The sequence below is a fragment of the Stegostoma tigrinum genome, chromosome 40, assembly GCF_030684315.1.
Source record: "Stegostoma tigrinum isolate sSteTig4 chromosome 40, sSteTig4.hap1, whole genome shotgun sequence".
Lineage (NCBI taxonomy): Eukaryota > Metazoa > Chordata > Chondrichthyes > Orectolobiformes > Stegostomatidae > Stegostoma > Stegostoma tigrinum.
Window position 1 is genome coordinate 4,989,390 of NC_081393.1, and position 56,053 is coordinate 5,045,442.

The 56,053-nt window shown below is 48.0% G+C and overlaps 1 protein-coding gene across 1 annotated transcript; it reads left to right on the forward strand.

Moving 5' to 3' along the window:
• The first annotated feature begins 886 nt into the window (after positions 1–886).
• Positions 887–17,657, forward strand: LOC125447954 (matrix metalloproteinase-21-like). The gene is made up of 7 exons (XM_048522779.2): positions 887–1,033; positions 3,563–4,181; positions 6,722–6,861; positions 10,431–10,572; positions 12,312–12,569; positions 13,469–13,641; positions 17,361–17,657. The coding sequence occupies exons 1-7, from the start codon at positions 887–889 to the stop codon at positions 17,655–17,657; spliced, it is 1,776 nt and encodes a 591-aa protein (XP_048378736.2).
• Positions 17,658–56,053: the final 38,396 nt, after the last annotated feature.

Consider the following 56,053-nt stretch of genomic DNA (forward strand, 5'->3'; position numbering starts at 1 on the left):
GGTCCTGCTGGGCTGAATAGCCTGATCCTACACTGTAGGGGAGTCTTTGAGTCTTCTCTCAGAGGGTGGTCTGACTTTCGCAACTCTCTGCCTTGGAGGAGGCAACTTCATTGAATAAACTTAAAATAGCAATGGATGGAATCTCCTGAGGGAGGAGAGTTAAAGGTTATTGGTGGGGGCGGAGTGGGGGGGGGGGGCGATGCAAATGGTGGTACTGAGATGGGAAGGTGCAGTTCAGAGCACAAGCAGATCAGCTGCGATCTTATTGAATGGTAGTGCAGGATCAAGGGGCTGAATAGCCTCCATCAGCTCCAAATTCATAAGTTTGTACATTCAAATTTCTCTGCTCTCTCAACCTTCCACGAATCAAAGTGATCTGTCGCAGATTGGCAGCCCCCTTGCCACAGTTTACTGAGTTGTGTATCACCAGGCCTGAGCTCCCCCACCTCTGCCCGCCTGCCTCTCATCCCTGCTTCAGATCGTCTCTGGGTCGGCTGCAGAGGAAGCACTGGCAGGTATTTGCATTTGAGGTGTCTCGGCGTTGAGAGGTCCTCGGTCAAGCTTCCTGCTCCCGGCCAGCTCCTTGTGGGATTGTGGGGGCACTACTTGCCTGCGTGCGCAAGAAAAGGGGTTTTGTCTTCAGTATTGCCGGCTGGAGAGGAAAAGACGGGGGCTGGACGGTTGCAATTTGAGAAGCTCGGCCACGCTTGCTGGAGCTGCTGGAACTGGAGCGTGGCATGCAGCGCCAACATTTGGCACTGACCACGCACAGGAACTGGGTCGATCTATAAAAGGGGGCATAGAAAGAGAGAGAAGAGAAAGGCAACCTACAGGTCCCAGCTGCACCTTGTTTACAGTCTCAGAGAGAGAGAGAGAGAGGCCAGCAATGCAGCTCCTCACTTTCTCTTCTCTGCTGGCCTGCTTCTTCTGCCACTTGAGCACGCAGGAGAGAGTCTTTCACGAGAGGGATCATTCTGACATGAAAGTGGCTCCTCATCAAGCTCCCATGATCGACAGCCAGCAATCTGCCCAGGTAACAGCCTGCCTTTGAATTCTCCACTTTGGAGAGGCGAGGGATCAGACAGTCAAAGAGTTGTAGAGCACAGAAACAGAAGTGAGCACGTTACCTTCTCATCCTATTGATCAGTTCTAGGCAAGATCAACTGGTGAACTGCAGAGGCCATAATAGCGAGGGATTCAGATGCTGAAGATACTGAAATAGCGAGGGATTCAGATGCTGAAGATGCTGTAATAGCGAGGGATTCAGATGCTGAAGAATCTGTAATAGCGAGGGATTCAGATGGTGAAGATACTGTAATAGCGAGGGATTCAGATGCTGAAGATGCTGTAATAGCGAGGGATTCAGATGCTGAAGATACTGTAATAGCGAGGGATTCAGATGCTGGAGATGCTGTAATAGCGAGGGATTCAGATGGTGAAGATACTGTAATAGCGAGGGATTCAGATGCTGAAGAATCTGTAATAGCGAGGGATTCAGATGGTGAAGATACTGTAATAGCGAGGGATTCAGATGCTGAAGATGCTGTAATAGCGAGGGATTCAGATGGTGAAGAAGCTGTAATAACGAGGGATTCAGATGGTGAAGATACTGTAATAGCGAGGGATTCAGATGCTGAAGATGCTGTAATAGCGAGGGATTCAGATGCTGAAAATGCTGTAATAGCGAGGGATTCAGATGCTGAAGATACTGTAATAGTGAGGGATTCAGATGCTGAAAATGCTGTAATAGTGAGGGATTCAGATGCTGAAGATGCTGTAATAGCGAGGGATTCAGATGCTGAAGATACTGTAATAGTGAGGGATTTGGATGCTGAAAATGCTGTAATAGCGAGGGATTCAGATGCTGAAGATGCTGTAATAGCGAGGGATTCAGATGCTGAAGATACTGTAATAGCGAGGGATTCAGATGCTGAAGATACTGTAATAGTGAGGGATTCGGATGCTGAAAATGCTGTAATAGTGAGGGATTCAGATGCTGAAGATGCTGTAATAGTGAGGGATTCAGATGCTGAAGATGCTGTAATAGCGAGGGATTCAGATGCTAACGAGGCTGTAATAGCGAGGGATTCAGATGGCGAAGATACTGTAATAGCGAGGGATTCAGATGGTGAAGATACTGTAATGGCGAGGGATTCAGGCGCTGAAGATGCTGTAATAGCGAGGGATTCAGATGCTGAAGATACTGTAATAGCGAAGGATTCAGATGGTGAAGATACTGTAATAGCGAGGGATTCAGATGCTGAAGATGCTGTAATAGCAAGGGATTCAGATGCTGAACATACTGTAATAGCGAGGGATTCAGATGCTGAAGATACTGTAATAGCGAGGGATTCAGATGGTGAAGATACTGTAATAGCGAGGGATTCAGATGGTGAAGATGCTGTAATAGTGAGGGATTCCGATGGTGAAGATACTGTAATAGCGAGGGATTCAGATGCTGAAGATACTGTAATAGTGAGGGATTCCGATGGTGAAGATACTGTAATAGCGAGGGATTCAGATGCTGAAGATACTGTAATAGTGAGGGATTCAGATGGTGAAGATACTGTAATAGCGAGGGATTCAGATGGTGAAGATACTGTAATAGCGAGGGATTCAGATGCTGAAGATGCTTTAATAGCAAGGGATTCAGATGCTCCTGAATCCTGCAACGGCCTGGAAAGCACTTTTAGATGCACAGTGACCATATGTTATCTACAGGCAATGGTTATCCTTTTTATGAATGAACAGATTCTGCCAAATGACAGAAAAATCTTACTTGTTCAGAATTTCAGTGAAACGACTCAGAAAATGTGAACCCAAATAAAGCAAAGAACTGGCAGGGCGCTGTAAATCTGAAACGCCAAAAGAAAGTGCTGATGAAATTCATCATTTGTGGAGAGGGAGAGACAGAGAGAAAGAGAGAGAGAAAAACAGTGTGAAATATTTCGAGTCCGGTGGCCCTTCTTCAGAAATGAAACAAAAAGGCTGCCTCAAATTCACAGAATAATCTAATTATAGAATCCTTACAGTGCAGAAGAAAGTGGCCACTCGGCCCATTCAGTCTGCACTGACCCTCTGAAGAGCCCGCGACCCAGACTCCCCACAATGCTGTCACCCTGTGTAGGGTTTTGACCGTGAATAGCCAACCCAACATGGGCATTGCAGGGCAAGTTTTCTTTTAGCGTGGCCAATCTGCCCCAGTCAGGTGACAGCCTGCTTGCCTCCTAATCCCAGTCAGTGTCCCCCATTGCTCAGTTTGTGTGTTGGGCACATACTTGCGAGGTTGTTACTGCACTGTAACGGGAGGAATAAATTCCAAGCCGTTGCAGGTTATCAGAGGCTCCGAGTGCCAGTGATACCACGCAGGCAATGGTTTGTCTCAAGCCAAGACGTCCACCCCCCCACCACCAGCTCCCACTCTTGAAGGCCAAGACCCCTACATCCAATCTCTGGGTCCAGACCCTTTGCAAAAAGCAGCCAGATATTTTAACACAAAGAGGGGGTAGGTCACTGCTGTGTTCCACAATGCTTACCAACTCGTGCTTTGTGTTCTGTTCAGAAATTCCTTGCCAGGTACGGATGGATGAAGCCAATTGATTGGGAGGGTCGCTGGCTGTCAGACCCAGCCTATGAAGATCCAGCACCCCCAGACCTGAGCAGGCTCATCCAGGAGGACATCGAGGTTCCAAACCAAGCGAAACAGCAGGTGGAGAGTCCGGCCTTTACCCGGGCTCTGAAAGCGTTCCAAGGAATGACAGGGCTGCCCGTCACCGGAATCCTGGACCCAGCCACAAGAGAGGCCATGAACAGCCCCCGGTGTGGGGTGCCAGACCACGAGTCGGCCAGGGACACTGAGGGCGAGGGCAACCAGACAGCGCAGGGTCGAATGGTGAGCCACACCAAGAGGTTCTTACGCCATCTCTTCTTCCGCGGCCCGAAGGCCCGAGGGAGGAGGAGGGAGGTGGCAGATGGCAATGTCTCTGGCCTGGCGTTCCGGAAACGGAGACTGAAGTGGCGCCTGCTGAGCGAGGGTTACAGCACGCAGCTGTCGGTGCTTGAGCAGAGAGCAGCGATTCGACTGGCTTTCAGGCTGTGGAGCGAGGTCACACCCATCGACTTTGAGGAGGATCAGATGTCCCCTGCCTCACTGCTGGACATCACGCTCGCGTTTGGAACCGGTAACCCACCCCCCGCTCTTGGCACTGTCGGCCGAACGAGCCGAGGTTGGGTTTTACAAATTAGTAGCAGAAGGAGGCCATTCGGCCCTGCGCTGCCATTCACTATGCTCACAGCTGATCAGAGCTCAATTCCCTAATCTCCCCCTCCTCCCTCAATATCCAAGAGATTTCTCCTCATCTCAGCCATAACGGTGTATCCCTTATCCTTAAACTACGAGCCCGGGTTCTCGTCTCCCCGCTCCATTGGGAACTTCCTAGCCTGTCTAGTTCTGTTAGAATTTTGTAGGTTTCAATGCGCTCCTTCCTCATTCTTCTAATCTCCAGTGAATTCAATCCTAACAGAATCAATGTCTCCTCCTCCATCAGTCTTGCACCCCATCCCCCACCTCTTTCTTAGGAATCCATTTGGTCAACCTTCGTTGAACTCCCTCTTCAACAACAGCATCCTTCCTCAGATATTCCTCACCAATTGCAGCAAGACACCCCTGCTCCTCTACTCAAATGGTCTCACTGTGAAGGCTGGCGCTCAGTTTGCCTTTCTTCCTACCTACTGGACTTGCATGCTCACCTTCAGGGCTTCCAGATCCTGTTGAACATTCCCCTCCCTCAATTGACGGCTTTTAAGTGATAAGATGGCAAGTATGAAGAGTTTGCCTGACCAGTGTCTGCTGGAGCCAGTGTGAGAACAAGCTGTTCTAGATCTGGCACTATTAATTTAATGGCCTTAATGGTGAGGTGCCCACAGCTAGGAGCAAACATAACATGATGGAATTCTACAATGTGGTTGAGGAGAGAGAGGAATGCATCCAAAAGTTGTATCTTAAACAGAGAAAAAAAGAGAAATTTTAAGGACACAAATGCACAGCTGGATGATGTGAACAGGCAAATTAATTCAAGGGAATTCAAGGTCAATTGAGGTTTTAAAAACACTCCTTCTTGGGATGTAGATGTCGCTGGCTGGGACAGCATTAATTGTCTGTCCATGATTAGAGACATACAGCATGGAAACAGACCCTTCACTCCAACCAGCCCATGCTGACAATTACCCAAACTAAACTCGTCCCACCTGCCTGCGCTTGGCCCATCTCCCTCCAAACCTTGATAATAAAATATGAGGCTGGATGAACACAGCAGGCCCAGCAGCATCTCAGGAGCACAAAAGCTGACGTTTCGGGCCTAGACCCTTCATCAGAGAGGGGATGGGGTGAGGGTTCTGGAATAAATAAGGACTCTGATGAAGGGTCTAGGCCCGAAACGTCAGCTTTTGTGCTCCTGAGATGCTGCTTGGCCTGCTGTGTTCATCCAGCCCCACATTTTATTATCTTGGATTCTCCAGCATCTGCAGTTCACATTATCACTGATACAATTCTCCCTTCAAACCTTGCTTATTCACGTCCTTATCTAAGTGCCTTTTAGACATTGTGACTGTACCCACATCCATCACTCCCACTGGAAGTTTGTTCAACCCAGAAACACGCTCTTGTGTAAAAATCATTGGCCCCTCAAATCCTTTTGAAACTTTCTCCTCTTACCTTAAAAATATGAAATCCACAACCCCAAGGAAAAGACCCCTGTTGTTCACCTTATTTATACCCCTCACGATTTTATAAACCTCTATAAGGTCACCTGTCAACATCCTATACTTCAGTGAAAACTGTCCCAGCCGGTCCAGGATAACAAGCTGTGGTGCTGGATGAACACAGCAGGCCAAGCAGCATCTGAGGAACACAAAAGCTTTTCTGATGAATGGTCTAAGCCTGAAACATCAGCTTTTGTGCTCCTCAGATGCTGCTTGACCTGCTGTGCTCGCCCAGCTCTACACCTTGTTATCTCAGATTCTCCAGCATCTGCAGTTCCCATTATCTCTCACCGCAGCCTCTCCTTACAGTCAAACCCTCCAGTCTTGGCAGCATTCTGGGAAATCTGTTCAGTACCCTCCCCGTTGAATAATATCCTTCTTATAACAGGGTGGCTGGAACTACACTCCAGAAGAGGCCTCACTAACATCCCGTACAACCTCAAAATGACGCCCCAACTCTGATATGCACAGGTCTGAGCAATGAATAAAGTCACTAAGCACCTCCTTAAACACCCTAACTACAGCCAAGATGAAGTGTGGTCACGGTGGAATTTTACTCAGCTGCATACAAAATGCCACCTGATAACCTCGATGTTATGTCCGCTTGCAAAAGTAACAAGAATGAGAGAACACAGATGTGAAGCGATGTGCAAATGGTGCTGCAAGGAGAAAAGCCTTCCGTCACCCTGAGAATAGTTAGGGTCCAGAATGCACTGCCAGGAAATGTGGTGGAGGTAGGTTGGATTGAGGATGGGTATTGGAGGTTTTGTTTAAAATACAGGGAGAAACAGGTAGCAGACTGGCTCTGGATGATAGAGTTGTACAAGGTAACAGAGCTGGTGTCCCCAGGGTGGGCTGAATGGCTTCCTTCTGCATTAAGACTGGGTTGTCACCGCTGAATCCCAAGGTGCGGTGGCGTTTTCTTTCAGTGAACGGAATCACATCTTGACTTCTTCCTCAGGACGGCACTTGGGCTGCTCGCAAGCGTTTGACGGAGCTGGGCAAGAGGTGGCACACTCCTGGCAGCGTGGAGCCATTCACTTTGACGACGACGAACATTTCACAGCAGCGAGTAACAACCAGGGCATCAGCCTGCTCAGGGTAAGCCGCAGGGTTGGCCGCCCCACATCGACGGTGAGACAGGGCAGAAAGCAAGTTATCCTCGACTGCCGCTTATCCTTCCTCCCACCCGCAGCCCTCTCCTGAACCTCATTGCAGGGGCTGGGGCAGAAGATTACACTCTGAGTCTCGTAGTCCATGTAATAAGTGAGCCATAATCACCCCGCCCCCCTCCCTACAGTGAGTGACTCCATCTATTTCTCTGGCAACAGGGTGGCATTAATTGAGTGTCCTCCCAAGCTTGGTATCACACTGGTCCCTGAGATGAACTTTTGATCTCCAATCCTCAAAATAACCTACTTCCACCTCTGTAACAGTGCCCAACATCACCCCATTTCAGCTCCTTCACTGCCGAAACTCACCATAACACCTCACTTTCTCCAGAACTCAAACATTCTTCCTGGTGGGTTTCCATGTTCCACCAATGTTGAGCGGCCCCAGAACTCTGTTGGCCGTCACTGAACTGGCAGTTTTGCTACCACTCGCTGTGCTCGCCCTCCAACACAACCACATCTCATTTTAAAGTTCACATCCACACATGGCCTCACCCACCCTCCCTATCTCAGTCATCTCGTGCAGCCCTACAACCCTCTGAAATCACTTCATTCCCCTCAGTCTGGCCTCTTCAACTTGGAAGGCAGGCAAGATCCCCCCGCTACTCACTTTCCGATGCATGGGGCTGGCCAGGGATCAAGTGTGGCAATCTGGTGAGCTCGTGGTTACTGTGTGTCCTGTTGGCTGACAGTTGTCTTATGTTACAAAAATACTTCAGTGCATAGAAAGTGTTTATGTAAACCCTCCCAAAGTCTGCAAGGTACAGTGACAAAGCAAGTCATTTTTGACCAGTTATCCCCCAGAGTTATGTTTACAGTTCCAGTCACCACATTACAGGAATGACATTGTTGTTCTCAGGAGAGAGTACAGCAGATGCTGACAAGAATGTTCGATAACAAGGAGTGGAGCTGGATGAACACAGCGGGCCAAGCAGCATCAGAGGAGTGGGAAAGCTGGTGTTCTGGGTCTGGACCTTCTTCGGAAATGGAGGAATGGAAAGGGACTCCGAAATAAATTTTGGGGGGGGGGTTGCAGTGACAGAAGGTGGATAGTGGGGCAGATAGGTAGAGAGAAGATGGATGGGTCATGGAGGTGAGAATGGAGCCAGTAATGGTGAGTGCAGGTAGGGAGTCGGGATGGGGGTAGGTCAGTGGGAAGGGAGGGGTGGGTAGGTGAGAGGGAGAATGGACAGGTCACGGAGGCGAGGATGAGGCTAGTGGGTGGGAAGTTGGGGTGGGGTTTGGTCAGTGAGGTGGGGGGAGTGAATAGGTGGGAGAAAAGACAGACAGGTCAGGGAGGCGGGGACGAGCTGGGCTGGTTTCGGGATGCAGTGGGGGAAGGGGAGATTTTGAAGCTTGTGAAGGCCACATTGATACCATTGGGCTGCAGGGTTCCCAAGTGGAATATGAGGTTGTGTTCCTCCAGCCTTCGGGTGGCATCATTGTGGCACTGCAGGAGGCCCAGCATGGACAGTGATAATGGGAACTGCAGATGCTGGAGAATCCAAGATAATAAAATGTGAGGCTGGATGAACACAGCAGACCCAGCAGCATCTCAGGAGCACAAAAGCTAGACCCTTCATCAGAGAGGGGGATGGGGTGAGGGTTCTGGAATAAATAGGGAGAGAGGGGGAGGCGGACCGAAGATGGAGAGAAAAGAAGATAGGTGGAGAGGAGAGTATAGGTGGGGAGCTAGGGAGGGGATAGGTCAGTCCAGGGAAGACGGACAGGTCAAGGAGGTGGGATGAGGTTAGTAGGTAGGAAATGGAGGTGCGGCCTGGGGTGGGAGGAAGGGATGGGTGAGAGGAAGAACCGGTTAGGGAGGCAGAGACAGGCTGGACTGGTTTTGGGATGCAGTAGGTGGAGGGGACGAACTGGGCTGGTTTTGGGATGCGGTGGGGGAAGGGGAGATTTTGAAGCTGGTGAAGCCTGCTGTGTTCATCCAGCCTCACATTTTATTGACCAGGATGGACATGTCGTCCAAGGAGTGGGAGGGGGAGGTGAAGTGGTTCGCTACTGGGAGGTGTTGTCGTTTGTCGTGAACCGAGCGTGGGTGCTCCACAAAGTGGTCTCCAAGCCTCTGCTTGGTTTCCCAGATGGAGGTCACATCGGGAACAACGGATACAATATACCACATTAGCAGATGTGCAGGTGAACAACGCATTAGGCTGGGGTTGTTTTACTTAGAGTAGATCAGGCTATTTATGGTGTAGGAATTATGAAGGGGCTAGATAGGGAAGACCCGTTTCACCTGGCAGAGGGTTCGATGATCAGGGCACATTTAGCTCAGTTGAAGGATTAGAGGGGAAGATGAGGGGTTTCTAGAATTTACTGCCCAGTTTGGTGATAGAGGTGAAAGCCTGAAATCCATTGAAAATGAGCCTGGATCTGCCCCGAACCCCTAGAACCTGGCATTAGAATGGGCAACCGTCTCGTTTTCACCCCAGCCAACATGGGCACGATTGGCCAAATGGCCCCTTGCTGTGCTATAGGTTTTCTATGGTATGAACTGATATTTTTCCAGGGCCAAATACAAATCTGATCTTGCTGTCTTAGCTGAACAGATATCACGCGCCCCCACCCACCCCCTCCCAGCCCCTCACTGCTGGGGTCCAAGGCATTCGCTTGCAGGTGCAGCCCAAATCATAGTAAGATGAAATGACACAGGAGACAGGACTTGGGGTGGAACAGGGACTGTGGTAGGGGGAGTAGATTCACTCGAAGAGGAGCAGGGAGGAAGAATGTCCCTCACATGGTCAGGCAAGCTGAGGTGAGGCTTATCTCCTTAAAGCAGAGAAACAGAGGAAGAGATCCAGTCATGGAGTTTGAAGTGATAAGGGATTGGGAGGAGATAATGGGAACTGCAGATGCTGGAGAATTCCAAGATAATAAAATGTGAGGCTGGAAGAACACAGCAGGCCCAGCAGCATCTCAGGAGCACAAAAGCTGACGTTTCGGGCCTAGACCCTACACTCTCTCCACCTATCTTCTTTACTCTCCATCTTCGGTCCGCCTCCCCCTCTCTCCCTATTTATTCCAGAACCCTCTCCCCCTCCCCCTTTTCTGATGAAGGGTCTAGGCCTGAAACGTCAGCTTTTGTGCTCCTGAGATGCTGCTTGGCCTGCTGTGTTCATCCAGCCTCACATTTTATTATCTTGTGATTGGGAGGAAGTTGTTCTGGGAGCAGCTTGGTCATTAGAGGGAACTGGTACTTGGTAAAGAGAAGGATAAGGAACGGTGAGAAAGAATATTTCTCCCCCAGCCTCCCACCCCACCAAACATCAATCCATAATCTGGAAAGCAGCGCCCCATGTGAACAATTGCAGCGGTAGCTTCCAACAGGCTATGTACACATGCTTCACAAACACATTTGTAGAGACCAGGGCTGTGAAACTCATGAGAAGTTATCAGAGAGCTCTCACAGCTCTCTACCTGCGCCAAGTTCCCGGGATAATGTAGACTAACCACCGTCTGTGCGGTTTTTTTTCCCACTTGTAGGTGGCCGTGCATGAGGTGGGCCACGTCCTGGGGCTGCCGCACACATACAGCAGGGGGTCAATTATGCAGCCCAACTACAGTGCCGTGGGCAAAGGCACTGAGCTCGACTGGACAGACAGGAAGGCCATTCAGCAACTGTATGGTAAGCGTCTTGGTTGTGTTGGGGGCATGTTTGCTCCATGCATTGGATTTGGTGTCCACAATGATAAATCAGACCAAAAAAAACATTCATTTTTGGCACTCCGGCATTGCCGGTGAGGCCAATGTTTATCGCCAATTAGACAGTGAGCCACATCCCTGGACCTCTGCTGGCCCTGGTGGTGAAAGTTCGCCCTGCGTGGTGGGAGACCTCAAGGGCCCACATCGTTGGGAGAGACGGCTGTGACAGGAGGAGTTGGTCTGACACTGGTCATAAGAAGCACAATCCACTGGCTCAATTCTCTGACCATTCAGATAGAATCCCGATAGCATGGAAGCAGGCCATTGATTCCACAGTGATCCTCACAAAAGCATCCCACCCAATCCCTAAAACCCTGCATTTCCCACCGCCAACCCAGCCAGTCTGCACATCCCTGGACAACTTAGCATGGCCAATCCATCCTCACCTGTACATCTTTGGATTGTGGGAGGAAACCCATTCAGAAACAGGGAGTACATGCAAACTCCACGTAGACAGCTGCCCGAGAGGGGCAATTGAACCCAGATCCCTGGCGTCTGTGAGGCAGCAAAGCTCGCCGCTGAGCCACTGTGCTCCATAAAGGCCTGGAGGGTGGAGCTGTGATCTGGTTGCTGGCATCTCAAAATCTTATACGCGAGAAGATAAATGTTTTTGAACAGAGCCCAAGGCCGCAATTTTCATGAGATTGTTATTTCGGTTCACGACAGTTCCTAAAATTCACCCGCACTGATTCTGAGCTTCCTAAATTTATATGATCGATTCTGACTCAGTTTACCACTAATGGTTGAATCCATCACTATTCCTTCATTCCGTGAGATCTCTGGCATCCCTCCAGACAAAGGCCAGGAGTTTTTCAGGTCAGGGGACGGAAGTGGCAAAAATAGATGAGGTGCATGGGAAGGTCAATAAATTCCCAAGTCCCACTGATCTCCTTCTCTCAACCATTTTCTGAATCTGAAATTTAAAAAGATTCCCCCATACAAGTCCCAAAGACCACAAGTCGTTAAAAACCATGAGACGTCGGCCATTCAGCCCATCAAGTCTGGTCTGCCATTCAATGGCTGATCTGATATAACTCGCCACTTTCCTGCCTTGACCCTGTAACTCATGATTCTCTTATAAAAGAAAATCAACACAGGTGGATAAAGCCACTATTCATGGGACGTGGGTGTGGTGACCGGACAAGCATCAATTGGCCAGAAGGCAGTTTAGAGTCAAAGGCTTGGCTGTGGATCTGGAGTCACATGTAAGCCAGACTGGGTAGAGACTTCCCTCTCTACAAAAGGACTTGAGTGAATCAGATGAGTTTTTACAACAATTGAAAACGGTACATGATCATCAGTAGGCCGGCTCTCCATTCCAGGATTTTACTCAACTCGAGTTTCCTCAACTGCCACGGGGGAATTCCAGCCCAGATCCCTGGAATATTGGCCCAGGGGTTCTGGAGTGTTAATCTGCAGACATTAATACTGCCTGACTTTGATATATTGAATGACCAGCCTCCACAACCCGCTGTGCTAAAAGAATTGCACACATTGACTGCCCCCGACTAGAAATTCATCATCTCTGTCTAAAAATGTGCGACCCCCCTCCCCAGCTTCTACTGGGATTATGTCATCTGGCCCTACACTCCAGTCCTCTTCAGTTTTCCTTCTCTGAGGACATTTTACATCATCCGGCTTTGTTCTCCTCTCCCCGGGCAGGGGTCTGCGAGGGTCCGTTTGACACCGTGTTTGACTGGGTTCGACGTGAGAGGGGTCAGGATGGCAAGGTGACGCTGGCTTTCAACACTTACTTCTTCCGAGACAGCTGGTTCTGGATGTACGAGAACAGGAACAATCGCACGCGGTATGGTGACCCGCTGCCCATCTGCAGTGGTTGGCATGGCATTCCCACAGCGAGAATCGACGCCTTCGTTCACGTCTGTACCTGGCCTAAGGACGCCTCTTACTTCTTCAAAGGTAGCAAAGCAAACGTTTCGGTAAATTTCTGAGCCTGCACCTTGGGCCTAGTCGAGGCTTTCTTGCAAGCTTGCTGCATGCCACCCTCTAGCAACACGACCAGGCAGCATTTTGTTTATTGCAAAAGAGTGCTTTTTAAAAGAAAAAAAGGTGCTTTGACAGGAAAAAAACTTGGCAACGTGTTGCAGATTGGATGAACTTTTGGTCAAAGTAAACATGTTCAGAGGGAAATGTCAGCAGTGAACCAGTGCATAATTGGATTTTAAGTGTTTCCAACATCACGGAATCACACAATTGATTGGGTGCACTAGGCCCGTCGTGCCCGCTATCACCTCGTGGCAATCTCCTGCCATTTCCCCATGTCCTTATGCATCATTTTTTTATCCAAATAACCATCCAATACCCCTCTTGACTGCCTCCACCATATTCCCAGGCACTGTGTTCCACACCCGAACTACTCACTGTGTAAAAAGGACTGTTCTCTCATCTCACAGCCGCCTTGCTAGCACATCACTTGAAAGATGACTTCAAATGCAAGCAGGGCACTTTGCGACTCATTACGCAACAGTTCCAATTCAGTATGAGGCCACTCGGCCCATCGTGCCCACACTGGTTCCCCAGAAGAGCAGTTCTCCAAAAGCCATGTCTTCTCCTGCCATCGCCCTGTCACTGCTGCCCATCCCTTCCTTCTGAAACAACCATCTCGACAGAATCCAGAAACTCAGTGTGCACACATCTCGTGGCCAGATGACAGACGGAAGCAAAATTGCAAGTTATTACAGCTACGGACAGAAAATGAGTAAGCTTTGGGGACAAGAAGTGTGCATCCTTCCTGTGTCTTTGTAAAGATTGACAAACACAGGCGTTAATCTTATCATCTGTTTGCACTTTTCTGATAGGCACTCGCTATTGGAGATATGACAATTTCAATGACCGTGCATACCCAGAGGATTCGCATGGTGTCAGGTATCCCAAGCTCATCTCCAGTGGATTCCCTGGTATTTCTGGGCCCATCAACGCGGCTTTCTTTGACAGACGTGACCAATGCATCTACTTCTTCAAAAACAACCAGGTGAGCATCCCTTTCGTGTACAATTGAGGCACGCACACATTGCTTCACTATCTATTGTCAGAGAACACGACATCTCCTCCCAACCTTGCTCCAAAGCTGTTTTCAGAACTTCCACAAGATCGAGTCTGGAATACGCCAATACTTATGTGTCATCCTTCCCATCAAATAATTATTTGGGGAAAATAAATGTTGTTGCATTAAGGGCACAACTGATTTTTTTTTGTAACATAAGCTGAGCCACATGCTCTGTTCAACTGCAGCAGGCAACATCTGGACGGACTGACACACCTATAAATGTGAGCCAATGGAAATCTCCATTCAAAAAAAAAGGGAGCAACTCAAGAGATACAATGTCCACAAGTTGGACTGACAGAAGACAATTCAGAAAACCCTTCCCACATCTGTTTAGCTGATGGCACTGAGGTCAATGAAGCAACAGCCGACCCAATTGTCCCAACGTAACATGGATAACATCTAGCCTTGGGCTCAGAAGAAGCAGAGCATTTGCACTGACCAATAAGACCATAAGATAGGATCAGAACTGTCTATTGAGTCTGCTCCATCATTTGATCAGGGCTGACATGCTTCTCAATCCCATTCTCCTGCCTTCTCCCCGTGACCTTTGATCCCCTCACTGATTAAGAACCTCTCTATCTCTGTCTAAAATACACTCAATGGCTTAGCCTCTGCTGCCTTTTGCAGCATGAGTTCCACAGATTACCAACATCTGGCTGAAGACATTCCTCCCCTTCTCAGTTCCAAAGGGTCATCTCTTCACACTGAGGCTGAGTCCTCGGGCCCTACTCTCTCTCACTGGTGGAAACATTTTCCCCATGTCAGCTCTATCCAGGCCTCTCAGTATTCTGTAAGTCCCAATCAGATCCCACCACATCCTTCTGAACGCCAACAAGTACAGAGCCAGAATCCTCAATGATTCCTCATGTGACGAGCCCTTCATCCCTGTGATCACTCACGTGAATTTCATCTGGACCCCTCTCAACAATAGCGCATCCTCCCTTCGATACGAGACCCAAAACTACTCACAATATTCCAAATTTGGTTTGGGCAGAGCCTTGTACAGCCTCAACATTGCATTTCCCTTCCTCATTGCCAACTGAACCTGCTAGTTAACAGGGAGAGAATCATGAATTGGGACCACCAAGTTACTTTGCACTTCAGATTTCCAAAGCCTTTCCCCATTCAGAAAATTGTATATGCTTCCAATCTTCCAATCATAGTGCAGAACTATCTTTCCCACACTTTCCCACATTGTATTCCATCTCTCATTTCCTTGTCCACTTGCTTCCCCAACATTACCTGTTCCCCAACCTGTCATTATGTCATCAGCAAACTTAGCAACAATGCCCTCGTTTTCTTCATTGGATCATATATGTTTAATATCGGGGAAGTGATGGTCTAGTAGTATTATCACTGGACTGTTAATCCAGGGACATAGACATCGTTCTGTGGTCTTGGCTTCAAATCCCACTGCGGCAGATGGTGGAATTTGAATTCAACAAAAATATCTGGAATTAGGAAATTAAGAATTAAGAAATTAGAATTAAGAATCTAATGATGACCACAAATCTATTGTCGATTGTCAGAAAAACCCACCTGGTTCACCAATGTCCTTAAGGGAAGGAAACTGCCACCCTTATCTGGTCTGGCCTACATGTGACTCCAGACCCACAGCAATGTGGCTGACTCTTAACTAGCCTCTGGGCAATTAGGGGTGGGAATAAATGCTGGCCAAATTAATGACGCCCTCATCCTGTCAATTAATTAAAAAAAACACAACAATTTGGAATAGTTTGATAAAAGTAAATGGCTAGCTAGGCCAATTCAGAAGAACGTTGAGCATCAATTGTTGTTTTAGGATTGGAGTTACATGTCCATAAACCAGATGGGTAAGGGCAGCAGGTTACCAGTCCAGTGTTGGCTAGTACACTCACCTCTGCCCCCGACTCTCTCAAGGTTCCGGTATGCTGCTGATGTCTTCCACCATGAAGGCTGATGCAAAGTTTCTGTCCTGTTCATCATTTGTTCCTCATTCCTACCTCTCCAGCCTTGTATTACAATGGTGAAATCTCCACTCTTGCCTCTCTCTTATCTTTGATACATCTGTTATGCTACTAGCTGGCTTCCCCTCATATTTCATGTTCTCTCGCCTTGCTGCTTTTTTTTTGGTTATCCTCTGCTGGCTGTTAAATGCTTCCTAAGGGTCTGGCGTCCCACTTATCCTCACCATCTTGTGGGCTTTTCTTATGCTTTTACGCTGTCCCTGACTTCCCTTGTCAGCCATGGTTGACTCGACATCCCTGGAATAACTGCATGACTGATCCAACATTCTTCATGTCCACTCTCTTGCATTTTCCCGATAACCTCAATTCCTTGACTGGTCAAGAATCCACCTTTGACTTAAATATACAGAAGGGTTCTGCCCCCACAAATATAGGCTGCAAAGAATACCAAAGACTCTAAACCCTCTCAGAAATAAAATTTCTCATCACTTCAGTCTTAAATTGGCACACTGTCATTCTGAGGGAAGCACCCTCTCAGCATTTATCCTGTCAAGACTCTTAATAAAGCTTTCTGTTTCAATGAGATCACCTCTCACTCTCAACTCCAGTGAGCAGAGTTATAACATGTTTAGCTTTTGCTCATTAGACAATCCCTCTATATCAGAAATCGTCTGAGTGAACCTTCTCTAAACTGCCTCCAAATAAATGACATTTCCTTTAATTAGGGAAACAAAACTGCTCACAATACTTCATATGGTCTCACCAGCACCTTGTCCAGTTTCAGTAAGACATCCCTGCTCTTATATTCCAACCCTCTTGAATTAAGGGCCAACATTCCATTCGCTTTCCTGATTCCCCGCTGCCCCTGTGTGTTAGCTTTTGGTGTTTTGTGCACAAGTTGCATAGTTCCTTGAAAGTTGAGTCACAGGTAGGCAGGATCATGGAAAAGGCATTTGGTATGTTTGTCTTCATTCGTCAGTACGTTGAGTATAGGAGTTGGGAGGTCATGTTGCAGCTGTACAGGACATTGGTTAGACCACTTTTGGGATACTGCGTTCAGTTCTGGTCTTCCTGCTATAGGAACTGTGGTGTGAAACTCAAAAGGGTTTGGAAAAGATTTACAAGGATGCTGCCAGGGTTGGAGGGTTTGAGCCATAGGGAGAGGCTGAATAGGCTGGGGCTATTTTCCCTGCACTGTCAGAGGTTGAGGGGTGACCCTATAGAAATTTGTAAAATCATGAGGGACATGGATAGAAGGAATAGCCAAGGTATTTTCCCAGGGGTGGGGTAGCCCAGAACTAGAGAGCATATGTTTCAGGTGAGAAGGGAAAGATTTAAATGACACCTGAGGGTCAATGTTTTTATGCAGAGGGTGCTGTGTGTATGGAATGAGCTGCCAGAAAACACCATTGCAACATTTAAATGGCTGTGTATATGAATAGGAAGGGTTTATGAGGGATATGGGCCAAATGCTGGCAAATGGGACTGGGTCAGTTTAGGATACCTGGTCGGCACGGACATGTTGGACTAAAGGATCTGCTTCCATGCCGTACAACACCATGACTGGAAGTAAACCAGGGTCCGTTTCTGCAGCTTTTCTCCATTTAGGATCTTGCCTGACTGTGAATGTGGGCTTGCTGTGTCTTCTCAGTATTTCCATCATGCGAATCTTTTCCAATCATTGTGGTCCTCCAACAGGTTACAGCATTCAATGTCAACACCAACATGAAGGTACCTGGGTATCCCAGGAGAATCACTGATGCCTTCCCGGCCCTGGTCCCTGGAGATCACCCAGTGAGCAACCTGGATGCAGCCTACTATTCCTACACCCACAGAGCCACCTTCCTGTTCAAAGGTCTTTACTTTTGGCGTGCGGTGAACAGACGTGACAGGCTTAGCAGCCCCAATCTGCCTTACAATGGTCTGCAGCCCAAGCGCAAGGTCAGCGAGCAATGGCTGGACATCTGCAATGTGCACCCCTCTGCCATTGCCTGAGGTCGGACAATGGACTCCCTCCAGGAGGGAGAGTCCAAGATGCTCCGATAGGAGAGGGAAGGTAGGGACACCAGAGAAAACAGAAAGACTTGCCTTCGAGAGGAGCGGTCAGTTTGCTTTGAGCTTTGCCCTGAACTCTCTGTGCTCCAAAACATCTGGTTGCTACCTTACAGCCAAGAGACCTGGGTTCAAGTCCCACCTGTTCCAGAGGTGTGTAATAACATCTCTGAACGAGTCAATTCAAAAATTGTTACAATAAATCCTACCCATGTCTGCAGCCACTTATAAAGCAAGCAAGCTCCTTTTTAATAAAGAAAACCAGATTCAGTAAAGGTGTGGTTAATTTTCTGAAGAAGGGTCTCAACCTGAAATCTCGGCTTTCCTGCTCCTCTGATGCTGCTATCTTCATCCAGCTCTACACTTTGCTATATCAATGAAGGTGTGACTTGTCAAATATTACTCTAACACCCAGCAGCATTCATCCTATCAGATATTTCCTCACTGCTCAGGTAGCTCATGTCCCGAATTATTATTCCAATTTTATATTTTGGAGTTGAAGAATCTCGTGTGTCCAGGTCATTGTGTGGTTGTCAACTGATTACATAATTATCCTGCAAATATTGGTATTTAATCTTTTTTGATCATATGATTTTTCAATCGTGAGGACATTGAATATTTGTAACTGAACATATGTAACAAGCAAAAATCTCACAGATTAGCATGATCCCTGAGCCCTGTCATTGTCACCTCAATTTTATTGTCACTGTGACTGCCTGCTAAATTTCTTTCCTCTGGTCATCTTGACTCAGTTGAAGCTCATTATGATTGGGGAGACGAACATTTGCATCGCGATTGCAAATATCTGGAGATACACAACACTAACGGGAATTAAAATGCCTGCAATTTCACCGGGATCTGAACAAACCCTATGTCTCTAGCCTTCAGGCTTGCAATTCATGTAGCTGATTAAATCTTGTTTTGGTGCAAGCTCCCTGCATGATAGAGACCCCACCAGATTTTGCAATTTCAAGAAAAATATAGTAGTGTGGATTCTGGAAATAAATACAGTATTGGAGAAACACAGCAGGCCTGAAATGGTCTTATGGATTCTGACATGTAGAGGCAGAAGACCATTCGGCCCATTGAGTTTGCGTCACCAGCTACTGTTCTATGTCCCAAAAGACCGCTGTGACAAAGTCATGGTATTTGTCACCTCTCCAACACATGCTACTGGCTAAGGATCGTTTGAGGTATTTTGCTGCCACCAGTCCCCCTTTTATCTTTGATGTCATAGAACGGAGAACATGCCCTTCAGCACATTGAGTCTGCGCTGAACTGCAGCAATCGCATTTTCCAGCACTTGGCCCACGGCCTCGAATGTTGTGACATTGCAAGTGCTCATGCATTAATGTTCCAAAGACAGAGAGAGCGGCATTTGCTCTTTCTTGGGCCTATCTAGTGATGAATGGGAGAGGATGCAACACTGCAGAGCACTGACTGAAGGGTCCAGACCCGAAATGTCAGCTTTTCTGCTCCTCTGGTGTTGCTTGGCCTGCTGTGTTCATCCAGCTCCACACCTTGTTACCTACCGAAGAGACTCTATTCTTGGGTAACATAAAAAGGCTTACTGAATGACAGCAGTAAATGCAACTAGTTTTGGTCAGGCATCACCCAGAGGATTTTCAGGAGCTGATGCAGACCCATCTGTCCCTCTGAAAGCTGCCCCAAAGACTGAGGGTGACATCTTGAAAATTGGTGGCACCAACATAAAATGAACATGAGCAAGATCGAAACTACAGCTTCATAGAACACCTTTCCTTTAACAATTGTTGCAAACAGAACAGACGTAGAAGCTGCTAAATTTACACAAGTTTTTACAACCATGGCTTTTCAAAGAACGTTTATGTCAGAGTGACCATCTCTTTCTTCAGCTCGAGTCTGTTTATTTTAGTTTTAATTCTCATTGCACTCTCATCCAAAGTATCAGCTTCAGCAACTACCATGGGCACTTCAAGGTCAGTCTATTTCCCTTCCATGGTAATCTGCTGATTTTTATGGAAAAAAAATCAAGATTATTAATTATGAAGCTGCTCAAGTGAAACGGGGAGCCTATGTAACTCTATCCTGATGCGCTGAAGTCAGTTCTAGAGGTGTAATCTGATCTCCTTGACTATCATTAGTGAGAAAGAGATACGTGCAGCGAGACAGAGAGAGGCCGGGATGCAGGCTGCATGGTCCCAGTCACTGTTAGTGAAGGAAATCATCCAGCTCCAATACTCCTCCACAGCTAATGAACAAGATCACTGTCAACTCTCTAAAGACCTCAGCATCTGCTCTCCTAGACAATCTACTCAATGTTTTTGAGCAGTGAAAGGGGACACAGTTGAGCACTCTGTATTGCAGACAGAAGGCCAAACAGTTGCCCATTGTAATGTGGTGACTCCCCGTTCCACCCTAACCCTAGCTCATAGTTTTACTCATCCTAACACTCGCCCACTGACCTCCCTCATAGTGACACAGCAGCTGTGCCCCAGACACGGTTTCTGCACAGTCCAAATCCATGACCTAACAAATCCCCAGCACCAAAGCCTCACCTACCACCCTTCCCACTTCCCTGACAACGCTCTGGCCCATTCTTCTGGGGTGATCAGAAAGCCTGGCACTCTCGGGGCAAGGCTGTTGTCTCGGCCCTGCTTGGCTGTGCCCAACTAACTGCACCATCAGGCCCAGGAGTCATTCCCAAGGTCCTCTTGTCTGGCTTTAGACTGGAGCAAATCAAACCTTGACCTTGTACACATTCCAAGGCACAATCATTGACATAACATAGAAAAGACAACTGAAAAAGTTACTGTCTCCTTTGACTGCGAGGCGTACGGAATATATTGCCAGAGGAAGAGGCCGTTCAGACCTTCTGAGCCCATTCCAATAATCAATGAAATCATGGCTCAACATTTTCTGAATTCCATTTTGCCAGCTAGATTCCAGCTCCATGACCAACCAATCACACCAAATCAAACACAATGCGTTTCAGTTCAGTTTCATCTTCTAAATTTTTCACAAGTTGCTCATGCAGCATGGGAACAACTGGCTGGGCTGGCATTCATTTCTCATCCATTATTGACCAGAGGACAGTTCGGAGTGAGCCATACTGCTTTGAGACTGGAGTCACGTGGGGTGGCTGGACTGGGCAAGGATGGCAGACTGCCTTGTGAATCCCACATGCCTGTTCAATTCAGATTTCACTATGTGCCATGGCAAGATTACAAAGTGGAAGACTGGCCTGCTGTTTTGAATTCCTCAGACGGCGGCATTACCACAGTACCACCACCTTCCCCAGAGGAATACACCCCGCCAGATCTCATTACAGTGTGGTTTGCAGTCATGTCCAGCAGGGAAACTGCTCCAGTAACACTGCTGTTGCCCTCCTGAAAATATCCTCGCAAGGGGTAGGGCAGAGACATGAAATCTTTAGCTGGTTGGCAGGGATAGGGGTGGGGGCTGTGGGCCTGCCAAGAGGGAGAGACTGATAGGGGAAAGGTGAATGACGGACTCAGAAAACAGATGGGAACCTCACTTAATGCTGTGTAGATACCCTAAAGCCAACATTACTACAGACACCAGGAGTGCAAAGTTCACAAGTTGAGGCTGAAGGTGAAGGGCCCAAGAAAACAATGGAGGAAAGGTAGGACTCAGTGGCAATAAACTCTGTCTGCTTCAGGTCTACACATCTGATGAATACACCTTCCCCTTTGCAGGAGTATTCTCTCCTCCCATTTCAGAATGTTTGATCGCTTTACAGGATACCATCGTACCATGGTTGCATCACTGAATTAAGCGATTTGTTCCCAATAATCAGAGATGACATACTACAATAATGACAAGTAGTTTGTCTGCTGCCCAAGGCACAGTCAGTTCACCCTCTGTCACAGATCTCTGCTCTAGATAGGTCTGTCAGGCTGAGAAGCACCACCCACTCTGGTGACACCCTGTGGTCAGAAGAGATGACCATCTTCAAGGAGACAGACCCAACATCTGCTGCTTCTCAACGTTACAGATCTTGTCAGGCTCTTGCATCTTGCATCTCTTAGATGGCTTCCCTCTCCAACACTCGAACACACAAATCCTTTGGTTTTCTCCTTTGAAGAGAATAGTGGCAACTAATTGCATTATGAGTTACAACATCTCATACAGTGCCGTGAGTGGGCATGGCCATCCAACAATCTCCAACTTTTCAACAGGATGACTTTTTATGTTCATTCACAGGACAAAGGCATCCCTGACTGAGCCAACGTTAATTACTCACCCAGATCTACCTTTGAGAGCACAGTGGTGGTGATCTGTGTTCTTGACCCTCTGCATTTGCTTGCGGTGCAGGGCCACTAACTGTAGTTAAGGATAGAAATCACTGATTTTGAACCATTGACAGTGAAGGAACAGCATTATATTTCCAAGTCAGGGTAGTGAGTTGCTTGGTGTTCCCCTGTATCTGGCACCCTTGTCCTTCTGGATGGAAGTGGCTATGCGTTTGGAAGGTGCTGTGTGAGGATCTTTGGTAAATTTCTTCAGTGCATCCTGTAGATAGTACACACTGCTGCTGCTGAGCATCGGTGGTAGAGGGTGTGAATGTAGTGCCAATCAAGCGGGGGCTGCTTTGTCCTGAATGGTGTTGAGCTTCTTGAGTGTTGTTGGGGCTGCCCCCATCCAGGGCAAGTGGGGAGTATTCCATGACATTCCTGACTTATGCCTTGCGGATGGTGCTGTGCCACCCTATTTTGTGCTCAGAAACGTGCTCAATATGGAGGAGAACTGATCCATCCATTCAATGGTGGGCCTGTGGAACACCACATACTCAGGGATGGGGAAGGTGGTGTCAGTGGACATGGTCTGTCAGGCGTGTGACCAGGGCATTTCCTCCAACATTGGCACAAAGCCCTCCATCCCGAGGTCAGTCAGGAGGATTTTGCAGGATTGGCAGTGGTGAGAATGCCCTTGTCATTTCTGGGGTTTTGATCAAATCTGGGTGATCCATTCAGTTGCCTTCCTTCTTTCAAACTTGGCAAAGTTTTGGAACAAGTGATTGAAAAGCCCTGGCTGTCAGACTATCAACCACGTGTGATTCTAAAATTGTTAGTGGGTTCAGAAAGGGTCCCCATGAACCATCCAATCAACATTCTATCTGGTCTTGAGAAGTCACAGACAGGGCAGGCTGGGGGCAATGGGAGGGTTAGGGCTGAAATCAGATTGGCATTGTCTGCAAGTCAGATCCAAACTGGCAGCTGAAGCCTCCAAGAACTGTTCCATCTGATCACAGAGGATTCTCTTCGTCAACTACCACCTCTGATAGATCCACAGTCCAGGATTTAATGTCTAAAAATAGACCTGATCTTTCTTGTGGAGATGCTAACATTTCCAAACGCATCATCTTTCAAAATCCATACTGTTGCAGAGGTTAAGAGGTTAAAATGAACAGAGATAAATGCTGATGTTGATGCTCAGATAGGAAACTCAGCAGAGTAGACTGATTTTTTACTGCACAGCATGAGACAAACCTACATAATTGGACAGTAGCGAGAGACTGTTCATTCTGTGCAGCAATTGCAGACATTACCTCATCTCAGATCCATGCCCGACAGCATGTGTCTCCCTCCCCTCCCAACGTGTGTGCCACATCCCACTTTTCATATCTCCCTTTCTTTTTGTCTGAAACACTGGATTGTTCTCTTTACAGCAGGGCTTCATACCGAGACAGTGTTCCCAGCTCTCCCAGAAATGCTGGGCACCACCCGGACCCTCAGAAAATATGCTCTCAGGAACAGTGCTGCCCCGTCAGAAGCACTTTCATCCCCCATCCGAACGTTTTCTGCTCTCGGATGACAAAATGATGCTCCCTGTGGAACTAAACTTTCGAGGAAAGTGATTTCCAGTCACACAGTCATGACAGAGAAATGTAGAAACAGGTAATAAATGAGCGGGAGTGGGCCAGTCCACGTTTCAATGTGATCATGGCTGGCTCTCTGACTCCACCCCCTTGTTCCTATTTATCTCCACACATATCCTTTGATCCCTTTGGTCCTGAGAGCTAACTCGCTCTTGAAAATATTCAATGTGTTGGCCTCAAGCTTTTTCAGTGGCAGGCTCATCACTGTCTGGGTGAGGTAGGGAGTCATTAGATAGTGTGTAAAAACCGAGAGAATTGCAGATGCTGTAAATCAGAAACAACAGCAAAAATTGCTGGAAATGCTCAGGAGCACTGGCAGCATCTATGTGGGACCTCCCACAGTGCAAAGGCGTGCCGGTTGGGGTGGATTGGCTGTGCTAAATTGTCCATAGTGTCCAGGGATGTGCTGGTTAGCCAGGGGAAACGCAGGGTGACAGGGTCAGGGTGCGGAGGTGGGTGGGGAATGGGTCTGGGTGGGACGCACTTTGGAGGGTCAATTTGAACTTGATGGGCTGAATGGCCTGCTTCCACACTAAAGTGATTCCGTGATTCTGTGAGGGAAATCAGAGTTAACATTTTGGGTCCAGCGACCCTTCCTCAGAACCGATGGTAATTAGGAAAGAGTTAGTTTTTCTGTAGAAGATAGAGTGGGGAGAGGTGGTCAGGAGTAAATGAGAGGTGGGAATAGAGCGCAAAGAGAGAGCAGAACAGTTGAACAGACAAAGGAGTGGATAATGATCAGGCTGGGAGAATGAATAGCTACTAATTGGGACTATTAGAAGTGAACAGTGGGTTGTGTGTAATAGCAGACCGTGTGATAACAAGGCCTGGTGTGTGGGGGTTGGGGTAAGAACATGGGAGAAGGTGCCTCAAACCCTAAACTTGTTGAAGTTGATATTGAGCCCAGAAGGTATTAGAATAGTGTGTTGGAGGGATTGAAATGATGCTGTCGTATCAGAGGAGAATGGAATCGAGGACACGTTTCAACTGAGTTGGGGAATCTGGGTAGCTGAGAAAACACTTGCTTTTCATCTGCATCTTGTCAGGAGCAATGGCTAGTGATTGTCAAGGCTCTGATCATATTCAGTCCATCAGACGATGGAGAGTAATTCCTTCCTGCTCTTTACTGCCTCCTATTGGTGGGTGTGGGAAGGATTTGCTGGTCAGTACTTCATAGGCTCAGTGTAAATTTGCTGGGTCATCTGAAATGAAACAGAATGTATGAAGTTTGCTCCATTGAGCAGCCAATCAGCTGGATGGACTATCCCATTTTCCAAAGAGATGTTGGCGTGGACACAAAGAGCTGTCACACAGCAGGATGATACTGACTGAGTGGCTGAAATAGACACAGAGCAAGCCAGTCCCCATACTCCAGGTGGCTTGTAGACTGTAAGCATGATACAGTTAAACATGTGATGGCTCCCTCAAATTACAATGTTTTGTCATGTACTTTGCTTCAGTGAAGAACAATTGGGTATAGCCTGTTGTTGGGACAGCTTTGGGTTATTTATATATAGAGCAAACCTGATGGACCACGCAAGGTCTGAATAAAAGTTTTCAAGACCATATCATGGGCACCCTTCCTTAGTCTCCAGGTCTTAGACTGGGGCATCAAGCCAGAGATTCTTTTGGAGCCTGAAGCAGCAGGTGTGGAGTTCTGCTGGAAGATCTTGTTGAACAGTAGAGTCAAGGGGCTGAGTGGTCTCATCCTGTGTAGAGTTCTAAATTTAAAATTAGCTGCTTAAAAGAAATTGGAAAATGAAAATGTCGTGTCTCATCAGTGAATGTGTCCTCAGTAAGACTCGAATGGGATCAACTGCTGTCTATCTTCCGCTTCAGGCCTGAATTGGTGAAGATGACAGGCTGGTTATGCATCATTTCCTGGGTAGTTCAATACCTGGAACATAAGCTCAATAGGACGGTATTCTATTGCTCCATGACCCGCCATAACACTGCACAATCTCTGTGAGGTGACTGAAACCATTTGTTAAGGAGGGTCTCGGATTCAGGAGTCTGCCATTCATTCTAAACAACCCATGCTAACAGACGATGAAGAAAGAGGCCATTCATCTCTTCCTGAGTGTGTCTTTCAAACAGAATGCTGGCACCATTGTCCCACCCTTCCAGAGACTGTGCGCTCAGCTAAGCAGCGAAATAACCAAAAGCAAAACACAGGTAGAATGAATGCATTCTTCCTGTTGGGGTGAGGACTAGTCAGAACTCAAAACCCCACAGCAGCCATTCACCAATGCCGTTTCGAAGCTCACATGCTCCCTTGGTCCTCAGTGAAAAGGGTCCAGTCCTCAAGTCAAACATCCAACAGGATTGGCAGCGGGAGAGGGTATTGCCTTACATCAACTTGAGAAAAACCTTCAGATCAAGTATCTACTACAATAACTACCTGAGAAACAGCTAGGGTCCTTCACCATCAAGCCATCCATGTGGAGACTTGGCTTGGGTTGGTGTTGGATCAAGGATGAAAGGGGTAAAGAATGTGCATCAAACTCTTGCGATTTAACATAGGGCACGTTGAGTGCTTCTGAACACTAAGCGGAAGATGAGCAAATTCCCAGGATGAAAATAGGTGCAAAACCACATGAGGAAAATCAGGTTTTACAACCTTAGTACACAGGTCTGTCTCAATAGTGTTGTTAAATTTGTGGGGTTTTCTTCACAGACCCAGTTGGAAGCCAGTCTTGTGCATTTATCAGCTGCTGATGTTGCTGAATGACCAAATCCATCAGAGTGACTCAGCATTCACATTCCAACACTTGTCCCTGCAAAGGCCGAGTGAGCAAGATCAGTTTGATGGAGGATAGTGGCTTGGAAGGCAAAATGCATCAGATTAGAACAGCTAACAGTGCGGAATTGGTTCGTCAGACAAAGCGCCAACTGTGTGAACAGATATTTAAAAGGACATTAACTCTCACCTCCTTCGCTGATAGTCAGATCAGATCATTGTGTATCATTCCAAGCTCACCGAATTCCAGCCTCAGGCTTACGGCTGACTCAACCTCCACAGCCAGCGCTAAGAGTAGAGCATGTTTGCACCAACTCCAAGCTTATCAGAAAAATACATCCTTCTATGAATGAGAAACCAATTTGAGCTCACAAAGAGCACGAGAGCAACACAATGCAGTTTCTGAAATATTCTTTGTACATGGGTGTTGCAAGGCAAGGGCGTTGTCCTCCCTTTGCAGTTAGCCTCAGCCAGTGTGTGGGTTGCTCGACCATTCCTGAAGGCAGTGAAAAGCCAAACACACTGGTCAGGAGTTATGTGTAGGCCAGATTGGGCTCAGGAGGCTGGATTTCTTTCCTTAATGGGCAGCAGTGAACTGGTTCAGTTCCCACTCACATACTGCGCCACCAAACCACAGTGTCCCATGAGAACTGTTAAAAACAGATAGCCTTTCAAAAATGAGATTGCTAAGAATTCATTGTTTAATTCTCTTGATTAAACTGAAGGGGTAAACCAGTCTTCGGGATTTCACCTACTGGCTGAACTGCTGCCTGGTTCAGTGTGAATTTAATAACAGACTGTCAAAATAACATTACAGGTGTTCAGAGAAGTTGTTTTCACATTGCTCTGAGGATTAGATGGATGATTTAACCTCATGCTTATGTCATTAATAGTGTTGCAGTTCCATAGTCCTTCAACATCATTGAAAGACCAGCTCAGGCTTTGCCTCGAAACATTTCTTAGTGAGTGGGACTGGTATCAAAGCAGACAGTTTTCAGTATTTGGCACAGTGTAGAACATTTATCAGAATGTGAACACACATCAGTCGAAAAGAGACAAAAGCAGACAGCAGTGAGAGATGAAATAGTGAACACGCCATCAATTTTGGTCGAGAGGAAAAGTGCTGGATGCCAAGCAGTGGCCAATAGAGGGAGTTGCTGCATAACTCAACTGGAGAGAGGTCTTGGGACACGGAATGGGCAATGAAATGGTGACATGGGGAAAGGGAGAGACAGAGATCAAGATAGAGACATGCACAGAGAGAGAGAGAGGGAAAGATAGCAATTGTCAAACAAAGAGAGATTAAGGGAGACAGGACACACATAGACAGAGATAGCCAAAGAGAGTGAGCGAGACAGCAAAGCAGAGAGAGCAAGAGAGATAGATTAGTCAGACAGATATAGACACAGTCAGACAGACAGTCAGAGAGACAGAGATAGAGATAGCCAGAAAGAGACAACAGAAGGAAACAGGGAAGGAGAGACTGAGTGTGGCACAGTCAGAGACATGGATAGAGAGATAGGCACAAAGACAGTAAGCCAGAAACACAGACAGATGGAAACAGTGAGAGCGAGGGGGGCAAAGACATAGAGAAAGAAAGACACAACGAGACAGAGAGTGGGGTGGAAGTGTGACGGCTGGCATGGGGGCGGTTCATGGGTAAAGAATGAGGTTTTCTGAGGGCCATGTGTGTTTGCTCCTTCCAACATCTCTCCTTGTGTCGCACTGCCTGATCCTTACCCAGCATCCCGCTTTTTTATCTCCCTTTAGATAAATCCTGGAAATTTGCTTTTGGCTCAGTTCCCACTCACCTTACAGGCAGAATACTCCGGATCCATGATCTCAATTATGTTGGAACTGATCAGTCATAATCTAAATCAATGGAGCTGACTCAATGGGCTGAATAGCCTTCTCCTACTCCTGTGGTCCTATGATCACAGCCGGTCATCTCACGAAGCGTCTACCTCTTGCACATTCAGCCCTTCTCCTCTGGTGACTGATAGCCCTGCTTTCTGTGGAAACATTGCCTCCTTCTTAACTCTATTAAAACTCTTCGCATTGTCCAATATCTCCTTTAAATCTTCCTGACACCTCACCAGTTCCCAGGAGATGCAAGGGCTATGTTTCAGAGGAATTTCAAACCAGTCCTTTCGTACGGGAACTATTTTCCTTCCTAGTTGCTTGCTGCAGGGAAATTTATTGGAGTGATGCCAGCAATAAAAGGGACTTCTGGGAAAATTGAGAAAATGGCCAAGCTACAGTTCCTTCCTTTCATCCTTTCCCTGACTGAGAGACAATTGGAGCTGTTCAGAAGGTCTGGAAGGTCTTTGATTGATTGAACAAAGAACAAATGGACAGGAACTATTTGGGCAAAGGCTTGATGAACCAAACGGCCTCTCTCTATGCCGCCTGAATCTTTGACAATAGATACAAACCCATATTGTCAGCCCCAGTGTCACTGATGATACAGTCAGGGGACTGTGTTAGAAACACTAAGTTTTGCCGTGATCTTGAACGAACAGAACAATTGCAGGTTTATCTCATAAAGGCAACTGAGGAATGCACAGCAATGTCATTCAGAATATTCCACATGTCATTCTTCCCAGTGGAAAATTGCAGGACAGTCTAGCCCATCAAGAAAGATCATGGAGTGGGGCAGGGCAGTTTATCATTCTATGTTCTCGTCCTTAACTCTACCTGCATTCTAATCAGTATTTCACTTATACACACACATAAACAATATTTGAGGAGTCAGTTCCTTTCTCCTACAACTAAATTTCCATATTGCTTTGGAGCTGAATCTCCTTCCGAACCAAAATCCATTCCGAAGATCCTGCTCCCCTATTCCTTCTTATCTTAACACAGTATTCCTCTGGGCACTTCGAACCTGAACGACACATTAACCAGAGGCTCTCCCCCCCTCCCATTGCCCACGCAATATTTGGTCAGCATCAGGTTCCACAGGACCCAGATTTATCCCAGAGGAGGAATGTCAAAAAAGGAACCAGAAATGGAGAGGGAAGGTACAGGTGGAGAGTCTCTGTCTTGTCAGCTGACAGCAAATTCAACAGAAACTGAGATAGAATGACAGGAGCACAAAAGCTGACGTTTCGGGCCTAGACCCTTCATCAGCTCTGATGAAGGGTCTAGGCCCGAAACGTCAGTTTTTGTGCTCCTGAGATGCTGCTGGGCCTGCTGTGTTCATCCAGCTTCACACTTTATTATCTTGGATTCTCCAGCATCTGCAGTTCCTATTATATCTGAGATAGAATGATACTGACAGACAGCTGGGCCAACACCAAAGGAAGATTTCAATTCCTCTCCGAGCTATCAGCACCGCACTGTATCCCAAACCTGCCCTAAAGCCAATCGAGTACTTTCTGACGTGAAATGGTGTCACTGTTGTTATTCAAGAGATACAGCAGCCCACAAACATCGACACAACAAGGACTGCACAAGTGGTTCCAGTGACTGGGCAGGGCATCTTGCTCTGCTCAGTACAGAGTCTGTTTACATCTCCTCAGGAGGCCAGCTATGGGCTTCCATTTCAAATCTTCACCAAACCATCAAGCCTCTCCATCCATCGGGTGCACACAGCACCATCATCAAGGCCAGGCAGTTTCTGGGATAGGTTTCCAGGTCAGTAGTAAGGTCTCTCACTCTCTCTGCATGGAAGAGTTGGAGCCTCAAACTGAAAGCACCATTCTCTGTTTCAAAGATCAGAACTCCCAAATATTTCTGATGTCAATCTGAAATTGGGTCTGAACCTGAAAATTTCTCATCATTCAGTAACCAACAGCAACATGACGTTTTCTACAAGAAAGTGAATTATAGAGCCATAGCATCACAGGTAAACGAGATAACAAAGTGTGGAGCTGGATGAACACAGCTGGCCAAGCAGCATCTTAGGAGCACAAAAGCTGACATTTCGGGCCTAGACCCTTCATCAGAAATGGGGTTGAGCAGCTTCAAGGCCAAAGAGATGACAAGAGAGTTGCAGTGGGAGAGAGATCCCCTGAGTTTGGTCCAGAGGAAGGAGGGTAACTTCTTCAGGTTAGGCATCCTGGAAGAGGCTTCGCAGTGAGGTTAAAACTGTGGTCAGCAATAATGGGAACTGCAGATGCTGGAGTCTTTCTGTCTGTGCTGGTCAAAAAAAATCTAACTCTTCTATCATTAAGATTATTCTTCTAACATTGCTAATTTAGACTCTTGATCCACAAGTTTTTTCCTCTTCACCACTCAAAATTGCTCTGCAGAGCTGTATGTATGTTTGTTTGGGATTAAGTGGGAGAAAGTTTCATTGGCCCGGTAGCACAATAGATAACCAATCTGCTACTCGTTTGGAGGTTTTTGCTTGTATAAAATGTTATGTTTAAACTTTATTGAAACGCCGGGAGGAGACTTTGCAGGATCCTAATGGTCACATTGTAACCCACTGGCCTTGTAAACCCTCCACAGGTGAGTGACCTGACATTTTTCTGAGTTGAATTCCATTCACCACCACTCTGCCCAGCTGACCAGCCCATGGGTATCATTCTGCAGTTTCCAGCTATCCACCTCATGACTTACCACTCAAACAACTTTCTAAGTACTTTGTGACTGTCTTGATCATAGAATAGAATCCCTACAGTGTGAAAGCGGGCCATTTGGCCCATTCAGTCCACACTGACCCTCGAACAGCATCCCACCCCACACACAGGCTCACCCCCTCCAGCCTATCCCTGTAACCCTGCGTTTCCTATTTGCGGCACACCTAGATCAGCCAGTTCCAGTAAGAGTTCTAGGTTGGAAAGGCCATTGTCTGATATTCCTGAAAACTTGCCGACGACCTTAAGCACAAGCAGCAGCAAAGATCTCTCTGGGCTGAAATATTTTAATTTCAAATGTTAGGATCCCTAACTACCTCAGGTCTGCTTTGAACATCTGACTTGTTCTACCACCGTGAGCGATGACAGGAACAGAACCAGATAGTCCTTTCCTTTAATTAAATTGTTTGGACTTGGGCGCTTGGCTCCGGTGCTGTATTTTCCGAGATGTGTGAGCTTTTTAAAAATGCCCTCACATGCTGCAAAGCCGTGCCTGCTTGTCCATCAATGCGTGCGTTTGGGATTCGGGCAATATCGTTCAAATCTGAAAAGCGGTTCACTTGTAAACCAAGTTGAAGACTTGCTGGAAAGGGGGGAGAAAACAGGTTGATTTAACCAGGGAGTTACTTTTTGTGCTTATTGAAGACGCCTGGTGAAATCCGCTTTCGTTCGGGATAATAACGGGAAAAAAGGAACCACTTTAGCGAATCAATAAACGTTTGGTACAACTCCTGAGGTTTGACGGTCAACTCAAGCCATGCATCAGAGTAGTAGTAACAGGAGGGGCTGAATGGCCTCCTCCGCTCCCTCCAAGCTTGGGTGGAGGGGCTTCAAGTTGTGAATGAATAGCTCGGATACATATCCTTCAGGAACTTGCCTCTCCGGGTGCTCCTGAGGTCTCACTGAGGCCTGTAATCATTCTTAGCTGTCGCCCTTTGAAATTTCCTCATCTTTTCTCCAAACCCACCCACCGTGCTGGGGTTCCGGGACCAGGGTCATCAAAAACAAGGCCCAACCCCGTGAGTAAGCTTTCTTGAAGGAAATTTCCAGGGCGATGAAAAGAGTGTGAGCGCGCAATTATTGAAGCTCGACACTAAGTGGTGCTGTCATACTCCCAAAGCCCACGACACAGGGGCAACCTCCCTTCGAGCCGACCGACCCACCTGCAAATCCTGACCTCAGGCCCAGAGGCAGGCCCCCAGTCATAAATCTTCCTGTCCCTGCCAATTCTCTGTCTGCACGTTTAAAATCGAGACACAGCGAACAATTCAGGCACCACGTCCCTGGAGGACAACATTTTGCTGCACTCAGACCCCCTTTCATTTCTTCCGGCTGGTGATGAAGGGTCGCCGTACCGAGGCAGCACGACGGACTCAAGATACAGATGAGCCGTAATGTAATTGAACCAAATGACAGGCTCAAGAGGCTGCATGACCTCTTTCTGTCTCTAAGAGACCGGACACAGCTGTAAATTTTCATTACAGGCATATGATATGGGACAAGACGCTGTAAAATTGCTACTCCTCATCCATTTTAATGAAAGCCACTGGGGATGAAAGCAAACGGCGCAGGAAATGACTTCCCAATAAAAATGCCGGAGAGCTGAGCGAACAGCGCAGTGCAGAACAAAAACATTTATTTGCAAGACCGTTCTGGAGCAGAGGTGGGCGGTGAAACGCCAGGCAATTTGCTTACTGTGTTGGGGGGAGGGGGGGCAGTGTGAAAAGGTGGGAACGCAATTGTCCGAAACCCCTTAAAATGAAACACCGCACACTTTGATACTGGGCAGGGGTGAATGCTGGTGGCATTAATGCTGCGTTGTGAAAAACCCAGCGGCAAAGCCAAGAGGAGACGGCCAGCCTCAGTCTCCCACAAACCAGTCCAGAAATCAGAAGGATGACAGAATTCCCTGGGGATTAACAGTCCTAAACAGGGACGATCCTCGCTTCAAAGTCTCAATCTTTATATTTACTTGTTTATTGAGCCCAAACCGGGAGTTGAACTTCGAAACGTCAACCACAGTAGCTCGGATCAGCGAATTCTAAGATGACCGAATATTTTGCACCCCGAGACCCTGCAAACAGCATGACCCATCAGACACAGTGATCCCCTCCCCATGTCCGTTCAGCCCAGCTCTGGAGCGAAAAGAAGTGCTATCACTTGGATGTGTGAAGGGAGCTCCTCCAGCCCTGACCCAGGCCTATGTAACCAAACGCCCCGGAATGGCCGAGAGTGCTCAGTGTGTGAAGGGAGATGGCGCGGTACGTGGAAGCTGGCCTTCCTTGATATTCGTGCGCCGCCGTCTCCAAAGTCGTTTTCATGTGGTATTTGTGGGTTCAAAAGGAGGCTCTCAGCACTCCCCTTTCCGAGACTGAGTCCAACAGTCGATTTAGTACCGGGGCAGCCACAAAAAAACGGACAGGATGCACTTTTGTGCACGGTTGAAATCTGGTACATCAGCTTGCGAGATAGGCGTTGTGACAGAGACTTGGGTCAAAGGGGACAGTTTAGAGGAATGAGAGATAATGGGAAGTGCAGATGCTGGAGAATCCAAGATAATAAAGTGTGAGGCTGGATGAACACAGCAGGCCAAGCAGCATCTCAGGAGCACAAAAGCTGACGTTTCGGGCCTAGACCCTTCATCAGAGAGGGGGATGGGGAGAGGAAACTGGAATAAATAGGGAGAGAGGGGGAGGCGGACCGAAGATGGAGAGTAAAGAAGATAGGTGGAGAGGAGAGTATAGGTGGGGAGGTAGGGAGGAGATAGGTCAGTCCAGGGAAGACGGACAGGTCAAGGAGGTGGGATGAGGTTAGTAGGTAGGAGATGGAGGTGCAGGTTGGGGTGGGAGGAAGGGATGGGTGAGAGGAAGAACAGGTTAGGGAGGCAGAGACAGGTTGAACTGGTTTTGGGATGCAATGGGTGGAGGGGAGGAGCTGGGCTGGTTGTGTGGTGCAGTGGGGGGAGGGGACGAACTGGGCTGGTTTAGGGATGCAGTGGGGAAGGGGAGATTTTGAAGCTGGTGAAGTCCACATTGATACCATTGGGCTGCAGGGTTCCCAGGCGGAATATGAGTTGCTGTTCCTGCAACCTTCGGGTGGCATCATTGTGGCACTGCAGGAGGCCCATGATAGACATGTCATCGAGAGAATGGGAGGGGGAGTGGAAATGGTTTGTGACTGGGAGGTGCAGTTGTTTATTGCGAACTGAGCGGAGGTGTTCTGCAAAGCTGTCCCCAAGCCTCCGCTTGGTTTCCCCAATGTAGAGGAAGCCACACCGGGTACAGTGGATGCAGTATACCACATTGGCAGATGTGCAGGTGAACCTCTGCTTAATGTGGAAAGTCATCTTGGGGCCTGGGATGGGGGTGAGGGAGGAGGTGTGGGGGCAAGTGTAGCATTTCCTGCGGTTGCAGGGGAAGGTGCCGGGTGTGGTGGGGTTGGAGGGCAGTGTGGAGCGAACAAGGGAGTCACGGAGAGAGTGGTCTCTCCGGAAAGCAGACAAGGGTGGGGATGGAAAAATGTCTTGGGTGGTGGGGTCGGATTGTAGATGGCGGAAGTGTCGGAGGATGATGCGTTGTATCCGGAGGTTGGTGGGGTGGTGTGTGAGAACGAGGGGGATCCTCTTAGGGCGGTTGTGGCGGGGGCGGGGTGTGAGGGATGTGTTGCGGGAAATACGGGAGACGCGGTCAAGGGCGTTCTCAACCACTGTGGGGGGGATGTTGTGGTCCTTGAAGAACTTGGACATCTGGGATGTGCGGGAGTGGAGTGCAGTTTCCATTATCACATGTCCATCATGGGCCTCCTGCAGTGCCACAATGATGCCACCCGAAGGTTGCAGGAACAGCAACTCATATTCCGCCTGGGAACCCTGCAGCCTAATGGTATCAATGTGGACTTCACCAGCTTCAAAATCTCCCCTTCCCCCACCGCATCCCAAAACCAGCCCAGTTCGTCCCCTCCCCCCACTGCACCACACAACCAGCCCAGCTCTTCCCCTCCTCCCACTGCATCCCAAAACCAGCCCAGCCTGTCTCTGCCTCCCTCACCTGTTCTTCCTCTTACCCATCCCTTCCTCCCACCCCAAGCCGCACCTCCATCTCCTACCTACTAACCTCATCCCACCTCCTTGACCTGTCCGTCTTCCCTGGACTGACCTATCCCCTCCCTACCTCCCCACCTATACTCTCCTCTCCACCTATCTTCTTTTCTCTCCAACTTCAGTCCGCCTCCCCCTCTCTCCCTATTTATTTCAGAACCCCCAACCCATCCCCCTCTCTGATGAAGGGTCTAGGCCCGAAACGTCAGCTTTTGTGCTCCTGAGATGCTGCTTGGCCTGCTGTGTTCATCCAGCTTCACACTTTGTTATCTCGGGTCATCAACTTGTTCAGCAAACGATGCTTCATCACCCACTTTCATCGTCAAGGTTAGCTCCCTCAGCAACGCGCCCCCCTCCCCGCACGTTTATAAAAGCTGATGACAGCAGTCTTTTCTGGGACCCTTCTGCCGAGATTGAATGTGAATGTCTGGGAGCTGTGGAAATGCTATTGAATTAACAGGATTGCAGAGCGCTTCAGAAAACACTCCATCAAATTAAAAGTGGGTGGCGGAACCTCCATTAGTGACCCAGGCAGCGACAGCATCTCTACACTGTCGGGGTTAAGCCGGAGCCAATTTGGAGAAGTGCACATTTGGCTCTGAGTCTGCAAGGCAGGAGGACGATGGCAGCCCCACCTAACGCCCGCAGCGTCGCTGTCTGAGTTCCAGGAGTGGAACGTGAGAAATTTGCAGCGTAACTGAAACAGTGAAGCTCGGTCAGTCGGACGAAGAAGATGGGCTTTGCAAATGCAGAACGACAAACTCATGTTCCCTTTTCTCTTGCTGCCAACTACAGTTATCCTAGATAATAAAATGTGAGGCTGGATGAACACAGCAGGCCAAGCAGCATCTCAGGAGCACAGTACAGTTATCCTTACTGTTTAAGCGGCGTGAAAAATCCACCCTCCCTCCCTACCCCTCCCTCACGTTTGATTGCCCTGAATAGGGGTTGTATTAAGATGTGTCCTGCTGAAGGTAAATGGGGGTCTGTTCAGATTTCGGACCTTCCTAGTGCCTCAAATACATGTAAATATCTCTATCGTATGTTTCAGAGAGGTCTTTGGTTTGTATTTGGACAAAGTCGATCATTTGTTTGTTGACTTGATATGCAACTGTACAGAACTGCATTTGTGACAATGTATGTAAGCAAAGAGATTTTATTCATGAATACAGCATATTTTTGAAATTATATCTACAGGGGAACACGGGTGATTTATTGCTGGTGATTAATAGATGGAAAAAACACACCACGGGTAATTGGAAAATAAAGCTTTCAGTTGTGTGTAACAGCACCGCTGGGTGTAAGTAATAATGAATCACACAATCCCTACAGTGTGGAAGCAGGCCAGTCAGCCCATCGATCCCACACCATGCTCTGAAGAGCATCCCACCCAGACCCACCCTACTCCTGTAGCCCTGCATGTCCCATGGCTCACCCACCTAGCCTACACATCCCTGGGCACTCTGGGACAATTTAGCACCGCCAATTTACCCGAAACTGCACATCTTTGGACTGTGGGAAGAAGCCGGAGCACCAAGAGAAAACCCACTGAGACAACGTGCAAACTCCGCCCAGGTTGGAAACAAACCCAACATTCCCCGGCGCTGTGAGGCAGCAATGTTCACCACTGAGCCGCAGATTTTCAGGGCTCGAGATGGCTGCAGCACACAGCCCTGGAACAGAGTGGAAAAAGCTGAGTGGTATGCTGAGTTCATGTGGTAGGAGAAGGGCCGTGAGCCACGTACAGCAACAATATCAGTCTGGTGCACATTCAGACAGACAGCTTGTCTCTCTGCGGTAACATGACACAGGGCACACAACACAGAAACAAGCCATTGTGCCAGTGTTAACGGACCTCGCTTCTCTCAAGCCTCCTCCTCGTCTTTTGCAGCTCAGCCCACCTATATATTCCCCTGACCCAGTTCCCTCTCAGGAAGAAAGTTCTAAAGAGAGGTGTCTAGGCTTCAAAACATTCACTGTTTTCTTTCTACGATTGCTGTCAGACCTGCTCAGTGTGTCTGGCTGTTTTTGTTCCTGTTCTCATTGAATGGTTCAGGAACACTACACCAGTCCTCACCACAACAGAATATTTTGTATTATCCCCACATCTTCACCCAGATCCTGTTATGGGGATAAAGTAAATGTTTCAATTTCAGTAGGACTTCTGCAGCACCCTGTAGAACATTTCAGATTGGCTTCAATTGTTGCAGTAAACTCGGGCCAAGCCTCATGAGTGTTTCTTCAAACTGCAGTTTGAAGAATACATCCACCGCTACCCTCAATCTCTTGAACTGCTCCAGATCCAGCATTGTAGCAGTGGTAGTGTCCCTAAATCTGAACCAGGAGGCTCCAGCTCAGGTTCTACTTCTTCCAGAGGTGTGTAACAACAGCTCTGCAGAGGCAGAGGAGAAAATCTGATTCCCGTGACTGCAACCACACCAGACAATATATCTGCAAGGCTCATGTGTCCAAATTGTTCAAACTAGAGGGTTGAAGGAGTTGTACTGGATTCCGAAAATATTCATGATTTCCCTAACACTGACCCTCCGACAGTGCAGCACTCCCTCAGCACTGACCCTCCCACAGCGCGGCGCTCCCTCAGCACTGACCCTCCGACAGTGCGGCACTCCCTCAGCACTGACCCTCCGACAGTGCGGCGCTCCCTCAGCACTGACCCTCCCACAGCGCGGCGCTCCCTCAGCACTGACCCTCCGACAGTGCGGTGCTCCCTCAGTACTGACCCTCCGACAGTGTGGCGCTCCCTCAGCACTGACCCTCCGACAGTGCGGTGCTCCCTCAGTACTGACCCTCCGACAGTGCGGCGCTCCCTCAGCACTGACCCTCTGACAGTGCGGCGCTCCCTCAGCACTGACCCTCTGACAGTGCGGCGCTCCCTCAGCACTGACCCTCTGACAGTGCGGCGCTCCCTCAGCACTGACCCTCTGACAGTGCGGCACTCCCTCAGCACTGACCCTCCGACAGTGCGGCGCTCCCTCAGCACTGACTCTCTGACAGTGCGGCACTCCCTCAGCACTGACCCTCCAACAGTGCGGCGCTCCCACAGTACTGACTCTTTGACAGTGCGGCGCTCCCACAGTACTGACTCTTTGACAGTGCGGCGCTCCCTCAGTACTGACTCTTTGACAGTGCGGCGCTCCCTCAGCACTGACCCTCCGACAGTGCCCGCTCCCTCAGCACTGACTCTTTGACAGTGCGGCACTCCCTCAGCACTGACCCTCCGACAGTGCGACGCTCCCTCAGCACTGACTCTTTGACAGTGGGCCCTCCCCAGTACTGAACCTCCGACATGGCGGCGCTCCCTCAGCACTGACCCTCCGACAGTGCAGCACTCCCTCAGCACCGACCCTCCGACAGTGCGGCGCTCCCTCAGCACTGACCCTCCAACAGTGCGGCGCTCCCTCAGTACTGACCCTCCGACAGTGCGACACTCCCTCAGGTTTTACAAGGAGAGAGCCTAGAGTTTGAGTTTGAAACTCCGAGAGGTGAGATGTGACCCTTTACATTGTTCATAGTAAATATGGCTCATGAGAATACCTCTGAGTGAAGGATAAGTAACACGGTGTGACTTTGACCCTACGTCCAACTACATGTGCTGAGAGAAACTCTCTGTTTGCACAATATTAAACTTTTACTCTGCCAGTGGACAGCTACGTTCTGGCATCATAGTCCAGGGTTGTGCCCTCATTTAAAGCTGATTTCCTTAATGCATCGAGCAATAGTGATAATTTTCATTTTTTCCTGAAAGCCTGTCAGAAAGCTCTGTCCTCTGTCAGAGTCACAGATATGAATGGTGCTCTTTGAGGCTTTCTCAAAGGTCCCATTATTAGATCACCACTAAATAGCATCAATCCTATTATTCAGTGTGAAAAGTGGTCAATTAAGGAAGGACTTATTTTGGTCTAAGTGCATGAGCTAATTAAACAGCTTCTGTCTGAAGGCGGAGACAAAAATGTTTCATTGCATTTAACATTATCAGTGCCAAGGACATGCTGCACCGCTGAAACGTACTGTCAATGAGGGGGAAACAGGCACAAAAAGAAAGACAGAGAGACAGACACACTGAGACAAAGAGACAGTGGATGTGGGTGAGTGAGAGAGGGGACAAAAGACAGACAGAGAGAGAGAGAGAGAGAGAGAGAGAGGAAAGAAAGAGTGAGGGATGAGCGAGAACAAGAAAGAAGCGATCAGAAGACCATGTGGGTCAGGAGGTGTGTATTTTATATATATATATATATAAATGTCCAGGAAGGGAGGGATGGCGAGATTTGCAATTACTCTGCCAGATTTAAAACTGCTTGCTTAAAGCAGCATACTCCAAGAGACTGGACAAGTTACACAGCCTGAGGAAGTGATCACTTGGGGGCTGTTAACAGGTAAAGGTTTTTTGGGAAGGTACTGAAACAAATCTGTCTGAGATCTGTGTCACCCAGAGCTTAGTTGGCAGCTGACTTGCAAGAGGCCTGCTTCCATTTCCCTCCAGAGGCGCGAAGGTTTCAGGCTTGGACTCTCGGACAGTGCTCAAGGAAAGCTGCACTGTTGCACAAGGTGTTAAATTGAGGCCCTATCTCCCTGTTCCCGGGGACAAGGATGATCCCATAGCACTTTGAGAATGGGCTGACCTCTCTGTTGTGTGGTCACACAGCTGACACCTCTGGTCAATATGTTGGGTCCATTTCCTACATTTCAACATGAGCTACTACACTTAATGGGAGCATAGGAATTCCGCCATAGGAAGTGGCCTTTCACTCCCTTGATCCCACTCTGCCATTCAGTGAGATCACAACTGTAAAGCATATTGGGACAAACAGATTTCAGGGGAGGCGCTAGTTCAATGCAAGTCTTTGCTTTTGAAATTGCCACATCAGGGGCAGCTTCACTCACCCCCATCTTCCTGATGCCCGCCTCTGGTACCATGAATCACTGGAAAAGTGCCAGGGCTCAGCAGACAGGGGAGACACTTGGAGCTTTTCGGCTGTGAAGGCATCACCCCTGATTCGAAACAGCAAGAAAGAGGAAGCTTTCGCCCCCTGTCCTCTCCCACTTCCCCAGTGCGTGAAGTGGCCGGCGGGGTCTCGCCACCCCCAACTTGCCCACCTCAGACCGAGGGTGAGGACCGGGTGCCAGGACGGCAGCAAGGCGAACACAGAGACTGCCCACCCCCCGGGCCCCTCTGATCGATTTCAGCTCCTCTTGCATTTTGCTGCAACGCAGTGGGTGGGACCTTACTGCAGATCGATCCTGCCGAGCAGTTGGCCAGTCAGAAGGTTCAAAACATCAGACAGAAGCTACGCAGAAAGCGCTCTGTGTCTTCCGACAGGAATTTGCAGCAAAATGCTGCGCCATTCCTACCCAACCCCCTCCCTCTCCACGCTCTGAAAATCAAATCCCATCTCGTTCCAGCAACTCTCACCAAATTGACCTCAGGTGAGCAGTAACCCAGGCTGTGGGGGTGGGGAGCGTTTCTGAGTACAAAAAAAATTGCAATGAACACTGAGCTGCAAAATAAAAACTGAATGGGAGAAAGCAAGTCATTTTATCAGCATTTTCTGCCCAGTTGAAAATTAGAAAGAGTGTAGGAAGGGTTTACTGTACTACAATGCTGAAAGGATTGAGTTTTAATTGGGATAGATTGGGACTTCTTCCCTGGGGACTGAGGGGTGACCTTATAGAGGTCCATAAAATCATAGATAAGGTAAATAGCCTACACCCTACCCCCGGGGTAGGAGAGTCTAAAACTAGCGGGCATCGGGAGAGACACAGAAGAGCCTCGAGAGGCAATTTTTCCACATGAGGAGCTGTGAGTGACAGAAACAGGCCGCCAGACGTAGTGGTGCAGGCGAGTACAATTTCATTATTTTAGAAACGTTTATAGACAGGTGCATGGGTGGGGTAGGCATGGAGGGATATGGACCAAGTGCAGACAAGTGGGACTGGTGTAACTTATGAAAACTGGGCAGCACTGGCAAGTTGGGCCGAAGGGCCTTTTTCCATGCTGTAGATCTCTATGACTGTCTAAGCACCCAACACGTCTCACCATTTTATCTCACAGCCACTTCAGTGGCTCCCAAGATTTTGGTTTTGACTCTGGACAAATGATTCCACTCTGATAGCAGTCCTCAAATAACTTTTTCCCAACTTCTCCTCATAATTCCCTCCAATCCACTTGAGAATACCTGGCAGGTTTGTACTTGCCTGCTGGACCAAGGGAATAGTTTCACCCCAATTTACCATTCAACAGGAGAAGGAGCTCACCTGGCCCTTGCCTCTCACCCCAGTCCCACCATTTCAAATATTCAGACACCTCTCCCTCTCCCTCTCTGTCTCTTGCCTCTCCTTTAACCCTGCAAAAAGACTTGCATTTGTATAACACCTTTCCTGACCATTGAATACCCTGAAGTGTTTTACAGCCAAGGAAGTCTAGTCACTGATGTGAATGGTTGGAAGCCGGATCAAATTTTACTCTCAAACATACTACTGGAGGGTTGTGTCTCTAGTACTGTGTGACCTAGTCATCTGGACCACACAATGCTGCCTCCAAACATACACTGTGACCATCACACCAGGTTGTGAAAAACATCAAGTAACGCGGCAGTCAGAGGTGTCACAACTGTGCCATGTCTCCAGGAGAGAGAGACAGAGAGAGAGAGAGGTTGAGAGAGATGGACAAATGGAGAAGAGAAGTCAATGAAAGCAAAACAACTGTCCTCTTGGTTTTTGAAAAACATGGATCTTTTGGGGGCATCGGTGGCAACAGAAAAACGACCAAAGTGGCATTTTTGTAAATTAACAGGGAGCCCATTATCACAGATTAATGACTCCAAGATTCTGCAGAATTAGTCAGAACATGAGCGATGGGTACTTGACAAATTTCAGTTCTCTCTGAGATGACGCCTGGAAGAGAGATGCAGCCAACGTAAATCAGTCAGTCTGCAGGAGAGCATCATTGAAGATGGGTGGGGGAGGAGGGAAGTTGTGAAATGAATGTGAATCGTTCTCTCTCTTTTAACTAAGGACTAGGGGAACCCACTGCATGGGAAAGACTGAGTCACTGCAGTTTGAGACATGAGTAAGGAAAGTTCAGAAAGTTCAAGGTGTTAAGGGACAAAGGCAACAGGAAAAGGTCATTCAGCCCCTTGAGCCTGTGCCATTATTCCAAGAGATTCACATTGTGACTATATACCAACCTTTGTCTCTGAGTCGTGATGATTAATGAAAGCTAATACCTCACAGATTAATCAAGAACAATGTCTTCTTCATCCATCAGCATTTGTGTAAGTTAGCTCTGAGACATTCTGCATGCCAGGGTAGTCAATGTGTTTCTGGACATCACTCCTGAGAGGACTTTCTCAGGTTTGATGACCACAGTTTTGGCCTTCAAGTCCCCAAGCAGCAGAAATCATTGACCTCTGTCCTATCCTTGTCTGTCAATCCCATGAAACTTCAGGGAAATCTGTCCACTGTCTACCAGATTCCAAGAAACACAATCCTACTTTGTATCACTTCTTCTCGGAATCCACCCCTTGGCGTGTCAGTGTTGTTTGGCTCAACTGGAACTGACGAGATCATCCTCCTAGTCACACAATCATCACACATTGGTCATGTCCTCAGAGAGGCATGGGGATGGGAGAGAGAAAGTCCCAGGCTCAATGAATAAGAACAGGCGTGTGAAAAGAAAGACTCCCATATACACAGAGAGAAATCACAACATTGACCCTGTGCCCGTTCCCTTGCTGCCTTCAACGTGGTACTGTGACTGGCCCAGACAGTGACTTGGCAGGTCCCTCTTCAGGACAATGTAGAGGCAACACTCACAACAGTTGGCAATACGTCCCAGAGGTTCACATCCATTTGGAGCTGACTTATTCCTTTCCTACTGTCAACAATGCGCTCTGGGATGGCACTGCCAGGAAAGCTGCTTTCCCAGTATGCCACTGTTCCATCTCAAGCAGCAAGCCCAGTGCCAACCTGTTAACTGATAGCTCTTTGGCAACTAATGGATCAAACCTAAACAAATCCAGATCTTTCAGTGACACTGTGTTCCTTCATGCGACGAACTGCAAGATTCAGATTTCATTAAGAGATTGCATTGAAGAATTATCTGCCGTTCATTGCAGGCAGGTCGAGTGGTACACAGACCAGGCTGATCACAGAAAGGCGAAATGCAGACATTTACCACTCAGTGATTTGGAGATGTATTCTTTCTAAAAATCAGAATCTCATCAGCAAGGCCGACAGAAGCTGAACTAGACTCCTTACATCAATACTTTTCCTGCAGGAACAGATCAGAGGCTAGCTGTACTGCGGTGAGTAACTCACCTTCTGAATCCCCAAAGCCTGTCCACCATCTACAAGGCACAAGTCAGGAGTGAGATGGAATACTCCCCACTTGCCTGGATGGGTGCAGTTCCAAAAACACTCAAGAAGGTTGATGCCATCCAAGGCAAAGCAACCCCGCTTGATTGGCACCACATTCATTCTCTCCAACACCCACACTCGGCAGCAGTGTGTACCATCTACAGGATGCACTGCTGCAACTCACTAAGGCTTTTCAGACAGCACCTTGAAAACCCATGACCACTTCCATCCAGAAGGACAACAACAGAAGGTACATGGGAACACTATCCCCCTGCAAGATCCCCGCCAAGCCACTCACCATCCTGACTTGGAAATATATCACATTTCTTTCAGCATTGCTGGGCAAAAATCCTGGAACTCCCTCCCTAAATGCACAGTGGGTCTGCCGACAGCACAGAAACTGCAGCAATTCAAGAAGGCAACTTCACAAGGGCAATCTGGTGTAACATTAAATGCTGGCCCATCAAGTGATGCCCATATCTTATGTACAAGGGTAAAACAATTAATGGAGGAAATCCACTGCCTCGAATGGAGAAAATGCATTGCTTTTGGATTGGAGTCATATGTCATTCCAGGCCAGCTGTCCATGTCAACCTTCTTTGCCCAAGAAGTCATGAGTGAAACGACTGAACATTTATCCAAATCCAACTGCTTCATGATTTCTTTTTAATCACATTGGCTTCATTAATAAGAAGAGAAAATCTGAATTTGTACTGGATTACAAGTCTAAATCACTCAATCATTAAACACGCAAGAATGTGTATTTTAGCCCAAGGGACTTTCTGTAATCATGCTAATGTCTGCAGTTCTTTTCCTCTGCATTAGAACAGAAAGCTAACACAAAGCTAGATTAGCTCCCACAAGTGTGTGGATCAGTCTTTGTGGGGGTCGTAGGCACTTTCAAAGATGTGTCCCCTCTGACAATGGTGCTGATCACTCCACAGCTTTCTGCTTCACACAGGCTCAGCTGAAAGCTGCCTTCAGCTTGCCTATTTTAACCGAGCTGTCCCAGAGGGGACTGCAGTCAGCCCTGCACTGCAGATATTACGCCTGCCCTTGAAGTACTGACTGTGTGAAAACATTACCAGCAGCTTTTGCCAGAGGAGATGTTTCTGTGTATTGAGGACCTCACAGGAGCAAAGCAGATTTTCCCTTCCTTCCTTTATCTAACCTTGTGTGTCCCTTTGATCTGAAAACTCAAATAAAACTGTCTAAATAATGGTGCTGAAAGCTGCACAGCCCAGAGAGAGGAGATAAACTGATCAGGAGACAATAAAATGTGAGGCTGGATGAACACAGCAGGCCCAGCAGCATCTCAGGAGCACAAAAGCTGACGTTTCGGGCCTAGACCCTTCATCAGAGAGGGGATGGGGTGAGGGTTCTGGAATAAATAGGGAGAAAGGGGGAGGCGGACCGAAGATGGAGAGTAAAGAAGATAGGTGGAGAGAGTATAGGTGGGGAGGTAGGTAGGGGATAGGTCAGTCCAGGGAAGACGGACAGGTCAAGGAGGTGGGATGAGGTTAGTAGGTAGATGGGGGTGCGGCTTGGGGTGGGAGGAAGGGATGGGTGAGAGGAAGAACCGGTTAGGGAGGCAGAGACAGGTTGGACTGGTTTTGGGATGCAGTGGGTGGGGGGGGAAGAGCTGGGCTGGTTGTGTGGTGCAGTGGGGGGAGGGGACGAACTGGGCTGATTTAGGGATGCAGTTGGGGAAGGGGAGATTTTGAAACTGGTGAAGTCCACATTGATACCATATGGCTGCAGGGTTCCCAGGCGGAATATGAGTTGCTGTTCCTGCAACCTTCGGGTGGCATCATTGTGGCACTGCAGGAGGCCCATGATGAGCATGTCATCTAAAGAATGGGAGGGGGAATGGAAATGGTTTGCGACTGGGAGGTGCAGTTGTTTGTTGCAAACTGAGCTGAGGTGTTCTGCAAAGCGGTCTCCAAGCCTTCGCTTGGTTTCCCCAATGTAGAGGGAGCCACACCGGGTACAGTGGATGCAGTATATCACATTGGCAGATGTGCAGGTGAACCTCTGCTTAATGTGGAAAGTCATCTTGGGGCCTGTGTTAGGGGTGAGGGAGGAGGTGTGGGGGCAAGTGTAACATTTCCTGCGGTTGCAGGGGAAGGTGCCGGGTGTGGTGGGGTTGGAGGGCAGTGTGGGGCGAACAAGGGAGTCACGGAGAGAGTGGTCTCTCCGGAAAGCAGACAGGGGTGGGGATGGAAAAATGTCTTGGGTGGTGGGGTCGGATTGTAGATGGCGGAAGTGTCGGAGGATGATGCGTTGTATCCGGAGGTTGGTAGGGTGGTGTGTGAGAACGAGGGGGATCCTCTTTGGGTGGTTGTGGCAGGGGCGGGGTGTGAGGGATGTGTTGCGGGAAATACGGGAGACGCGGTCAAGGGCGTTCTCGATCACTGTGGGAGGAAAGTTGAGGTCCTTGAAGAACTTGGACATCTGGGATGTGCGGGAGTGGAATGTCTTATCGTGGGAGCAGATGCGGCGGAGGCGGAGGAATTGGGAATAGGGGATGGAATTTTTGCAGGAGGGTGGGTGGGAGGAGGTGTATTCTAGGTAGCTGTGGGAGTCGGTGGGCTTGAAATGGACATCAGTTACAAGCTGGTTGCCTGAGATGGAGACTGAGAGGTCCAGGAAGGTGAGGGATGTGCTGGAGATGGCCCAGGTGAACTTGAGGTTGGGGTGGAAGGTGTTGGTGAAGTGGATGAACTGTTTGAGCTCCTCTGGGGAGCAAGAGGCGGCGCCGATACAGTCATCAATGTACCGGAGGAAGTGGTGGGGTTTGGGGCCTGTGTAGGTGCGGAAGAGGGACTGTTCCACGTAAGCTACAAAGAGGCAGGCATAGCTGGGGCCCATGCGGGTGCCCATGGCCACCCCCTTAGTCTGTAGGAAGTGGGAGGAGTCAAAAGAGAAGTTGTTGAGAGTGAGGACGAGTTCAGCGAGGCGGATGAGGGTGTCGGTGGAGGGGGACTGCTCGGGCCTGCGGGACAGGAAGAAGTGGAGGGCCTTGAGGCCATCTGCATGCGGAATGCAGGTGTATAGGGACTGGACGTCCATGGTGAAGATGAGGTGTTGGGGGCCAGGGAATTGGAAGTCTTGGAGGAGGTGGAGGGTGTGGGTGGTGGGTGGTGCCACCGCAGGAAATGCTACACTTGCCCTGACACCCCCTCCCTCACCCCTATCCCAGGCCCCAAGACCCCACCACACCCGGCACCTTCCCCTGCCACTGCAGGAAATGCTACACTTGCCCCCACACCTCCTCCCTCACCCCTATCCCAGGCCCCAAGATGACATTCCACATTAAGCAGAGGTTCACCTGCACATCTGCCAATGTGGTATACTGCATCCACTGTACCCGGTGTGGCTTCCTGTACATTGGGGAAACCAAGCGGAGGCTTGGAGACCGCTTTGCAGAACACCTCCGCTCAGTTTGCAACAAACAACTGCACCTCCCAGTCGCAAACCATTTCCACTCCCCCTCCCATTCTTTAGATGACATGTCCATCATGGGCTTCCTGCAGTGCCATAATGATGCCACCCGAAGGTTGCAGGAACAGCAATTCATATTCCGCCTGGGAACCCTGCAGCCATATGGTATCAATGTGGACTTCACCAGTTTCAAAATCTCCCCTCCCCCAACTGCATCCCTAAACCAGCCCAGTTCGTCCCCCCTACCCACTGCATCCCAAAACCAGTCCAACCTGTCTCTGCCTCCCTAACCGGTTCTTCCTCTCACCCATCCCTTCCTCCCACCCCAAGCCGCACCCCCATCTACCTACTAACCTCATCCCACCTCCTTGACCTGTCCGTCTTCCCTGGACTGACCTATCCCCTCCCTACCTCCCCACCTACACTCTCTCCACCTATCTTCTTTACTCTCCATCTTCGGTCCGCCTCGCCCTCTCTCCCTATTTATTCCAGTTCCCTCTCCCCATCCCCCTCTCTGATGAAGGGTCTAGGCCCGAAACGTCAGCTTTTGTGCTCCTGAGATGCTGCTTGGCCTGCTGTGTTCATCCAGCCTCACATTTTATTATCTTGGAATTCTCCAGCATCTGCAGTTCCCATTATCTCTAACAGATCAGGAGAGCAGTTTTAACCTATTTTGCATTTTGTGCAACGAATTACACAACGTGAGATGCAGCTTTTACAATCTGCCTGATGACCCAGTGTTTCCAATGGTGGGTGTGTGAAATGGGTTACCCACACTGAACATACTTGATTAACAAAAGGTAATTGGGGATGAAAATCACTCTGTTCAAAATGAGCTGATATTCCCTCTTGTTCCTTCCCTCAGTTTTACTCGAAGGACACCACCATCAATATCCTGGCGGTCACCATTGACCAGAAACTCAACTGGACTGGCCATATCAGTACCGTGGCCGCAAGAGCAGGCCAGAGGCTAGGAATCATGTGGCGAGTAACTCACTTCCTGACTCCCCAAAACCTGTTCATCATCCACAAGGCACAAGTCCAGAGTATGATGGAACACTCCCCAGTTGCCTGGATGGGTGCTGCTCCAACAACACTCAAGAAGCTTGACTCCATCCAGGGCAAAGTAGCCCATTTTATTGGCACCACATTCACAAACATCTACTCCCTCCACCACCGACCCTCCGTTGCAGTGTGTACCATCTACAAGATGCACTGCAGAAATTCACCAAAGATCCTCAGAGAGAACCTTCCAAATCCACGGCCACTTCCATCTAGAAGGACACGGGCAGCAAATACATGGGAACACCATCCCCCTGCAATTCCCCTCCAAGCCACTCACCATCCTGACTTGGAAATATATCACTGTTCCTTCACTCTCAATGGGTCAAAATTTTGGAATTCGCTCCCTAAGGATATTGTGGTTCGACCTTCAGCACATGAACTCCAGTGATCCAAGAGGGCAGCTCGCCATCACCTTCTCAAAGGCAATTTAGGATAAGCAGTGGCTGCAAGTCCAGCCCAGGATGCTGACATTAAATACAGGAAAACACATGTATATTGCAGAAATCACTGCTTCCTGCACTATTGATCTCCTCAGGAATAGCGCTGCCACTGATCCTCCTTTCTTCTCTTTCATACTGGCTGTTAGGTCTGTCAGAAGAACGTTGACTGCCAGACAGTTTTATATGTGAAGATGCACTTGCCTGACATAACAAGCAGCAGTTCATTGTTTGACCCCAATGGGCACAAGTGGTAGCGAGCTGTTAGACATCTTACATCTGACGACCAGGAGCCAGACACCAGACATGAGTCTCCATCAGGACCTCATGCTCGACGTCCTAATTCCACATGTAGGGATTGTGTTATCTGATTGGATGGAGCAAAATACAACTACAACATTCGCCCTGTCCAATCAATTCTCTTATGCAACATTCCCCAGTGCGACAGAGACTTTTCAGTGTGCAAAGTTGTCTCCTTCCAACAGGGCAGAAAAACTAGAGGAAGAAATTCCACAGCTCTGAGCCTCAACAGCTGCCCAACGCAGTAATTAAAAACCGGGAATGCACGGATCTGGGAGAGTTGTTGGGCTGGATGAGTTCGAGAGGGCAAGTTGCCAAGATGGGAAAGGATGGGATCAAGGAGGGATTTGAGAAAAAAGGTGAAGCTTTCTGAAATTGGCCAGGTGGATGTGAGTTGTCATTTCTGAGACTGGATCAGCACAGTCAGAGCAAACTCCAAGTGCAAGACAAACCCACAGGTTGTCTGCTTCCCAGGTCTCAAGGGATTATGAGAAGCCCACAACTAGATTGACTCGATCCTGAGGGATCCAAACATTTCTTTTTTCAAATAAAGCAAACCAAAACAAGCCCATCAGCTATCCTTCTTCTTGTTTTCTCAGTGCTGTTCTCTCACACCACAGCCCTCCAGGAACTCAGTTCCCACATCTTGGAATCCTTTCACTTTGACATCAGCTTCAGCTAAGTCAGGCCTTAGATTTGCAATTCTGTTCCCAACTTTAACTCTCTTGCCCTCCCTTTGACCTTGTGGCCAAGTATTTGATCCTTTTCTTAGCACTGTCTCCTTTGAACTGGAGTCGAGCATTATCCGATAATACAATCTGGGGATTTATTATCATGAGAGAAGGTGCAACACTAGTGCAGGTTTTGCAGAGGAGATTACCTGTTGCTGCTGTTGAGTTTGACGAGGGATAATATGCCTGGGAAAATGCAGTGACATGGTCTCAGCCTCTTGTGATAGTCTGTAAAATTACGATCTGCTGCTTGGTGATATTCTGACTCAAAGGGAGCTCTTCAATTGTTCACTTGGTCAAAGGAGCAATTTAACCTGGTAAATGCCAGCCGTGGTTTCATCTGACTCTCGATGATAGGAAAGGGAGGTTTTGCGGAACGGCTCACAGTGCGTTGCCAACAACAAGCCCACCGCCCTCTCTCTCACGTAATCCCAAACAACTCCAGCTGAATGGGAGAGAATGTGTACATGGGGGAGAATGGAATTTTGCTTGACTGAAGTTATATTCCTCTCCAGTCATTGCACTTGGAAGAATGCATTCCCAATGTCCCAGGTGGCTCAGTGGTTAGCACAGCTGCCTCTTAGCACCAGGGACCCAGGTTCGATTCCAGCCTCAGGCAACTGTCTGTGTGGAGTTTGCACATTCTCCCTGTGTCTGTGTGGGTCTCCTTGGGTGCTCCGGTTTCCTCCCCTGGTCCTCAGACGTGCAGACTAGGTGGATCGGCCGTGCTAAATTGCCTGTAGTGTTCAGGGATGCATAGATGGTGGGGGGGGGGGGGGGGGGGGGGGGGGGAGATGGGTCTGGGTGGGTGCTCTAAGTTGGTGCACAGAGCTTTGAAAAGACATTGCACCAAAGGCGGTAACACTACACACACTGACATGTTTCTCAGAAACAACACAAATATCAGGATTCGGACAAGATGAACCAATCTTACTTTCACTCCATTTATGACTGCCAATAACGTGTGCAATTCTACTCACCCCCATACACCAGGACCCCCAAATTTGTCAACGCATTGTTTCCAGCAGCTTAAGTGAGAGCTATAACATTTATCCAATAACTAGCCCATCAAAAGCCATTTTGACAGCCTCTATAGATTCTCCAAGATTCAAGATAGGACTTCGTCAAAAAAAGGCATATGTTTTGTACAAAATAAAATACTCAATGCTGTATGTGGGAAATGCAGCCGCCAAATTGCACAGAGCAATATCCCTTCAATAGCAGTATGTTATGCCATTTGGTTTTCCTCCCAAATAATGATCGGCAAATATTTGGCAAAAGCAGCGTTTTAAAATCGGAGATAATCCGAGCTGCAGATGCTGGAAAATCTGAGATGACAAGGTGTGGAGCTGGATGAACACAATGGGCCAAGCAGCATCAGAGGAGCAGGAAAGCTGATGTTTCAGGCCTAGGCCCTTCATCAGAAAATCTGTTCAGACGAGTTATAAAACACTCCCCAGGGCAGGTGGGGTTTCAACCCAGATCTTCTGGCCCAGGGACAGGATCACCACCACTGCCCGGCAGAGGCCTTTACCAGCCACTTGAGCTTCAGCCTGGTGATGATTCAGATAGGAGACCACAGCTGACAAAGTGCATCAGTAAAATTGGCAAAGTGCTTGGAAATTTTACCAGCAAACCGAAACATGACAAGCCACCCCCAGTGTATTTCCCACTGTTGATGACAATGCAGAGTTTGCGATTTTTAGGTTTTGGCATGTGGCTGGTGTTTCTCCTTTAAAAGATTTTGCTGCAGTGTAACAGAGTGAAGGGGCTATCGTTTATTTCAAGAACAGCGTCAGTCAGTTACTTACAATAGGGAGCTGTGCTCCCTGCTGCCAACGCCCTCTCAGCAACTCCGTAAGGGATGCAGCTTGGACCTTTTCCAAAACACAGGACAATCTGCAACATTGATTCGGTAAGAGCCAGATATGAAATCGCAGAGGTTTGCTGAGCTCAGAGGCTGTCTCACAGCGTTTAGCTCACACCACAACATTTGCTGCAATCCTAAGCTCATAGCAAAACGAGAAGGAGATGATGTTGGGGGTGTGTGGGAGGGATCTGTAAGGGTCCTAGTAATTGAATTCTGGTTGTCTGCTTGTTCAGGAAATAAGCTTCAATCTGTTAATAAAAACCTTTCAAACCTAAGGATGCTTAAACGCTCCTTAGAGCTGACCAACTTATTTTGCCTTCTCCGCTGCAGTGAAAGGCCATGCATCTGCCAGTCCCAAACAGCATTGAAAGGCAATTCTTCCCCTGTCATACTGATTGATGAGATGCTGGAGAGAACTCCTTTCCTCCTTTCTGAAATGGTGCGCTGTGTTAATTTATGCCTTTGGTTCAACGTCTCGATCACACAGCACACCTGAGATGCTGTGTGATATTTCCAGCACAAAGCACTGAAACCAACTGAAAAGATAGAGGAATTTCATCAGCACATCATAGCCAGCACAAAAGAAGCTTTTGCAATCTATTGTAGATGCTGGAGAATCCAAGATAATAAAATGTGAGGCTGGATGAACACAGCAGGCCCAGCAGCAATCTATTGTAGTTCATTTTTACAGGACTTTTTCACTGGGATGTGGCCATCACAAGTAAGCTCCATCCCTCACTGACCTCAAAGTGAGTGACTTACAGTCATAGAGCTGTACAGTATGGAAACAGACCCTTCGATGTCGTTCGCCCATGCCAACCAGATATCCTAAACTAATCTAGTCCCATTTGCCAGCCTCCAGCCCATAGCCCTCTAAACTCTTCCTATTCATATACACATCCAGATGCCTTTTGAATGTAGTCATCGTGTCAACCTCAACCACTTCCCCTGGCAATTCATTCCATCCACGCACTACCCTCTGCGTGAAAAGGTTGTCACTTAGGTCCCTTTTAAATCTTTCCCCTCTCCCCTCGAACCGATGCCCTCTAGGTTTTGGACTCCCCTGCCCCAGGAAACAGACACAAGAACAAATTTGCCGGAAAAGCTCAGCAGGTCTGGCTGCATCTGTGGAGGAGAAAACAGAGTTAACGTTTTGGATCCCGTGACCCTCCCTCAGACCCTTCCCCAGGAAACAGACCTTGGCTATTTGCCCCATCCATGCCCCTCATACATTTATAAACCTCTGTATATTCATCCTTCAGCCTCCGACACTCCAGGGAAAATAGCACCAGCCCATTCAGCCTCTCCCAATAACTCAAACCTGCCAACTCTGGCAAGATGCTTGTAAATCTTTTCTGAACCCTTTCGAGTTTCACAGCATCCTTCGTGTAGCAGGGAGACCAGAATTGAACACAATACTCCAAAAGCAGCCTAATCAATGTCCTGTACAGCTGCAAAATGACATCCCAGCTACTACACTCAATGCACTGACCATTAAAGGCAAACGTACCGAACTCCTCCTTCACTACCTTGTCCAGCTGCGACTCCATCTTCAAGGAACTATGAACCCAGGCAACACTGCCCAGGGCCCTCTCAGTGAAAGTCCTGATTTGCCTTACCAAAATGCAACACCTTGTGAGGGCCATTTCAGAGGGCAGTCTTGAGTCAGCCGCATCATTCTGGGTTTGGAGTTACATGTGGGCCAGATCTGGTCAGGATGGCAGACTTCCCTTCGTGAATTAAAAGCTCACAATTTGTACTGCCACAACACCTTGAAGTAAGAATATTTCCCCATGTATTTGAATTGTCGTGGGGAAGATTTCTAGCAGTTCCATTCAATCAACATTGATGCATAGATATTCTAGGCATATCTACAAGTTTTTGTCAAACTGTGACATTCAATGCCGTTAGCAGCATCACTGGGTCTTCACATTCTGACTACAACCTGGTATTTTGGGTAAGTATGAAAAAAAATGCCTTGGTGAGTCATTGCACGCTGAGATTCAGTGATGGGAGACAGGCTTGTTGCGACTCAATAGCCTCTTCTTATTCAGAGATTAGAACCGTTACACTCAATGTCAAAGAACTCCCTCTCTTTGCTGAATTCTCAATTTCCGAGACATTGACAACAACCACTGAACAACAGTATTGCACACTGGGCAAGTGGGCAAGATGTTGGCTTTTAAAAATTCAGGCTAAGAATAAATGTAAGTTGGTGTGTGACCGAACTCAGACCGTAAACCATTAGCAAATAATGAGCAGACAACACAAGACTCAAAGATACAAATTGATTTGTACTTCACCCATTCACTGCATTAACAGGCAGGGACTTTGTTCCTCTCTTGACTTTCCCTGAAACGGTGATTGAAGAATATCTGCAGACTGTAAATAATCCTGAAAACATGCCTTCACATTGACTAACTCCTAATAAAGCAATCCACTTGAATGGAGGACTTTTGAACAACATTTTCAGAGCTCATCCTAAATGGATGACATGATGGGGATATATAGTCCCAAAACAGAACAAATAAAACTGTGTTCCACATGTAATGGGGGTTTAATGTGTTAACAGCTATTTTTGAGAGTGCCATCAGGGTGAAAATTTAAATTCTCCTTCTCACTGAGGAATGTGGCACACGTTACATGAACAAAAATACTTTGACAAAGTATTTCATTGATTGAGAAGCACTTGGGAACATGTTCAGGGCCTAAAACAACAAGACAAAAACCAATTAATTCTTTCACATCTGCTAACTCCACTGCACAGATCTTGCTTCCAATAATAGCTGCCAAGATATAGTTCCATTTCACCAAGAGTCCCTGCACAACATATTTAAATTAATGTTTTAAAAAGCATCTCATGGCCAAGCTTTCTCCTTTCCTATTATCCCCAACTTCTGATTAATAAGATTCCAGTGTAGTGTCAACGCCATTCACACTAACATCCTGGAACCCCCATCTTGATCATTCTGTGGCTGTTCCCACATCACATGGAGTGCAGGAGATCACCACCATTGGCTGAAGGGCTATTTTATTTCTCAAACAGAGGCTGGTGCATGTATGGAATGAGCTGCCAGACGAAGTGGTCGAGGTAAGTGTAAATTGCAACATTTAAAAGACATTTGAACAGGCACATGAGTAGGAAAAGTTCCAAGTGATTGGGCCAAATGAAGGCAAAGGGGGTGCATTCCGTTCAGAATACCTGGTGAATGAGTTAGACCAAAGGGTCTATTTCCAATGTGTTTGACTCTATTATTAGGGAGGGATGATAAATGCTGGCCCAGCCAATGTCACTGCCATACTAAGACCATGAAGACAAGAAAAAAGAAATTATAAGCTTAGCTCAGAGACACGTTTCTCACATGGATGGAGACAGTCAAGTCAAATTTGCTTGGCTCTAACATGACAGAAGCAGTAGAGAGCTATACTATAGAGTTAGCAGTATAAAGCTAGCTGCAGCCACTCAGTGAATAAATAACACGGCTGAGGGGATAAATTGGGTTACAATAGGTCCTCTTCACCAAGCAGTTACTTCTCAAAGGCACAGGACACTGAAGCTCCTGTCTGGCCCCAACTGGTTAAGTTCTTATGCCCTTCATTTTTCCCCTGTGAGCTCTCACCCAGACAAATGTTTGTCGAGATTTGTTCGTTTAATAGGGGCCGCATTGTAAAAAGGTCTTCTCTCAGCAACGCAGCGACATATCAGCATTCACTGTTAAAGCTGATGGCCTAGATCAATGTGCCATTGGTTATATTCACATCAGCCCTCCCTCATGATGCAGGGGCTATTTGGATACAGGAGGCTTTCTTGCTTGTTAGCTTCTGAGTACAACCACCAGCTAATCTTCTTCTGCTCACTACCAGTGACCTGAAATTACCAAGTTATCCTGCAAGGCTTGTGAAATGCTTGTGCCTCTGTGTGCCAAACCCAGTTTCCCCATCTCTCTCCCAGCCACCCTGCCACAACCACGTGATCCTCATCTAAAATTGGTCAGGCTGCCTTTTTGTCATTCATCCAAGTTGTTCCTGAAATCTCTGTGTATGGCAAACCCTAGGAATCAGGCTGCAATCCTTGTCAATCATAGGTGGCCTGTCAGTATGTTGGTCACCCACCCTCAACGTCAGCCATTGGTCTGCTCACTGGGTTCTACAACATCTGCGATGCAAGGAACAGATTTTCCCAGTGGAACACTGAGGCAGGTTTTTAAATTCATTGGTTCAGGAAGGCTGGGACAGTTTGAACCTTCGTCAAGCAGTCTATCCTCATTTCCAATACAAAGACCTCATGTAGCACCTGTGTGGGACACTGGTTTGGCAGGGCACAACAGAAGAAGTTAAAGGCTGAAATATTTGTTAGACGATGCAAGCTTATTGTCTGGGTGGAAATGGGAGGAAATCATTCAGCCTGTCCCACAAACCATTCAGATGTCGTAGTCAGGTTGTCACTGAATCATGGAATCATACAACATGGGAACAGAACCTTCAGTCCAACTTGTCCATTCCAACCAGATTTCCTAAATTAATCTAGTCCCAGGATTTGGCCCATATCTTTTCATCTTCAGACACCTATCCACAAGCTCATTAAATGTTGTCATTGTACCAGCTCCTACCACTTCCTCTGGCAGCTCGTTCCATACATGCACCACCCTCTGTGTGAAAAAGTTGCCCCTTTTTCCCCTCTCACCTTAAACCTATGCTGTCTAGTTTTGGACCCCCCTCCACCCTGGGAAAAAGACCTTGGCTGTTTCCCCCATCCATGCCCCTCATGCTTTTATCAACTTCTACAAGGTCACCCCTCAGCCTCTGACATTCC

Excerpts from the sequence above, each read along its gene's own strand:
- LOC125447954 (XM_048522779.2), top strand. The coding sequence starts at position 887 with ATGCAGCTCCTCACTTTCTCTTCTCTGCTGGCCTGCTTCTTCTGCCAC. Across the intron at positions 1,034-3,562 it reads ACAGCCAGCAATCTGCCCAG|AAATTCCTTGCCAGGTACGG; the intron begins GTAACAGCCTGC and ends TGTTCTGTTCAG. Across the intron at positions 13,642-17,360 it reads ACTTCTTCAAAAACAACCAG|GTTACAGCATTCAATGTCAA; the intron begins GTGAGCATCCCT and ends GTCCTCCAACAG.